The 72,089-nt window shown below is 39.1% G+C and overlaps 1 protein-coding gene across 4 annotated transcripts; it reads right to left on the bottom strand.

The window, feature by feature from the left end:
- Positions 1-22,566: 22,566 nt before the first annotated feature.
- GXYLT1 (glucoside xylosyltransferase 1) lies at positions 22,567-71,318 on the bottom strand. Of its 4 annotated transcripts, XM_055394932.2 has the most exons (9): positions 70,984-71,318; positions 63,595-63,687; positions 54,291-54,462; positions 48,735-48,860; positions 44,669-44,920; positions 37,357-37,480; positions 36,985-37,157; positions 28,877-29,034; positions 22,567-24,641 (listed from the first exon to the last, which is right to left on the bottom strand). In XM_055394932.2, the coding sequence occupies exons 1-9, from the start codon at positions 71,202-71,204 to the stop codon at positions 24,476-24,478; spliced, it is 1,485 nt and encodes a 494-aa protein (XP_055250907.2). In that variant the 5' UTR covers positions 71,205-71,318; the 3' UTR covers positions 22,567-24,475. The 4 variants fall into 4 exon arrangements, with proteins under 4 accessions (XP_055250907.2, XP_055250908.2, XP_055250909.2 ...); XM_055394933.2 differs by lacking the exon at positions 63,595-63,687 and having other exon boundaries at positions 22,572-24,641; positions 70,984-71,316; XM_055394934.2 differs by having other exon boundaries at positions 24,506-29,034; positions 70,984-71,317.
- Positions 71,319-72,089: the final 771 nt, after the last annotated feature.

The raw sequence follows: 72,089 nt of genomic DNA, 5'->3' as shown, positions 1-72,089 counted from the left end.
AGCAAGAATGCTGAAGTGGTTTGCCATTGCCTTCTCCAGTGGACCACATTTTGTCAGAATTCTCCACCATGACCCATCCATCTTGGGTGGCCCTACATGGCATGGCTCATAGTTTCACTGAGTTAGACAAGGCTGTGGTCCTTGGGATCTGTTCAATTAGTTTTCAGTTATTGTGGTTTTCATTCTGTCTGCCCTTTGAGGGATAAGGATAAGAGGCTTATGGAAGCTTCCTGATGGGAAAGACTGATTGAAGGGGAAACTGGATCTTGTTCTGATGGGCGGGGCTGTGCTCAGTAAATCTTTAATCCAATTTTCTGTTGATGGGGGGCTGTGTTCCCTCCCTGTTGTTTGAGACCAAACTATTACTGGAGAAGGAAATGGCAACCCACTCCAGTACTCTTGTCTGGAGAATCCCATGGAGGGAGGAGTCCATGGGGTCACAAAGAGTCGGACATGACTGAGTGACTTCACTACTCACTTCACTATAGTGGAGGTAATGAAGATAATGGCAACCTGCTTCAAAAGGTCACATGTACACACTGCCACACTCAGTGCCCCCGAACCTGCAGCAGGCCACTGCCAACCCACGCCTCTGCTGGAGACTCCTGGACACTAACTCATAGGCAATTCTGGGTCAGTCTCTTGTGGGGTCACTGCTCCTTTCTCCTGCTTCCTGGTATGCACAAGGTTTTGTTTGTGCCCTCCAAGAGTCTGTTTTCCCAGTCCAGTGTAAGTTCTGGTGGCTCTATGGTGGGGTTAATGGTGACCTCCTCCAAGAGGGCTTATGCCACACCCAGGTCTGCTGCACCCAGAGCTCCTGCCCCTGGGTCAGGCCACTGCTGAAACATACCTCTGCAGGAGACACTCAAACACCCAAAAGCAGGTCTGTCTCAGTCTCTGTGGGATCTCCTCGTGCACAAGGTTTTGTTTGATCCCCCTGAACATCTCTGGTGGGTATGGGGTTTGATTCTAAATGCAATTTTGCCCCTCCTACCGTCTTGCTGGGGCTTCTCCTTTGCCCTTGACATGGGGTATCTTTTTTTGGTAGGATCCAACATTTTCCTATTGATGGTTGTTCAGCAGCAAGTTGTAATTTTGGAGTTCTCACAGGAGAAGATAAGCGCACATCCTTCTACTCTGCCATCTTGGCACAAATAACAGAAATTGATCAGAAAGGTGTAGGAGTTGCTCAAGGTGTTGTTAGGAGGTTGAAAGTCATACTTGGCATTGAATTATTAAAAGTGGCTTGTATTCCAATGTTTCACATGTCTCAATATTGCAATGAAAACTCTGCAAAAAGCAGAAAACAATACAGTACTCAGTTTCCAGTTCCTCCATTAAATAGTACACCTGTATTAGTTTTCTTGTGGATTGAAGTTTACAGTCTATTTAGAGAGATGAAGTTCTCAGGCATAAAACGTTAATACTAAGTACTTCACATAAGCACAAGGGGTTAAGTGCTGAATGTGTGGCACAGACTACGAGTTGAGAGAAGGAAAATGCTGTGAGGTACCCAGTGAGGTTCACGGACAATATAGGACCTAATCTGTGCCTGGAGAGATGAATATAATTTGCATTGATAAAGCGATGTCAGAAGGATTTTGCAAAAGGAAGAGGCAGCATGAGCCAATGTGCAAGTATGGCAATCCAGGCAACCATGGTCTACCTAGCTGCCAGGAGATTCACATGAGGGAACAATGGACATAAATGTGCAGAAAGAGCTCAAGGTCAGATTTCAGCAGCCATGACATACCACCCAAAGGAATTTGCATCTGATCAAACAAATAATAAGAAACCATTAGGGGTTTTGCACAAAGGTTTTTGAGATGGTTGTCAAAACAAGAGAGAGAAAGAAGCATTTACAAAAGGAAAGAAAGCATTTATTTTCCAAGAGGGCAAAAGAATCAGACTTCAGAAGTGGCTGGCCAAAGTATTTAAATTTAAAAGCTGCAGAATTACCCAGGTTACCAAGTTTACATAATTCTGTCGATGAAGGAAAAACATCAGTTTTTTCACATGATTATCACATTCAAATGGTCATGATGTATCTTCAGACACCAACATGGCAAACAACAGGTACAAAATGATTTTCAGGAAATATTCAAGGTTTTGCTCTGCATGGGCCAAACCCAGTCAAGGTGGCCTCGTTATTTCTGGTATATGTCAGAGGGCTACATGTTTTCTCTGACTGTCATAAATGAATTGCTCAAGCATATTGGAAAGAGGGCAAAATGTCACTCTTGGCTTCTACAGGATCAGTGCAGAATTTGAAGTCAATAAACTTGACACTGTTGTTCAGTCAGGTTGTTGAGATGAGCAGATGTCTCTGTAGGTCTGAACTGCTTGTGTTTTCCAGCTTCACCACAAAGAAACTGAGGAAGACGTGTCACTGACAGGCTCAGTAACATAGCCCACTGGGGCGCGGTATGCAGCTGACAGTGTGGCTGTCCGTTCCACTTCCCCAGTCCTTCTGATGAGGCTGCTGAATCATTTCACTTCTCATTCAGTAATAACTACCAGTGAATTAATTCAAGTGTGGGTGTTTTGGAGTTGCTATCAACAAGACAAATGATACAAGTCTCACCAGCAGGACCCATAATTCAATTATTCTTAATTAGGCAGTGCTAATCTGAGGAGGAGCCATCCTACAAGATCCCAGATGCCTCCCTGGATATATCAGCATTATTGTCAGAGCATCTGCCTCCTTTATTGCTCATTCCAAAACATATGATTTACTTCTTATTATATTGTGGGATTTTCCCCCTTGAACCTGGAATGTGCAATTGGTGTCTTATTATTACATTTTTCATCCGGCCACAGAAGGAGCAATGTGAGGTTACAAATATGCCTCGGTGGTGTCATACCAATTCAGCCATTAAGAGAGTCCCATTATTTCTGCCTGGCTCCATCTGCTCCTGTGCTGATGGGAGGAATCTCTTTTTAAAATCTTGACTGTATCATTTGGTCTTTACTACACAATGGACTGTTTGTTCAATAACTATTAAAAATACAATACTTCTCTACAATATGTTGTATAAAGCAGAGAATTTTTTCCATACCTGTTATTCAAAGTTTCAAATTCAGACCTTCTCAGGTCTTCATTTGTGTCACTCAATGATTTTTTTCTAACAGAGTGTTGACTTGGATTTTTCTGTTATCTTGATATTGCTGTTAATTTAGTCGCTCTTTGTACTGATCTGACATACACAGCGTTCAGTGCCAAAATGGACACACAGCTCCACAACTCCGCAGTTACAGTTGCGTCTGCAGACATATTTATAAAGCTGCATTAGGGCAGTGAGAGTTGGTAGTGGGGGTCAGAGGCGAAGAAAGAATAAATTACAGATGTTTGGGACTTGGAAGTAGAAAGGGGTTCTCAAAATGCTCCAAATAAAATGACCTTTTTCATGCTTTTCCTTATATAAAATGCTTTTACTATTTTGTGAAATTATGATAAACATGATTCAGTTCAGTTCAGTCGCTCAGTCATGTCTGACTCTGTGACCCCACGGCTGTACAGGACTGAGAATACTTCAGAGATGCTTTGCTCAACAATTGACATCTTAATAATTTCATTTTAAAAAACTAAATTGTAAATATGATGCAAATTGAAATACAAATAAAACTTTCCCTTTAAAAGTAATTTCTGAGTGGAAAGCTTGTCCTTCGAGTTTTTGTCTTCTCCCCACTGATGGCAGTTTTCCCCTCAGCTGATTTGATGTCATTTTATTGAGAAGCACTGTGCTCTCTAATAGGGTGGTAACCCTGAAGCAGAAGGAACGCTCTACCCAAACTGGATTCTGGAATGAGAAGTGTGTCAATCACTAGCACCTTTATGGGGTGTGTGTGGTATAATACATATACCACAAAATTTAACATCTCATTCATGTTTAAGTGGACAGTTCAGTATTGCCAAATACATTCACACTGGTCTGCAACCCATGACCAGAATTCTCCTCATCTTTTCAATCTTAAACTCTCTACCCATTAAACCATAACTCCCATTCCTTCCTATCCCATCCTCTGGCATTTATGCCCTTTTAAGAAACCCCTGTTTCCTTTCAGCGCTGTCCGTCTGATGGTCCCCAGCAGCGTTCTGCTTCTAGGAGTGAAAGGCGCTGGCTTTGCCATCTTCTATTCTCTGACCAGGTAGCCCTGTAGCTTTGTCACACGCGTCTCCATGCTTCTCCTCATCATTCCTCTCCTACGCAGTGCTCTCCACTTCCTCCTTAGGGTCCATAGTGGCTGGTATAGCTCTTCCTTCTCCCCAGATTTGTTTTCTTTTAGATTGACTCTGAGTTGACATTTTAAACATGTTTAAAACTTTTCTGAAGGCTGTGGTTGCTGGGCAGCTGTAGTAGCAGGGGTGTAGGCAGCTAGAGCAAAGCAAAACAGAGACTTGAGGAGACAATGAAAAGATGGCTGCCTAGAGCACCTGGACCAGAATTCATTCCTAAAAACTACTTTCGTGGCCATTCTCCCATTAAAAGTCTTCAACCTTCCCTTTTCAACCATAGCTCTGTACTTCCACCCCCGCTTAAGCCACCGATACTCCATCTTCTAGCCCATTGTTTACAAACAGCACTGCATAGACGTGTCCAGAGAGATAGGAGGAAAGACTTCTGTGAGTACAAATTTAGACAATATTGTGTATTCTTTTCCCCTCTTGGAAATTCCCAATGTTCATTTGAATAATAAAAGCTCTGATAAGTGCTGTAATGAAGAAATCAATGTAATTTCATCTAAAATGTTGTTCAGTCACTCAGCTGTGTCCGACTCTTTGCAGATCCCATGGACCGCAGCACGCCAGGCTACCCGGTCCTTCACTGTCTACTAGAGTTGGCTCAAACTCATGCCCATTGAATCGGTGACGCCATCCAACCATCTCATCTTCTGTTGCCGCCTTCTCCTCTTGTCTGCAATCTTTCCCAGAATCAGGGTCTTTTCCAGGGAGTCAGCTCTTTGCATAGGTGGCCAAAGTATTGGAGCTTCAGCTTCAGCATCAGCCCTTCCAATGGATATTCAGGATTGATTTCCTTTAGGATTGACTGTTTTGATTTCCTTGCTGTCCAAGTGACTCCCAAGAGTCGTCTCCAGCACCACAATTCAAAAGCATCAATTCTTCAGTGCTCAGCCTTTTTTACGGTCCAACTCTCACATCCATTCATGACTACTGGAAAAACCGTAGCTTTGCCTGTAAAGAACTTCGTCAGCAAAATGATGTCTCTGCTTTTTAATACGTTGTCTCTGTTTGTCATAGCTTTTCTTCCAAGGAGCAAGTGCCTTTTAATTTCATGGTTGCAGTCACTGTCCACAGTGATTTTGGAGCCCAAGAAAATAAAATCTGCCACTGTTTCCATTTTTTCCCCCATCTATTTGTCGTAAAATTATGGGACCAAATGTCTAAAATAGCCTTTTTCAAATTACTTGACTATGTACCTCATAATTTGATGGTGAAAACACAGGTTTTTGAAGTCATGAAGCTCGAGATTCCAGGACCAACTTTTCTATTTACAAGTTTCACCAAGTTACTTACCCTCTCTGGGCTTTGGTTTCAACATTTGTGCAACAGGTTAAATAACATCTACATTTGTAAGGAAGAAAGGGGAATCCTATAAATTCAATTTCTATGATGACATGGATTCAAACTATTTTGATTCCATAGATTTAACCTAAATATAATAGTAATAGAAAAAAAAAATGTCAGGATCAAAAACTAAAAGAAGCTAATGACATGTTCCAGATTAAAAGAGTCTAAAGAAACATGACAGTGTCACACAATGTAGGTGCATGGATTAAATCTTGAACCAGAAAAAAAAAAAAGCTGTAAAAGACATTATTGGGATGATTGATAAAATTTGAATATAGGCTGTATTTTAAACAAACAAAATTGTATACTTGTTACATTTCTTTTTATTTCTTTATTTACTTTGGGCTGTGCTGAGTCTTCGTTGCCACATGGGCCCCTCTCTAGTTGTGGTGCTCAGGCTTCTCACTGTGGCAGCTTCTCTTGTTGCGGAGCACAGGGGCTAGATCTCTCAGGCTCCAGTGGCTGCAGTGCATGGGCTCTAGAGCACAGGCTCAGAAGTTGTGGTGCACAGGCTTAGTTGCTCCACGGTATGTGGGATCTTCCTGGATCAGGGATTGAACCCATGTCTCCTGCATTGGCAGGTGGATGCTTTACCACTGAACCCCCAGGAAAGCCCAAAATTTCTCGATTTAAATTATTGTACCATGGTTATAAAAGAGAATGTCCTTATGCTTAGGAAATACACACTGAAGTAGTTAGGGTAAAGGAGGCATAATGTGTCCAACTTACTCTCTAGTGGTTGAGGGAAGCCTCAGAATGCAAGAGGGGAAGTGAAAATGATAAAACAAATGAGGCAAAATAATTAAGAATATACAGGAGTTCCTGGTGCCATTCTTGTAATTTTCTAGTTTGAAGTGAATCACAATGAAAACTTACCTAAAATTCATGATGACATATATAATGGTTAGCTCAGGGCTCATCTTCTCAAACACACCTTTGTCTAATGATGTCTTGTTCTGGGTATCTCCCACTGGCCCCTCTAGTTTGGCCCCTCCTTCTTGCCCCAGTTTGATCTCTGGGGATCTGTCTTTGAGGCCTCTATCAGTGGACTCTGCTTTCTGGTCTTCAACTGGATTTGCCCAGTGGGAGATGTTATCTGGGTTCTGGCAACTCTACCTCCCTGCTCTGCCCCTTTGGACTTAGAAGTGATAATAGTTCCCTAGTGTTATGAGCCCTGGATATTCCAACATTTTGTTTTGTTTCCCCTAAACCTTGACCCCACATTTGTAACTTGTTTCTCCATGTACTTCTGCTCAATTATCCAATTTGAACAGGCTTCAGTATATTCCCTAGACACTAGAGATAACAAGATGGTTGAACATGAACCATGCGTTCTAACTGTTCACAGTTCAGTTCAGTTCACTTGCTCAGTCGTGTCCGATTCTCCGCGACCCCATGGACCACAGCATGCCAGGCCTCCCTGTCCATCACCAACTCCCAGAGTTCACTCAAACTCATGTTCATCGAGTCGGTGATGCCATCCAGCCATCTCATTCTCTGTCGTCCCCGTCTCCTCCCACCCCCAATCCCTCCCAGCATCAGAGTCTTTTCCAGTGAGTCAACTCATCGCATGAGGTGGCCAAAGTATTGGAGTTTCAGCTTTAGCATCAGTCCTTCCAATCAACACCCAGGATTGATCTCCTTTAGAATGGACTGGTTGGATCTCCTTGCAGTCCAAGGGACTCTCAAGAGTCTTCTCCAGCACCACAGTTCAAAAGCATCAATTCTTCGGCGATCAGCTTTCTTCACAGTCCAACACTCACATCCATACATGACCACTGGAAGAACCATAGCCTTGACTAGACAGACCTTTGTTGGCAAAGTAGTAAAAATTGAATCCAGCTAAATAAAATGCACTGTGATACCCTCAGTCATAACCTGAATTACTCAGGCACCTTTCCTCAACCCTCTCTTGCCTGGCCTTGTGGTTTGGAGATTAATCTTGCCTAAATGTTCTCCAGCTGTATTTGAGCCAGCCCCAAAGGGGGCCACCTTAAAGACACCAGGAGCAGGGTCTTCTGTTTCTTCTGCTCCGGCCTCCTCGTGTCCATGAGCCACTGTGTTTGCTGACAGTGACACATGTACGATCACCTGCCGAGACCAGTTAATGTGGTTTTCATTCATTTCTCAGAGGAATGATCTTCCCTCTAAATGGTGGCACTAAAGAACCCACCTGCCAATGCAAGAGATGTAAGAGATATGGGTTCCATTCCTGGAAAGAGCCCCTGGAGGAGGGCATGGCAACCCACTCCAGTGTTCTTGCCTGGAGAATCCCATAGACAGAGGAGCCTAGCGGGCTACAGTCCACAGAGCTGAAAAAGAGTCGGACACGACTGAATCAACTTAGCACACACACACAAATCAGAGAAAATGTAGTCAGTGTTAATAGAAATTACTAAAAGTCTTAGAATAATGGAATATTATAACGTATCACCTACCACTCTGCTCTGGAATGTCCTGGTGTTCGTCATCTAATTCACTCACCGCTTCAGTCACCAGAAACAACCCCGCCTAAACTTCCAGTGTGAAACAATTGAGAAGATTAACAGATCAAATAAATCTTTAAATTGATGGGAAACTAAATAGCCATTAAAGATTAAAGATATGCTAAAGAGCTGATGCTGGGAAAGGTTGGGGGCGGGAGGAGAAGGGGACGACAGAGAATGAGATGGCTGGATGGCATCACCGACTCTGTGGACATGAGTTTGAGTGAACTCCGGGAGTTGGTGATGGACAGGGAGGCCTGGCGTGCTGTGATTCATGGGGTCGCGGAGAGTCGGACACGACTGAGCGACTGAACTGAACTGAACTGAACTGAAAGAGCTATATAGACAATAGTGTTTACAATGGTTGAAGTAAGAAAAATAGGTTACAGAACCCCTTGTAGAGTATGAATTCATACACACACACATATATGTATATAGATGTATATACACGAACATGTAGGTACATACACACACACTATTGTCAAATTTGTTAACCTGGGAACCGTGTTTCCCAGAAGCCCCTTCCCTGTCTGGGTCTGAGCTGGAGTCAGCAGCCACATTCTGAAGGAATTCCCAGGGAGATACAGTCAGACAGACCCAGACTTACCTGACGGCTTCCAACTTGTTCTAACTCTTCTCATTCCATGTCCATCTCTTCTGCGGCTGCCACAGCAGCCTCCCCCCCAGCTCACCCAACAGAGGCAACAGCTTCCCACAGACCTCGCCACAAGTCTTGGCTTTTTTGTGAGATGTAGTAGGGCTTCTCAGATTTCCTGCAAGCTCCAACTTATCCACCCACAGCACTGCTTCGGGAGAGTGGCTACTAGCTCTTTCTCAATCCTCCAACTCCCTCTTCCGGACTTTCATTTCTCTAGCTCCCCCCACAATTGGCTAGAGTCTAATTACTATAATTAACCCCTCTTCTGTAACATCCATGGGGACTCTGCTTCCCTGACTGTACCCCAACAGAAACAATGCATGAACGTGTGAAGGAAAATATCTGAAAAGATATATACCAAATGGAAACCCTCATTATCTCTGTATGTTAGGCTTTTTAAACTTATTATGTACTATCGGTTCCCCTAAACTATGTTTCCCATGCTGTACAATATATCCTTGTAGCTTATTTTATGCATGGTAATAATTCCCTTCTCATGTATTACTCCTCCCACTTCCCTCTCCCTGCTGCTAACCATTATTCGTTCTTCATAAGTTTGTTTCTGTTTTATTATATTCATCCATTTGCTTCATTTTTTAGATTCCACATATAAGTGAAAACATATAGTAAATACTATATGTTATGTCTTTCTCTGTTTGACTTACTTCACTAAGCATAATACTCTCCACGTTTGTTTACATATATATGTATTATACATATAAAACATCTTTATCCATTCATCTGCTGATGGACATTTTTTTGCTTCCATACCTTGGTTAATGCTGCTATGAACATAGCAGTGCATGTATCTTCTCAATTAGTGTTTTTGTTTTTTCCAGATATATACTCAGGAGTAGAACTGCTCTATCATATGGTAGTTCTATTTTTTTATTTTTTTGAGGAACCTCCATAATGTTTTCCACAGCTGCTGCACCAAGTTACATTCCCACCAACTGTGCCAAGCGTTCCCTTTTCTCCATATCTTTGCCAGCAATTGTTATATGTGGTCCTTTTGATGATAGTCATTCTGACAGGCATGAGATGATAACTCACTGTAGTTTTGATTGACATTTCTCCGATGATTAGCAGTGTTAAGCATCTTTTTATGTGCCTGTTGGCCATCTGGATGTCTTCTTTGAAAAAATGTCTATTCAGGTCTTCTGCCCATTTTTTTAACTGACTTGTTTTTTGATATTCAGTTGTATGAGTTGATTATATATTTTGGATATTAACCTCTTATTGGTCGCAACATTTACAAATATTTGCTCCCATTTATTAGGTTGTCTTTTAGTTTTGTCAATGGTTTTCTTTCTTTTTTGGTTGAGTTGCATGGCTTGTGGGATATTAGTTCCCTGGCCAGGAATTGAACCTAGGACCACAGGAGTGAAGGGCTAAGCTCTAACCATTGGACCACCAGAGAATTCCCTATCAATAACTTTCTTTGCTGTGAAAAATCTTTTAAGTTTAATTAGATCCCATTTGTTTATTTTTGTTTCCTTTACCTTAGAAGACAAATCCACGAACATACTGCTATAGCTTATGTCAAGGAATGTTATGCTGATGTCTTCTAGGAGTTTTACGGTTTCTGTTCTTACATTTAGCTCTTTAATCCATTTTAAGTTTATTTTTGTATGTGGTGTGAGAAAATGGTCTAATTTCATTCTTTTACAAGTCGCTGTTTCATTTTCCCATCATCACGTTAAGAATGTCTTTTCTCTGTTGTACAGTTTTATCTCCTTTGTCATAGATTAATTGACCATAGGTGTATGGGTTTATTTCTGAGCTCTGTGTTTCATTGATCCATGATCTATGTTTTGTGCCAATACCATACTGTTTTGATGACTATATCTTTGTAGTATAAAGTCACAGGGTGTGATATCTTCAGCTTTGTTTTCTCAAGATTGCTTCAGTAATTAGGGGTCTTTTGTAGTTCTATATAAATTTGGGGATTATTTGTCCTATTTTTATGAAACTGTCATGGCTATTTTGATAGGAATTGCATTAAATCTGCAGATTGCTTTGAGCAGTATGGACATTAACAATATTAATTCTTATAGTTCATGAATATGATATATGTTTCTATTTGTTTGTGTCATCTTCACTTTCTGTCATTGGTGTCTATAGTCCTCCATATAAAGGCCTTTTACATTTTTTTCCTAAGTGTTCTGGTCTTTTTGATGTGACGATAAATGGGGTTGTTTCCTCAATTTCTCTCTGATCATTTGTTGTTATTGTATAGAAATGCAACAGATTTCTGTACATTAATTTTATATTGTGCAACTTCATGAAATTTGCTGATGAGTTCTGGTAGTTTTTTGTGGAGTTCTTTAGAATTTTCATGTATAGTATCATGTCGTCTGCAAACAGTGACAGTTTTACTTTTTCCTTTCCAATTTGGATTCCTCATTTCTTTTTCTTGTCTGACTGCTGTGGCTAGGACATCCAATACTGTGTTTGTTGTTATTGTTGTTGTTTCCTGAGGTAAGCTTCTGTTACTATAAACTTCCCTCTTTGCTGCATCCCAGAGATTTTGGATCACTGTGCTTCCATTTCCATTTGTCTCCAGGTATTTTTTATTCCCTCTGATTTTTCAGTGATTCATAGTTGTTCAGCAGCATATTGTTTGGCTTCCACATGTTTGTGTTTTAGTTTTTTCCTTGTACTTGATTTCTAGTCTCATAAAATTTTGTTTAGAAAAGATGGTTGAGATGATTTGGATTTTCATAAATTTACTGAGGTTTTGTCACCTAGTTAAAGCCATTTTTAATCACTTGTTATACAAGAACCCTAACAGGAATGAATAGGACTCAGACTAGCTGGAATCAGTATCAGAATCTTCTCTTCAATATTTAGAGAAGCACTCAGTTTATTCCCTGAGACAGTTAAAGCATCTCTGAAATATTATGGGGTTTTATTTTGAAGGAGAGCGACAATAATTATAAAATTTCAGACTTTTGATCACCTTCACATTTCTTCACGATTCTTTTCTCACCCTGGAAAAATTCATATACAAGCCTATATTTTACAGAGGGAGAGACTGACAGAGAAGGCAAAGGAAAGTAAATTTAAAAATTTAACGTTTAAATGTAATGTTTTTCTAAAACTATCACAAATAAGGATCAATGATATCTGGAATATATACAAATTCTGTATCAATTTGTAGGTCTTGGGTGGGAAGATTTTCTGTTGTTTGCTTTTGCAGGGTAGGTTGATTTTTTTTTTAATAGAACAAGTGGTCACATGTTTGGAATCCTTAATTTCACAGATGATATTTTGGTATTAAAAAGTTGGCAAATTTTCAGGAAATCTGACACTTGTTTAAAAATGAACATTTTATTAAATGAGTCTGTATCATGCAGTATATAATTACAGAGCTGTAGATATGATGCTAAGCTATCAAAAGGATAAGTATGGGGTGAATTTGATTCTTGGAGCATGAGGGTAATGAAAAGCACTTTACTCTAATAAACTACCCTCCCTCACATGGCCTGAAGTGGTATTAACATAAAAACCAACAGAAAGTCCTTTTAAAGAGAAATTTAAATGATTCATTCAGTAACTAACTACATATTCCCCAAAGGTAATATAGTAGTAGAAAAAGGAAGAACCACAGTAACAACAAAGCAAAAGGATGCTTATTAGTTGCTCTGAGGCTAAGAATAAGAGCACTGAGGAACTTCCAGTTCAAGATGGCAGAGTAGACGGACATGCGCTCATCTCCTCCTGCAAGAGCACCAAAATCACAACTAGCTATTGAACAGCCATCAGCAGGACGCTGGAACCTACCAAAAAAAGATACCCATGTCCAAAGACAAAGAAGAAGCCATACCAAGATGGCAGAAGGGACACAATCACAATAAAATCAAATCTCATACCCACCGGGTGGGTGACCCACAAACCGGAGAACAATATCAGAGAAGTTCTCCCACTGCTGTGAAAACTTGGAACACCACATCAGGCTTCCCACCTGGCGACTGACAAAGGGACTGGGAATCCCCAGAGAATCTGACCTTGAAGGCCAGTGGGATTTGATTATAAGACTTCCACAGGACTGGGGGAAACAGAGACTCCAGTCGTGGAGGGCACAAACAAAACTTTGCCTACACTAAGACTCAGAGGAAAAGAGCAGTGACTCCACAGGAAACTGAATCAAAACCACCTGCTAGTATTGGAGGCCACAGGAATGGGCGCACTGGCAGCAGCAGTCCTAGAAGGGCCCCTTGGCATAAGCTCTCTTGGAGGTTGTCATTAATTCTACCATAGACTTGAAGGCTGGGTCGCCTCAGGCCAAAAACTACCAGAGAGGGAGCACAAACCCACCAATCAGCAGATAACTGCACTAAAGCTTTACTGAGCAAGAGCCTGCCCACCAGGGCAAGACCCAGTTTTTCCCACCACCAGTTCCTCCCATCAGGAAGCTTACACAAGCCTCTTAGCCTCCTCCATCAGAGGGCTGACAGAAGAAGCAAGAAGAACCAAAATCCTACAGCAACTAAAACAAAAACATTACAGAAAGTGAATCAATGAAAAAGCAGAAAGTTAGGTCCCAGATGAAGGGACAAGATAAAACCCCAGATAACAACTAAATGAAGTAGAGATAGGCAACCTTCCAGAAAAAGAATTCAGAATGATGATAGTGAAGATGATTCAGGATCTCAGAAAAAGAATAGAGGGAAAGATTGAGAAGATGCAAGAAATGTTTGCCAAAGACCTAGAAGAACTAAAGAACAAAGAAACAGAGATGAATAATACACTAGAAGGAATCCGTAGCAGAATAACTGAGGCAGAAGAACAGATAAATGACTGGGAGGACAGAATGGTGGAAACCATTACCACAGAACAGAATATAGAAAAAAGAATGAGAATAAATGAAGACAGCCTAAGAGATCAGCGCCAACATTAAATGCAGTGAAATCTGCATTATAGGGGTCCCAGAAGGAGAAGAGAGAAAGGACCTGAGAACATATTTGAAGAGATAACTTCAAAGAGATAATATTTGAAGCTGAAAACTTCCCTAACATAGGAAAGGAAATAATCAACCAAGTTCAGGAAGCACAGAGAATCCCAGGCAGGATAAACCCAAGGAGGAACACACCAAGACACATAATAATAAAACTGATAAAAATTAAAGACAGATAAAATATTCAAAGAAATGGGGAAAAAAGACAAATAATATACAAGGGAGCTCCTATCAGGCTATCAGCTGATTTCTCAACAGAAACTCTACCAGCCAGAAGGGAATGTCATAATATATTTAAAGTGATGAAAGGGGAGAAACTATAACCAAGAACATTCTACCAAGCAAGATTCTTCTTCAGAGTTGATAGAGAAATCAAAAGCTTTCCAGACAAGCAAAAGTTCAGAGAATTCAGCACCACCAAACCAGCTTTACAATAAATGCTAAAGTAACTTCTCTAGGCAGGAAAGTAGAGAAGAAAAAGACCTACTACAGAAGATAAACCACAACAATTAAGAAAATGGTAATTGGGCTTCCCTGGTGGCTCAGAGGTTAAAGCGTCTGCCTCCAATGCAGGAGACCTGGGTTCGATCCCTGGGTCGGGAAGATCCCCTGGAGAAGGAAACGGTAACCCACTCCAGTATTCTTGCCTGGAGAATCCCATGGACGGAGAAGCCTGGTAGGCTACTGTCCACGGGGTCGCAAAGAGTCGGACACGACTGAGTGATGGAACGGAACGGAACGAATAGGATTATACATATTAATTACCTTAAACGTAAATGGATTAAATGCATCAACCAAAAGACATAGACTGTTTGGGTGGATGACTGCACTTCCATTTACCACATCACTCTGCTTGATCCAAATTGTATGTAATTATTTTATATTGTTCGGTTAATCGTGTTTCCATTACGGCTTGCAATTGTAATTACCTTTTATTTTGGTCTGGCTATTGATTGTAAAAACTGATAAACATCTTTTACTATTGTGTTTATTTAACTATTACTCACTTAATACCATTGTATCATGATTGGTCAACAGAAAAATTAATTCTATATCACCAAAATTACCATTTAATAGAAAATCCTGTAATCACTTTTTAAAATCCAGGTGTATATCATGTATTATCTTGGAATTTTTGGAAAAATACAAATGCCCAGGATATTGCTTTTATTCACCAGAGATCCAGATATGTTTCTAAAGAACAGTCATGTTTAAGAACAACTGGAGTAGATGAGGATCTTTTACTTTAGTTTGATTCACTTTTTCTATTTCATATTCCATGCTCCCATTTACTTTATGTTTTCCAATTTCTCCATCTCCTTTTTTTCTGATGTTCTTTCTCAAGTCTTTATCAAGCATAGTAGAAAAGCTTTTGTATACATATATAAATATGTATAATATATATGTTTTAAAAAACTTATGAATTTTTGCCTAAAAAACTTATGACATTTTGATTTCACTTGTTTGACTTAGTATGAATAGAATGTTAGATTTCTAATTTTAAAAAATAGATATGGAGAGACGCCCGGCTCCGGCGGCGCAGACGCGAGAGACGCCCAGCTCTGGCGCAGCCGACCACGTGCAGAGTCGTGGCTGAGAGGAGCTGCCCCGCGCCCAGGGTTGGGGCGGTGGCCGAGAGGAGCTGTACCACGTCCAGGAGGCGGTGGCTGCTTGGGCACCGGAGGGCCGAGAGGAGCTGATCCACATTCAAAGCAGGAGGGGTGGCCTTGAGGAGATACCCCTCGTCCAAGGTAAGGTACAGCGGCTGCACCTTGCTGGAGCAGCTGGGAAGAGGTACTCCACGACCAAGTGGAATATAAGAATACAGTGTTCTGGGGAGGAAGGAACAAGATGGCGGAGGGATAAGACGGCGAGACCACTCTCTCCCCCACAAATTCATCAAAAGAACATTTGAACACGGAGTAAAGTCCACAAAACAACTTCTGAATACTGGCAGAGGACATCAGGCTCCCAGAAAAGCAGCCCATTGTCTTCTAAAGGAGGGAGAAGAAATCCAGCTCCACCCACCAGAACACCGACACATGCTTCCCTAACCAGGGAACCCGGACAAGTCACCCGTCCAACCCCACACACAGCGAAGAAACTACGTAATAAAGAGAACTCCACAAACTGCAAGAAGAGGGAAAGGCTACCCCAAGCAAAGCAATATAAGCAAGATGAAGAGGCAGAGAAATACCCAGCAAGTAAAGGAACAAGATAATTGCCCACCAACACAAACAAAAGAAGAAGATATAGGGAATTTACCTGATAAAGAATTTCAAATTTTGATGGTGAAAATGATTCAAAATCTTGAAAGCAAAATGGAGTTACAGATAAATAACCTGGAGAAAAGGATTGAGAAGATGGAAGAAAGATTTAATAAGGACTTAGAAGAAATAAAAAAGAGTCAATATACAATGAATAATACAATAGATGAGATCAGAAACACTCTGGAGGGAACAAACAGTAGAATAACAGAGGCAGAAGACAGGATAAGCGAACTAGAAGATAGAATTGTAGAAATAAATGAAACAGAGAGGAAAAAAGAAAAACGAATTAAAAGAAATGAGGACAATATTAGAGTCCTCTGGGACAAAGTTAAACGCTCCAACATTCGAATCATAGGAGTCCCAGAAGAAGAAGACAAAAAGAAAGACCATGAGAGAATACTTGAGGAGATAATAGTTGAAAACTTCCCTAAAATGGGGAAAGAAATAATCACCCAAGTCCAAGAAACCCAGAGAGTGCCCAACAGGATAAACCCAAGGCGAAATACTCCAAGACACATATTAATCAAATTAACAAAGATCAAACACAAAGAACAAATATTAAAAGCAACAAGGGAAAAGCAGCAAATAACACATAAGGGGATTCCCATAAGGATAACAGCTGATCTTTCAACAGAAACTCTTCAGGCCAGAAGGGAGTGGCAAGACATACTTAAAGTGATGAAAGAAAATACCCTACAGCCCAGATTACTATACCCAGCAAGGATCTCATTCAGATATGAAGGAGAAATCAAAAGCTTTACAGACAAGCAAAAGCTGAGGGAATTCAGCATCGTCAAACCAGCTCTCCAACAAATGCTAAAGGATCTTCTATAGACAGGAAACACAGAAAGAGTGTATAAACTTGAACCCAAAGCAATAAAGAAAATGGCTACGGGATCGTACTTATCAATAATTACCTTAAACGTAAATGGGTTGAAATTTTCAAAAAGGCTAGGAAACAATTCTCATAGCCATCAATAGTTCAGTGTTGAGTTCATGAATAGTTTTTAAAGTTTGGGACAAACTGTAGTATTTGCTATTTGAAGTACTATTTGTAATTGGCATATTACGATGTAACATTGGTCTTCATTTCCATAAAACGCCTAGGTTTTTAGATTTGTGAATTTTAGTTGAAATGTATTTTACGATGTTACTAAACCTGCAGAAATATTGAAATATTTCAGAGAACTTATTCACTGTACATTTATTTTATTTATAAAAGTTATGAACTGTAGAAAGTTTTACTTGTTGGGTCAAATGCTTGTTGCTTCAAATGCTTGTTGCATTTGAAGTGCTAGTTACAAGAAAATCAAATACCTTCAATGTATAAATGCTATTAAGTTTTTAAAGGAAAAAAAAAATAAAAGTTTCTGTTTTAATGAAAAAATAAAAATAAAAAAAATAGATATGCAAGAAGCAACAAAGGTTTACTGTATAGCATAAGAAATTATACTCAATATCTTGTAATAACCTATATGGAAAATAATTTCAAAAATAATATATGTGTATCAGTTCAGTTCAGTCGCTCAGTCGTGTCTGACTCTTTGCGACCCCATGAATCACAGCATGCCAGGCCTCCTTATCCAACACCAGCTCCCGCAGTTCACTCAAACTCATGTCCATCGAGTTGGTGATGCCATCCAGCCATCTCATTCTCTGTCGTCCCTGTCTCCTCCCACCCCCAATCCCTCCCAGCATCAGAGTCTTTTATGTGTAACTGAATCACACACAAAAAAATAATTCTTTTTGAAATTTAGTAATGTTTGTTTATCTTTTTGCCAGTTTTTCTAAATGTCTAATCACAACATGATACAAAGTTTTAAATATATTTGTGTAGGATGTGATTAATATAAATGAATTAAATATAAATATATTATATTTAAATTATTAATGATATCATTCAAGATGCTCCTGTTCTTATTTTTTCTCCACTTGATAAAATATTCTCATAGAAATGTTAATATGTCTCACTATATTTTTTTTCTTTTCCCTTATATTTCTTCTGCTTTTTGCTTTACGTATCTTTCCTTCTTTGTTGTTAGGTGTCTAACAGTTTATGATTTCCATTTTCTTTGTGAACTGTACCTTTTATCATTAAAAATACTCATCTTTGTTTCATTTATAATAAATAAAGAAAATAAAAACAATGCTAAAAAAAGAAGAGCATTGAAGTCTGCTTTTGCCACTTAAAAGTTGTTTTGCCTTAGGCCAGTAACATACCATGCCTCTCATTTGCTCCACTTAAAAGGTGCAGATAGTACTATCTCACTCCTAGAACTGTCATAAAGATTTCATGAGATAATAAATACAAAGCAAAGAGCATCATACTTAGGGCTCTATCTCAGAAAAAGCTTAGCTCCTTTAATAAAACTCTTGTGTGGGTGGAATAAGAAGCTTTCTGAAAGAAGATGGAGCTTAAAACACCCACCAGAGTTTAGCTAAATGCGTCTTTCACATGTAATTAGGGCCACTAGAAATGTATCAAGTTAGAAGCATAGATAGAAAAGTGAAACTCTCTTCATGTTGGAGTTTCAAGAGCAAAACTCTTCAGGCTTTCCTGGTGGCTCAATGGTAAAGAATCCACCTGCCAGTGCCAGAGACAGAGGTTCAATCCCTGATCCGGAAGGATCCCATAGGATGCATGGCAACTAAGCCCATGCACTGCAAGGGCTGAGCCTGTGCTCTAAGGCCCAAGAGCCACAACTGCTGAGTTCACGTGCCACAAATACTGAAGCCAGCTTACCCTAGAGCCTGTGCTCTGCAACAAGAGAAGTCACTGCAATTAGACGCCCACACACCACAACTAGAGAGTAGCCCCAGCTCACCACAACTAGAGAAAAGGCCACGCAGCAACAAAGACCCAGCACAGACAAAATAAACAAATTTTTTTTAAAAAGCTCTTCATGTTGGGACGTCCCTAGTCCAATGATTAGGACTCCATGCTTCCACTGCAGCATTGGACACAGGTTCGATCCCTGGTTGAGGAACTAAGATCCTGCAAGGGCTCATGGCTAAAATAAAACAAATTGCCTAATTAAACATAGTGAATTGAACTCACATATTTACCTTTGTGTCTTCACTAAATTCCACCAAAATGATAGCAAAACAGAAGCATACATCCACATGGGCAAAGAAAACAAGAAAGGAGATGAAAGCAGCAATAAATTGAAAGCTGAAAAGTAAAGGGACAAGGAGTTGCTGACTATTTTCTTTGCTGAAATGTAAGCAGGAGGAGGGCTTCCCTAGTGGTTTCAGCAGCAAAGAATTCGCCAGCAATGCAGGAGACACAGGAGACACGGGTTTGATCCCTGGGTTGGGAAGATTCCCTCGAGAAGGCCATGGCAACCCACTCCAGTATTCTTGCCTGGAGAATCCGATGGACAGATGAGCCTGGCGGGTCATAAAGAGTCAGACATGACTGAAGCAACTTAGCACACAGCACAAGCAGGAAACAGGGAAAGCACAGGAATAAGCCATTTGAATCAAAGAGCCCTGGAGAATTATCAGGAACTGGAGTACAAGCTTCTACTGAAGGTAGGGGCACTGGTGGCCTCAACAAATGAGAGCTAGCTGGAGCTGCTAGATAGCTCCCCCAACCTCACCCCAACCCTGTACTTACATACAGTGAGAACAATTCCTCCACGACAACAGAGTCTGGAGTTCAACTGGCTAGAGTTTGAATTAAAATTAAAAAAAAGCAAAATCTCCGACTTTGGATACATTAGCCTCAACTGCCTTTACAAAAAAAAAAAAAGACGGGGCAGTGAATTAAATGATAGCTAACAGCCCCCTCGCCCTCCTTAGTTCTCACAATTGAATGCAGGCTCAAACCACATAAACTTGGTCTCCTTCCTGAGGCATCTGACTAGCTCAAGAAAAAGACCTACAGATACTGAGAGAATCAAGAGTTCCCAATAAAACAGCACAGATTATCCTATCGTAAAGCCCATCAGATAATAAATCCCACCCACACAGAGCTTCCACTTAGCTCTTAGGTACCTTAATATTAACTATAATCACCAGACATCCAACATTAGAGGCAGACCAAAATGAAGAATAAAAAGAAACTTTGTGATTGGGATAATACAAAATCATTAACATCCTTGGGGAGAAAAAAGAAAAGAGTGCCTTTTTTAAATGAGTACAAGATGCTATGAAAGACAACCCTGAAATGTAAAATATAAAAGCAAATTCAGAGATGAGTAGGAGAGAGGTGGGCACGCGTGCTGTCTCTTCAGTCGTGTCTGACTGCAACCCAATGAACTAGAGGCCGCCAGGAGGGCCCCAGGGAGAAGGCAGCGATCCACCTCTCTCCACACTCTGCCGCGAGTGCCACTGCGAGGGTGACTGTGGGCAGAGCGGGTACCTCTCACCACCACACCATGCCAATGGCAGCCTCATGACAAATCCAGTGCAAGGTGAAAGAACTGGCTTTAGATGGGAGGTCAGACAGTAAAGCATCTGCCTACAATGCAGGAGATCTGGGTTCGATCCCTGGGTCGGGAAGATCCCCTAGAGAAGGAAATGACAACCCACTCCAGTACTCCTGCCTGGAAAATCCCATGGACAGAGGAGCCTGGTAGGCTACAGTCCATGGGGTCGCAAAGAGTTGGACACGACTGAGCGACTTCACTTCACCTCACTTCATAGTAACATAGGGAAGCCAGAATCTACCAGAGCAGATTCAGGGTTATTACAGATTTGAGATTAATATGTGTGCATGAGTCACCAATGATCCAAAAAGTGGACCAGGAGGCTATGTGAATCATATGACCTCACACTGCCACCTGAAGTTCTGTGCAGGAAACGCACCACAACTTTGCTAGCACTGAGCTTCCTCTCAATATCTCAGATGTACACACTTTAATTAGACTAAAATTTTTCACCTCTTCTGGTTTAACTTCTTTCACTATCCATGAGGGTATACATTTTTGGGAAATTTTATTTCTTGTCTTTAAAAATGAAATGGCCAGAGTTCAAACTCTTCCCAATTTACAAAACACCTCCAAAGTGTTATAAAACATCTCTCAATTAAAATGTATTAAGCAAATCTGTGTCTACCATGTATAGTCATGGTGACAGACACTACTTGAAAAAAGAAATGACTTTTGCCTCCAGAGTTTACACTCTAGTAGAGCTGTGCTGTCCAATACGTTAACCATGAGCCACAAGTGGCCACTTGAAACGTGACAAAGCTGAATTGAGATGTGCTGTATGTGATAAGCACATGCTTATTAAACTATGGAAAAAATATGACCTCACTAAATATTTTTATATTGAATACATGCCCAGATGATAAAGTTTTGGATATACTTAAGCAAAATATATTATTAAAATTAGTAACAAGTGCTTTTCACTGCTTTTAATGTGGCTACTAAAAAACTTAATTATATATGTGCTTGTATTATATTGTCACACAGCACTGTTCTAACAGATTAAAAACCTCTTTTAACCTGTTAAGTGACTCTATTAAAATATTTTAAATGCTAAAGAACAGTAGATAAAGTATAAGAAAATTGATGGTCAAATTTTGTTTTCACAAATTTTTTAAAACTTTATTATTCAAAATGTCTTTTTAAGGAAGAATGAAAAGGTAAAAGAATAACCCTGAAGTAACAGTACTTAGCAGAGAAGTCAATGGCAACCCACTCCAGTACTCTTGCCTGGCAAATCCCATGGATGGAGGAGCCTAGAAGGCTGCAGTCCATGGGGTCGCTAGGAGTGACACGACTGAGCAACTTCACTTTCACTTTTCACTTTCATGCATTGGAGAAGGAAATGGCAACCCACTCCAGTACTCTTGCCTGAAGAATCCCAGGGATGGGGGAGCCTGGTGGGCTTCCATCTATGGGGTCGCACAGTCGCACACAAATGAAACGACTTAGCAGCAGCAGCAACAGTACTTAGATATGTCAGTCTCACAAAGATATAACTATTAATTACTTTTATTATATTATCTATTGTATACTAAAAATTATTTATTTTACAAAAACTTTCCACTTAATGCACTTAAATTACATCACAACTAGAAAAACGGTAAAAGTAGTTAATGACTATTTCCCCTAACAAGTTACTCATTACTTTTGGTTTCATACTTCAGAAGTCCATAGGCTAATCTCTACTTAAGTACACTATTATGACATAATATGTAGCTTAAGAATGAGTTGGCTCTAATGTATCAACAAGGCAAGATATTATAATGTATAATCTGAAATGAAGCAAGCTGTCAGACATTGTAGAAGCAAGCCCAGTGTGGGTGCATCATGTGTAAATGTGCAGAGAAAGACAGGGAGGATACACCCCAAACATTCTCAGGGGTGGCTTGTTAGGAGTCTTTTTTTTACTTTGTATACTTTTCATTCTTCTGTATTGTTTTTTCAAAAATGACATTGTTAACTTATAAATGATTTAAAACGAAAGATTGATTTTAACTCTCTTGTAAGTACTCATCACCTCAGTATCTTTTAAAACCGTTATGCTTATGCTATCATTTGTGACCAGAAAATCAAAGTATAAATAATAAAATTTGTAAAAACCTGAGAACTATTGGATCATAACATTACAGAGACCCATTAAAGCACAATTACACTCTGGCACAGAAAAGGTGCTCTTCTCTAGATCTGAAATTTGATCCTCTGGGAAGTTTTAAGAAATACTTGGGTCAGTAAAATCATGTAGGTCTGTTATCTACCCTTCTACCCCACAGACTTCTAACAGAACCCTGATGTTACTTCCTTTTCCTTTCCTGTGAGTAGCCATTTTTCAAGGGGAGGCTACGTTTAAGTTTGGGGCAGATCAAGATCTAAGCAAACCATTCAAGTTTTATTCTCTTTGAAAAGTAATTGCTTTGGACACACAGACACTGCTATGGCTATGAGGGCAAGTGAATGGGGACAGGTGGCACCTTCCTCTTATAAAAAGATGTATTTTTGCTCTGGTTGTCATTTGGGACCCAGAATGCTGGCAGTCACTTGGGGGCCATGGGGGGAAAACTAGCTCACATGATTAGAACAGTAATGTAAAGACAGAAGGTACCTAGGCTTCCAATGACATTGTCCAGTTGCTGAATTAGTCAATCCAGGAACTGCCTCCTGCCTGGACTTTTAGATATCAAGTTTCCCAAGCCTAATGATTTCAAAATTACTTTTTTAAAAAAGTATTTAATTGGAAGATAATTACTTTACAATATTGTGATGGTTTTTTGCCATATATCAACATGTATTGGCCTTCCAGAATAATTCAGACACATCATTTGAAGAAATCAGACATTTATTGAGTATATGTTCATTTAATAACACCAGAGAGTGAAAAAGATGATATGAACTCCCCCCAAAACAGAACAAAGCAACTTGAGATTATTCTCACGTTGTATCTGAATCTATAATCTTACACTCACCTTCTCTTTAATAAATGTCAAGACACACAAACTACTTGGCGGAGGATATCCAATTTATCCTAAAATCATAATATTTTAAGGTAAAAAGCAGTTTAAGAGTAGTAATCGCTACATATCACAGTATAGCAAAATGCCTTCTTGCAGCTTTAGAATCATTACTACTCAACATATTAACACATTTATGCAAATACTTTTGAAAAATGGAAACACCTTCCAGTTTCTGATTTCAGCAACAGGTACAAACCACCATCTCCTTCACAGATCTTCTGTTACAACATCCATCAAAAGCCACTGGCCCAGTTCTCAAATACTGACAATGAATGGGATGTATGTGTGTTCTGTTGAGTTTTAAATGGATGACAGAGTCTACAGCAAAGCTACAAGACCTGAATTATTTCTGCATAGCACCCCAATATTTCCTGAAGAAATTTTATACACAGGTTGAAAACAGCTATTTCCCATCAAAGTCAACTTATATTTTAAATGGAAGGTACGCTGTTGCTTCTCTTTCGTTTTTACAAGGACTTACTATGATGTTGTATATTTGAACATGCTTACAAATTCAGATGGTATATGTAAACTACACATCATCAGAGGTTTCACATCAGTTCAGTTTGTATTAAAAAGTCTGACCAGACCTTCCAAATAGCATTCACAGCATTAGAAATGAGAGAGATTTTCCTTTTTCTCTCCATTATCTTTTCAAAGGCTCTCTTTTGTTTGAAACTGGAGTTATAGAAAATTCTTAGAAATAATCCCATTAGACATTTGGAATTATTGGTAGATGTGAGGTGACAATAGATATTTTCCATTTAGAAGTAAGTTTGACACTGATTTGTAATCAGTTTTAAATTGCCTAGTCCAATATGCTATTCCATGTTCTTCTCATAATTCTGTAATTGCTAGATATCTAAATTAACATCATATTCATTTTTAGTTAACAAAATTTTTGCACCACATTTTACACCTGCCTTAAGTTCATATAACTTAGTTTAAAAAATCTAGTTTCATGTTCAACGAATCAAGAAACAACAAACATCAGGACAGTTAAGTCAGGCTTTAATAGGCAAAAAAGGGTTGCTTTGGCAATGTATAAAAGGATAACTGTTACAGTACTAATCATTATTTAATCTACTTTTATTACATATTAAAATGCAATAAGGCAATTGTTTTAAGACACTTGAAGTTACATTTAATAAACTGATAACTGTTCCTACACTGACACACTGTGCACCTACGTTTGCTGACATAGTGTGCCCCGACTTTTCTTCTCCGTTGACTCTATGAAATCAAAAAGTTAAAAATAAAAAATTAGTGGTCTTGCTAAATCACTACTGATTAACACTAAGATGTTTACTCCTTACAATATAAACTTCTGAAAAAGAAGACACTGACTACCCTCTTTTAAGGTTTTTCCATTTAATGTACTCCTGTTGTCTCCTGTTCTCTTGAATCCCTTCCTAACACTCCACCTGGAGGCATGCCTATTGAAGAATCAATAGATGTGATGTGTGGTTTAAACTGCCACCCAAGGCAGGGCAATGGTTCCCAAACCTGGTCTCCTATCAATGTCACCTGGGAAAAGCAGATAGATTCCTGGGCCCCCTTCAGATCTAATAAGGTTATCCCCTCCACCCTAACCTCCCGTAAGATCCATGTGGTCAGTCCCGCATAATCCATTATCTGGGAGGACTAAAAGGATGTCAAAAAGGAAGCTATTTGTCATCGTGTTTCTGCAGGTCTTAGGTCACAAACTGGGATCCAACGTATAAAAAGAAAAAGCAACCTACAATGTAGAATCATAGCACTAAATGATCAGCGAGCAGAGTAACTGGGGAAAGACTTTACTATCAACAAATCAAATAACCAAATTCAACAGAGGTAGCCTGGCTGCCCCTTCCATGAAAGCCTGACCCCGCAGGGCCATGAACTGAAACAGAGGAAGGCAAGCTGACACGGTGCAGGCTAGGGGGCTGCAGCTTCAAAAGTGACTGTCCCACACCACTTCCCTCCCTCTTGCCTTCTCTGTTCCCCACTCTTAGCCTCTTCTCTTACTCTGCCTTTGGCCATTCTCACTCTTATTCCCTTCTCATCCCTCACTTTGCTCACTTCCTCTCTTTTCCTTCTTCCTCTAATCATTCATTTACATCATTCTTTTCTTCGCTTTCTCTTCCTTAAAAATTCTTCCTTACACAAGCTAAGCAAATTCACACTGGAGATACAATGCATGTCAGCAAACATTCAGTCTAAAACAGAACGATCTGTACAGGAGACAATAGGGCAGCACAGAACTTCAACAGCAAGGCTGGAGTGGCATGAGACAAGCCACAGAGCTAACGCATTCTCTGTTCTGGGTCTCACAGCTTCACGACTGCTGAGTCTCATGAGGTGGGAAAGGCACACTGATTGTTTGCAAACTTATGGTACAGAGAAGGTGAATGATATGCCCTGGCCCCCTAACCAAGAAGAGAATGCAGATCCAGTTCAGTTTGGTTTTCTTTCCTTTATACCAATAACATTGGACTTGAGGCAAAATGAGAGAGCAGTGAAGCAGTAACACTGTTTCAGGCTCTGCAGTATCTATCTAGAGAGAACTGGGTTACTGTTTATACATTATGAACTACTCTTCACAGGGGGAAAAAACAAAGTTATGTGTTTTCTTAAAATGTAAATCACAATATATATTTTCTAAAGGTTTTTTCCCAAGGTTTTTTCCTGTAAGATGGCAACTTCATACAAAATGAAGGTTGACTGCATTATAAAGTCATTCCACTTTGGTAACACTGTAGCCCAGAGATAATTCTGAGGTCAGAATTTTTCTAAGACATAGACTCAAATAATATATAATTCAAATACACTGCATAGATATACTGTCTTAAGGAAAGAAATATAAAACATTCTCTAAGCTGCTCTAGAATTTAACCTCATTAATGCTGAGAAACTGTATTTCTTAAAACTTCTCAAGGAAAAAGTTCATCTAAAGATAAACTCAGAATATTCATTTTAATATTGTTAAGGACTTTCTGTGATATCCTAAATTTTAGGTAAAAACAGTCCCTCAGTGGAGAGTTTTCCCCATAACCTAATTTGTGGTAAAATGCTAAAATTAGGTCACGTCTGAATAAACCAAGTGAAGAACCTTCCAACTGACCCCACAATGGAGAGTGTGTGATGGTATAAATAAGGCACAACATGTGTGAGACCAGTCCAGTTAAACTGAAACACACTCTACCCAGTCTTAATCATACTAGAGCCCACGGGGCTAAGACTCTGTTCACTGAGAAAATTAAACCTAAGGAACTTCCTAGTAATACAAATTCATATCTTGTAAATAACCCCAAGTACTTCCACTAAGATTTCAGAATCACATTTATAATCCACCAACTGTACTGAGACCTGTGGTCCTAACTTCAACCTTCAAGTTGGCAGAATGATTTCCAGTGGTACCCAAACTAAATGACACCAAAATCATCTGAGGTGCTTATTAAAAGTAGAATCATAAGGTGACTTATTTTTGCACTCTTATCATAAGGGAAATGTACCTTCGATATTAACTGAAGCCAAAGGTAACTACAATGTCACTGTAGTTACCGAAGTGTTTATACAGGTGAAATAACATGATGACTGGCATTTTCTTTAAGATATATCAGCAAAGGAAAAAGAGACAGACAATACAAATGTGGTAAAACACTGACGTGTTCAATCCGAACAAGGAGTACCACTGCACTGTTCTCTCCACTTCTGTGTAATGTGCAGACCCATCTGGATAGGGCATACCAGGGTCACCTAAGGTGAAGCCCAGGCCATTCTCGTCAAGGTTCCCACAAGACCCTAATGTAGCCAGGCAGCCAAGGGTCTCCTCTGGGGACATTAAAAATGATCCTATCTGCTCCAAACTTCGAAATTCTAGGGATCCCATTTTTTATTTAGCCAATTCAGTCTCAACAAGTTCATAAGTTCTCATGTTCACCATGGCATTCCCTAAATGCTTCTGTCCCACGAGAGCCGGGCTGGCTGTCAAATTCTGATTTGTCTTTCTTACACCTTCCTTTCTCCACCTGTCCCTGACTGAACTGCACAAGACAGAGGCCAGCTCTTCTCCCACATCCCCACACAGGCACTGTGTCTTCATAAAGCCAGTCACCACTATTTTAGGTACTTCATAAACTACCAGAGAGTGGCAGTTTTCCTTCATGATTTTCTCTTCTCTATTTAAGTATTAAAATATCAAAAGGAGAAAAAGAAGCTAACCTCATAGTACTTGGTAAAGAGACGTGTGCCCCAGCACAGTACATGCTAAGCATTCAGAATCTATAGTTATATCAGTTAAAGGTCAAAAACACTAAGAAAAGTAATATTTTTCTTACTGTCAGGATAAAAAAAAATAGCTGTTTTAAGAGATATTCAAAAAAGGAGGACATGCACATTAACCAAATCAAAACTGTTTTTTCTACAGTCAGATGTGACAATCTTAAGCCAAATCATCCATGGAAGTTTTCTAATGTACTTAAATTAAGGTTGTATATGTATATTTGCTTCTTCAAAGATACTCTGCAAAGCCATTTTGAGGTAGAAGGGAAAAGGTTTCAATGGACCACTTTTTCCTGCTCCATTGTAACTGTAATCACTGCTCACAGAAGACGGAGCTTCCGTATTTTGGTCCATCACATTTTCCACCATCACATAAGCATGCCTGTTAGGTTCTCACTTTATTATCTGCATGTTTATTGCTTCCAGAATGCCCAGTAAAGCTGAAATTTTTCATTTAAAGTGATAAAAAATTTTCCTAAAATACTTGCTTAATAATCTTAGATCTGACTTTTGGCAAGACAGTTAAGCACATACAAATGAGAATACTACATTTCACAAATACAAAGACTAAAATCCAAACTTTCACTGTTTTTCTTATAGAGCTCAATCTTAAATGTGCAGCTTACACATGAACTAAAAACACTTTTAAACATGATTGTCACAAAAATGTTTTAAACAGAGATGAAATGTATAAAGGCACACACAGATTGTCGATAGTGACATCAGTTACATCACATTTCTTTAGAAACAGAACCTTTCCTGTTTCTGTAAACAACTTTTTTTCTCACACATTTAAAGTGAGGTTAGTGCTGACATAAGATTATTGCTATACTCACAGTTTGAGTGTTTCCACTGTGTATGAGGTACATTTTCTCCATCCATACATCCCTACTGCTCCTACCTACTTGTTAAGAGTCAACCCAAGTCTGTAGGCTATAACCATTCAATAATATTTTTGTCAATACTGGAATGATACCAGATAACATTATAAAATCAGAGATCAAAAATATCTTCTTGTTGAGGTCCAAGACTTCAACTTGTTCTTCATTACATGAAAATACAGCTCATTTAACTTCTTCAGGAAAAAAATTATACTGAAGATGAATAATTCCTTCCTGAAAACTTCATCTAAGACTATTCCTTCACAATCGTCTCTGATATTTTGTTGTTTTAATTCATTTGATTGAGCAGTCACCAAGAATCACCTTTCTTTTGGCGGTCTGTCATAACGGTCTTGTATGCTTTTTGTCAACTGTTTGATAAATATTTTGTAAATTTTTCCACAGTATGTATGCACTGTCTTTTGTAGTTCCAGTTCTAATGGCTTTAATAAGGAATGGATGTTGTCATCTTCAAAAGAACACTAGAGAAAGAAGATAAAAAGACAAAGATATATATAAAAATTTAACTCTATTCCCAATAACTTCTTCAATCAACTTTATATCAACAGTCTCCACTTTAAAAAGGCTCATAGAAAGCACGTGCCCAACAAATAATTTCAATGAATTAAATAGAAGACATCTCACAGGAGGAGGGAGGAGGCAGAGAATCCTGAGTCAAGGCAACGGCACGGTCAAGAGCAGAAAAGACCCAGAGATTCTCACAGCTGTTAAGAAGACAAGCAACAGGTCTGAAGGTGGCTAAGAAAGATTAATAAAACCCAAAAAATCACTCCGGTAACATTGGTGAAGCTGGACTGGAAAGCAGTGAGATGGAGAGAGCACAGTTGAGGGCTTCCCAAAGAACCCTAGCTGCACAAGGATAGATGTTCGAGAACTGCTAAACACCATGCACTAGTGAGCGAGATTCACAGGGGCGCAGGAGAAACTATCAAAACAGAAAATGCACCTGTTGGATCTTGCTTGGTCCACTAATTCCAAATGTACTTTCAGAATCCTTTTTCACTACAAAATGTATTCATATCTCAAGAAATATATTTTGGAAGACACTGCAGTAGTAGTAAGTGGAAAAAAAGCTGAGATCTTAGTATTTTCGGCCATGTACCTTTTTGTTATTTGCAACTACAATTAGAAAGACTGATGGGGCTTGAAAATATCTTACAGGAAAGTTTGAAGTCAGTAAAAAATGGAAGACTCTAAAGGAAATTCAGAACCTGACATCTAGGAGGACTAGAGATGACCTGAGGTTTACTACCCTGCCACAGAGGGAGAGGAAATGGAAGCACCACTTGAACCACAATGTGTGAGTCTGTGGGAAGCTGCAGCCCTTCTATGGAGAACAGGCTGAACTTCAATGCTCATTCAGAACACTAACGTGGCAGGGCTGCTCAGAGATCCTAAACCCTGGTGCCTCTAGTGCAAGAAAACTAGGAGCATTAACTGCATGAAACCTACCCTCTTGGGTAATTTTTTCAAACCTAATTCCATATACTGAAGATACATATCTTAAGGTATTTTAAAAAATTAAAAAACAAAAAGCAGAGGGGAGAAGAGGCTTAACTAGGAAGAAATGTAATGAAAATAATAACAGCCAGCACTCTGGGAGAAACTGCTGAAAGCTGGACTGGTTAAAAAGACAGCACTTCCTACACACCAGGCATCAGGCTAAGAGCTTTCTATGTAGTAATGCATTTAAGCCTCACACCGACTTTATGAAACATGACAATTTACAATGAAGCAACTAAGGTAGGGAGAGAGAATTTTCCCAGTTACAAAGCTCTAAGTGGCTAAGCCAGGATTCCACCTGCAAAGAGCTGTACAACCACACAGCACCGCTTACTCAACAAAGCAAATGAAACTGTGCCAAGTGAGTTTCAAAACTCCTGCTGAAAAGATGAAGCTCAGTTAACAGTGGTGAACTGTGCTGTGCTGTATATAGATATGTCTACATTTGCCTGGGGTTAAAAGTAGCAGCCGTGCTGAAGAAGGTAAACTTCATCAAGGTGTAACACCTGTATGAAGTGACACTGTCTGGTAACATTTCACTGTGTACAAAAACATACTAGGACAACTGTGGCTGGGAGGCGAGTAATACCGGGAAGACCAAACTGGTCTTTTTCCTACTCTACAATGACTAAAAGTGAAAATGCTACAAAAGTATTTAAAAGTTAATTCCTGGGAATACTTGAGATTCAGTTTGTTTCCTTGTGATTTTAAATCCCAGTGTTTGTGGTTAAAAAAAATTTTTTTTTCTTCACTGGGAAGGTCTTTTGAGGAATATTTTCCTGAAATAAAAACAGTGCCTCATGGATTACAGCTCTTTTAGTCCACTATATACCACAAGAAGTTTGACCTTTAAAGAAGAAGGTGAGAAATCACCAAATGCCCACCTGTATATACATAGCCAGCAGTCACGCCCTCCGCCAGGCACAGACTCCACAGCACCCAGGACTGTGCACGCACCTCGCATCCAGAAGCTCACCTGCCCAGAGGCCACAGTGCCCTCACCTGACTGCAGGCCTCCTCCTCCCCTACTGTGTGCCACCCGGACTCGTCCACACCTTTCCTGGCTGCCTGGTACTCATCCTTCCAGCTCAGTCCAATGTCAGCTCCTCCAAGAAGCTCTCCTGACACAGATAATCACTCCCTCTTCACTGGCACCGTACCCAGCACACAAAATTTTAGGAAGGTCATGTTTTCTATATAAGAATGTCAGCTGAAGGCAGAGAGTAAACAGTGAGGCTATGATGCCCACAATGAGATACTTCAAAAGGCATTTTCAAAAAACAGAACATGTTTTAAAAATACAGGTACAATCCAGGCAGTTCAATCCTTCAGATGCCAAGTGCCAGCTACATACAAGAAGGTTGTGCAGGAGAGGATGTCGAGTCCCCTGCATCTCTGCAAATCTACTGCATCTTATGCAAATACAAGAAGGGTGTGAGGTAAATCAAAGTTAACACAGAAATACCACGAAATCTAATAATTCAAATGAAATACAGGAAGCAGAAAATACTTTACAGAGCAATAAAATATTTTATTCCCACTGTGAATCTGCACTTTTTAATCTTAGTATTTGTATTCACTCAACAACTAATATTTAACAATTATGTATGGACTGTAAAACCTGACTTGCTGGCAGACACAGCCATGCATTCACATTTCACAGACGGTTCACATCCTTATGGTTCACAACATTCAACAGCTATGACTAAGCTTCTCTCTAAAGCTTGCATAAATACCTCTGTCTGAACAGTAATTCTTTTAAACATTATACTTTCTATTGAATAATAGATAAGAGAAGATAAAAACACTAACCAAACACCAAAAAGACTGATTAACTTCATTAAGTTGAAAACTGGGTAGATACGGCTAATTAATACAAACCGAAAACAACCACTAGTCATTAATTACTTCAGTGTTTGAAACAGTTTTTAAAATAAGATTTATTTTTTAAAAATTGAGTGTAATTAATCAGTTTAAAACAAATACTCAGTCTTTTTTAAAGTATATACTTAGAAGAGATCAAAGAAAAGATCAAATAAAACTAGTAAGATTTAATTCCTTAATAATAGATTCTGTTTAAATGCTCAGAGGCAACAAAGAAATCACATTTTTATAGGTTGCTACTGCTGCTGCTAAGTCACTTCAGTTGTGTCCGACTCTGTGTGACCCCATAGATGGAAGCCCACCAGGCTCCCCATCCCTGGGATTCTCCAGGCAAGAACACTGGAGTGGGTTGCCATTGCCTTCTCCAATGTGTGAAAGTGAAAAGTGAAAGTGAAGTCACTCAGTCGTGTCCGACCCTTAGAGACCCCACGGGTTGCAGCCTACCAGGCTCCTCCGTCCATGGGATTTTCCAGGCAAGAGTACTGGAGTGGCTTGCCATTGCCGTCTCCTATTATTAACTCCTTAATAATAGATTTTGTTTAAATGCTCAGAGGCAACAAAGAAATCACATTTTTATAGGATTCTTTTCTACCCTGCAAAGCATCAGAACTCCAAAAGTACCTTTTGTTATTTTTATCACCTCCTGACAAGCCATAATAAAGCATTATTAAAATATGATATTGATTTTGAAGGCATACAAGGTCTGCTACATGAAAATGAACATCAACACTAAATTTTATAATTCATCAGTGAGTGTAGCTGTATCATGATAAACTGATTATTCAGAAACCCTATCTCTCAGGCTTACAGGATTAAGAAATTTAGAAAAACACTGAAACTGTAGCCTACAATGCTATCAGCACTTTCCCTACCACCAAGTGTGAGCAACACTCATTTCCAGGAGAAAACTTCAGCTCCCTGTAATGCAGATCATCACTTTACACAGCATACATCGTCACCACGTCTGGCCCAGTCCAGCCACTGCCTACTTGCATCCAGCACCCCAGTCAAACAGCTCAACTCCTGACCTCCTCATGGTTCTTCACCACCCACACGACTGAGTGACTTCACTTTCACTTTCCACTTTCACGCACTGGAGAAGGAAATGGCAACCCACTCCAGTGTTCTTGCCTGGAGAATCCCAGGGACAGCGGAGCCTGGTGGGCTGCCGTCTATGGGGTCGCACAGAGTCGGACGTGACTGAAGCGACTCAGCAGCAGCAACAGCAAGACCTTTTCTCAGGCGGTGTGGGTTCTGCCTGCTCACCTGGCAAACTCTTACTCATTCTTCAGGGTTCACTTCAAATGCCTTCTCATCAATGAGGCCTCCCCTGGCCCTTGGGGGCACAGCTGCTGCACTCTTCCACATCCTAATCCAGTCTGTGTCCCAGGAGATTAGAGTTCAGTATCTTTATTCTCATTCCTATTAATGAGACTGTACTAGCAAATACTGAGATCAGTCATTAGCACATACTTAAGAGTCTCACCAACAGGGGCATCAGCTCTTCTGATCCCCACACTTAGACCAAACCAGCACTCCTATTACTGATATTTGTCTTCATGTCCATACAAGATTAGACACAGTCCAGCAACACAGTGAACATACCCCGAGAGATGAACGGTCACATATAACTTCTCCCCAGGTATCGGTGAATTAGCTGCATAGATGGTGACTGATACACAGCTCATTAAGCAAAATCACAAATCCAATCCTCATTTGACTTAACCCCAAGTCTTGGTCCCCAACATACTCAGAGACCTGATTCATGCATCAATCTACAGGTATGTGAAGTACAGACATCTCCCCCGTCAATCCATCTTAACTACATAAAAGCGGACTGTTAAGACCAAAGAGAAAAAGAAAAACAGGTATCTGGGGTGACAAGGACAGAATAATTTTTTCCAAACTCAATATAAAGTTTAGTATTTAAAAAAAAAACCTCATTTACAAAGGCAACAAAGAAAACAGAATAGACTTCAGATATGTTCAAAATCCACAGTATGAAGAGATCTATTCAACATTCCTGAAAGACACAAATCAAAGACAACTCTTGTTCCTAAGATGTCTCAACACCATCAAAACGTCAGCAGTCACTAAGTCAACATGTGAAGATGACACACTCCCAACAAAAAAACAACTTTTTGTTAAACGCGTTGATATCTGTGTAAAAATAAAAATACACTAAGTAGGAAGACACTAAAAGGACAGGATGTGAACAGGGAATAGCCTTATCAGGTATTAAAATACAGCAGAAAGACTTCACAGTGAAAACGGTGTGTGTTAGTGCACAAATGGACAGACCAGTGGAGCAGAAGAGAAAATCCAGAAATCACCAACGGAACTTTAGTACATGATAAAGTCAGTATCTCACTTCAGATAGATATCTAACCTTTCAAATAAACATAATTGGGACAAGACGGCCACTTGGAAAAAGATCAAATCAGATCTATCTCTTACTCAAGAGTAAATTCCAAACTGGCAGAAGACCAAATGTAGTTAAGTGAAACAGTATATAGGTGAACCTTTCTGTAAGCTATGTATAGGTAGGGAAAGACTTTCTATGATTTTTTTTAACGGTTTTAAATTTGATTACACAAAAATTTTTAAAAAACAACTCTGAATGACAAAAAATGCCATAAACAACATCAAACTGGGAGTAAATATTTACATCAGATATAACAGAAAAAGAACTAACATCTTTAATACACAAAGAACTTGCAGCAAATGATGGGGAGGCAGGAAGTAAAGTATGAAAGTCTCACATGGTGATGATTGCACAACTCTGTAAATATGCTAAAAACCACCAAATAATTTACACTATGAGTGAAAAGGACGGCATATAAAGTATGTTAAAAATAAATTCATTTTAAAAAAATCAATAGAAGACTCAGTAAGAGATCGGAAAGAAAATTCACTCCAAAAAGATGTAAAAACAGCTGTTAGATATATAAAAAGATGTTCATCTTACTCATAAGAGAAAGTGAAATTTAAACTAAGATTCCATCTCTCACTTATTAGCATGGCAAAAAATTTTCAAGGTTGACAATACACTCCTGTGCATAACAGGATTCCTCATGAACTGTTGGCAGGAATGCAAATAATCCCTATGTAGGCAAACAGGCAGTAACTTCAATTAAAAGTATCCCATGTCCAGGAATTTACCCTAATTAATACACTGTTTCTTCCTTCCGTCCTTCCTCCCTCCCTCCATTACTTCTTTCCTTCTTTTCTCTCACTCTCATTCTCTCTTCCCCCCTCTCTCTTTATTGGCCCACCTTGCAGTTTGCACAATCTTAGTGCCCCCAAACCAGAGATCTAACCAGAGCCCCGGCAGTAAAAGCATGGAGTCCTAACCACTGGTCCACCAGGGAATTCTGCTGCATTCTTATTCAAAATGTTGGAGAATACCAAAACGTTCAAACATAACAGATTAGTTGAATAAACTCTAGTACATGCACAAAGTGGAGTATCATACAGTTGTATAAAAAAAGTATGAGGAAGATATTTATAAATGCCCAAACTTATAGAATATTATAAAACAAAAGCAAGCAAAGAACAAATAAAGATGAGCAATACCTTTCATGTAAGAAAAGGGGACTTACAAAACATACATGTACCTACTCATCTGTATAGGAAGGACAAACCAGAAAATGAAATTGGTGATTGGGGCTGGGACTTGGGGTGGAAGGATGGGGAAGGAACAATTTCTGAGTAAACCCTAATACAGCTTTGACTTTTCGAAGTATATTAATATTCCTCACATCAAATTGAACTTAGGACTTCCCTGGTGGTCCAGTGGTTAAGACTCTGCCTGCCAATGAAGGATACAGGTTCAATTCCTGGTCTTGGAAGATTTCACATGCCATGGGGCAACTAAGCCCAAGAGCCACAACTACTGAGGCCCCTGCTCTAGAGTCTGTGCTCTGCAACAAAAGAAGCCACTGTAAGGGGAAGCCTAGGCACTGAAACTAGAGAGAAGCTCCCATTCAACTGCAACTAGAGTAAGCCCTTCTGCAGCAACAAAGACCCAGCACAGCCAAAAAAGTAATTAAGTTCTTAAAAATTAAAGTTAAATCAACAAAAATGAGGAAAAAAACTTAAAACTGAAAGCATATGGAAATACATGAATCCAACAGTATTTCAAATGAATAAATAATGACATTGACAGGAGGAGGAAAAAACTAACGCAAATAACGTCTGAACACAGTACAGAACATACACCCTCAGCTAGGGGTGGGGAGGGTGGTGAAGGACTGGAAGCAAACTGAATGTTTACAGCCGGCTAGTTTCTCAAGGAGAGGAGTGGGACAGTAGTACAAACGGAGCATTTTTGAAATTATTTTAAATGTATTACGGCATTAAGCAGAAGAGGAAAAATTTTAGTTTGGAGCCAGGATTCTAATTGGAAGAAAACAGAAACCAAGTAGAAGAGGAAAGGAAGGAGCCTGGGAGAATGCAACTGGGCGCACTGGTGTGAGCACAGGACTGTGTGTGTGTGTGTTTGCATTTATTTCCCAGCTCTGCTGCTGAAAGGGCTTGGAAGGGAAGACACCGTTGCAGCAATAAGCATCAGAGTTCCTTAGAGAGACAGCTAATTTCAGGGCGAGGGCAGGGAAGGCATAATAAGATAAGCCTGGGATATTTTGCTTGTACCTCCTCTTTGAGAAGGTACTCAAAATAATGATGGGAATGTGTCAAATAAGCACAAGAGATGGCCAAAAGGGGCACCCAATCGCCAAATGTGGCACAACTTCAGCATCAATATAAATAAAATTGAACACTGCATTATAATTTGCTGAATAGTATCAAAAAAATAAATAAATAAAAGAACAGTATCAGTGAGTTCATACTTATAATGCATAGGTCAGTAAGTGGGCAAAAGGCAGTGCCCTTTAAAGCAGAACGCCAAGTGCCAGAGCTGTGTGGGGAGAACGTGGTGGGGTTTATCACTGATGAACTAGAGTAAAGGATATGCAAATTCTCTGTAAACCACAAAAACACTTAGGGAAAAAAAAAGAGCGTACATTTCTCAGTGCTTCATAAATAGCTCTAAATGCTGGTTGCTTATCATCATGGTAAACACCTCGGTTCCCATGGAGAATAAAGATTCCTTCTTCCTCAGCTTCTTGGCAGTTGCTTCCATATATGCAATGATCTGGTCGATAATTCCATTGGCAAGGAAAAACAAAAAGGCTTTCTACGAAAAGATAAAACAAAGAAGTAAACACTCCCTAATTCCACAGAATTAACATTCGGCAAAGATTTTAAACTTACTCTGTCATAAACATAAAGAGTGACAATATAAGCCAAAATCAAATAAATACATTTTTTTCAATTTTGACTAAATACTATGGTTTCTTTTATTTACAAAGAAGAAAGGAAATTCTAAAAATTACCTGGATTGTGAAAAAATATGATATTCAACAGATCTTGATCACCCCATGTAATGTTCAGTTTGTATTTTTTAAGCAATGGCATCAGTATATCTCCCCATCGTAGTCGCACAGTGGTCATATCGTTCTGTTGGTAAATACATCGACAAATTTCTCAGACTTCCAGGTTTAAAATGGCAGCATGATGCAGTTCTTTGTTCTTCCCTTAGCAATCATTACAAAGCAACATATGTGTAAACTTCTTTTGTTACAAAACAATGTGACCCTAACGTAAACCTAAATGTGAGGAAGAATGAACAGCTCAAGTGGAGAGATAACAAAAGATATCTGAAGCTGTATGGAACAGAAGTCGGAAAGAAAAGGGAAAGAGAAAGGAGGTGGTGGTTCCAGTGCTAAGACTGTACCCTCATCTTAAAAAGCACATAGTTTTAGGATGTATGTCATATATCTAGACACAGTACCTAACATCTTTGTAATACAGCTGTTGAAGATTAAACGTGTTAATATATAAATGAAAAGAACTAGAAGCAGTGGGGCTTCCCTGGTAGCTCAGACGACAAAGAATCTGCCTGCAATGCACAAGACCAGGGTTCAATCCCTGAATCAGGAAGATCCCTGAAGAAGGGAATGTCTCCCCACTCCATTATTCTTGCCTGGAGAATTCCATGGACAGAGGAGCTTTGCAACGTATAGGGGCTTCCCTGGTGGCTCAGACGGTAAAGCGTCTGCAATGCTGGTGACCTGGGTTCAATCCCTGGCTTGGGAAGATCCCCTGGGGAAGGAAATGGTGACCCACTCCATTATTCTTGCCTGGAGAATTCCATGGACAGAGGAGCTTTGCAACCTATACTCTGCTGCTACTACTGCTGCTAAGTCACTTCAGTTGTGTCTGACTCTGTGTGGCAGCCCACCAGGCTCCCCCGTCCCTGGGATTGTATAGGCAAGAACACTGGAGTGGGTTGCCATTTCCTTCTCCAATGCATGAAAGTGAAAAGTGAAAGTGAAGTCGCTCAGTCGTGTCCAACCCTTAGCGACCCCATGGACTGCAGCCTACCAGGCTCCTCCATCCACGGGAGTTTCCAGGCAAGAGTACTGGAGTAGGCTGCCATTTCCTTCTCCGGGAATTGGACATGACTGAGCGACTAACACACACACACACACACACACACACACACACACAGGAACAGTACTTGGCACAGTGTTGGTTAGCTCTTATATTATCACTGTGATCACTATGATTCTTAGACTGATTTGCTAATCCTTTATATTTGGCATTTCAAAGAGATCACTTGAAACTGAAAAATAAAAAATAGATACTGAATTTAATCAGATGCCTTTTCAGCCTCTATGGAATTACTCATAGCTCATTATTTTAAAACTCAAAGTCAGATACCTAAGGAAACAATAGCCTTGAAAGAGGACTGGGGATCATTTGAATCTGGGGTGAAAAGGGGTGGAGTTGAATACTAAGTCTTTTATACAAATTTGACTCTTGGAAACTCTCCAGGTTTAAACTAAGGACTTTTCAAACTATAGTTTGCAACATGCTGATAAGTGAATTTTTCATATCCTCTGAGAGATTTAAGTACAGAAATTGAAAGTAAGATTTAGAAACTTTTATAGCAATTTAACAGAGTAACTTTATGTCTGTTTAACATTTTCCAAGTAATTTATTTATATTATTTTTTACAAAACCATTGGCTCATAACAGATTGCAAACAATGTTTAAAAAAGCACTTTCCTTCTTCACTGATCCTGTCTCCAGATAGTCTGAAAACAATTGTTACAAGCTATTCTAGGACCTATAATAAACTCAATGGCGGTATAAGTAATCTATCCTTTGAGAAGGAAAAGAAAGAATTCCTAGGGGAAAAAACTATATATTTAAACTAAATATAATCTACTATAGTAATTGTATTACCTTCTTTCTCAGTAAATACAGTGACTATACACACACACACAAAATCTGGAAAATGACTAAAACAAATTTTACTTAAGGAAATAGTAAGAAACGATTTATTGAAAGGATAACTCTGCAATGAGATCATGTTAACTAAATGTTCTGAGGATCTGAAAAGGAAAATATGAGTTGATCAACAAGGACCAAGACCAGCAACACATTCAATAGACCGTACTGATGGAATACCCCTTGTGTCATGTCATGTTCAAGTCTTCATTAGATTTTACTTATTTAAAAAAAAGAAGAAGAAAAATATACCTATTCAAAGAAACACATCTACTCAAAGAAAAAAAAATAAATAACAAGTCCAGAGCAGTTTTGGGGGGAAAAGTGGTGGCAGGGGTGGAGAGGAATCTTTATTAAGCAAAGGAAAAGTCCTACCAGAAAAATACTGGACAAGAAGCAATAACACTAGTAGTACTTGTTGAGGATATAACCTAGAATATCCAAGACTAAAAAAGCCATGAAAAATGAGTTTAATAAAGATGTATTATATACAAAAAGTTTAAGCCAACAGAAACAGAAAAACAGCAAAGTAGAAAAAGTCAAAGGAAATGGACATTCACAAAGGAGGACACAAAAACAGCTAAAAATTGTATGAAAAGATTTTCACCCACATAGGTGGAACAGTCAGGAAAGTAAAAATTAAACTATATGAGGCATTTTTTTCAGCCATCAGTTCACGTTCAGTTGCTCAGTAATGTCCAACTCTTCGTGACCCCATGGACTGCAGCACGCCAGGCCTCCCTGTCCATCACCAACTCCCAGAGTTTACCCAAACAAACTCATATCCATTGAGTGGTGATGCCATCTAACCATCTTATCCTCTGTCGTCCCCTTCTCCTCCTGCCCTCAATCTTTCCCAGCATCAGGGTCTTTTCAAATAAGTCAGCTCTGCACAATAAATGGCCAAGTACTGGAGTTTCAACTTCAGCATCAGTCCTTCCAATGAATATTCAGGACTGATTTCCTTCAGGATGGACTGGTTGAATCTCCCTGCAGTCCAAGGGACTCTCAAGAGTATTCTCCAGCACCACAGTTCAAAAGCATCAATTCTTCGGCGCTCAGCTTTCTTCACAGTCCAACTCTCACATCCATACATGACTACTGGAAAAACCACAGCCTTGACTAGACGGACCTTTGTTGACAAAATAATGTCTCTACTTTATAATATGCTGTCTAGGTTGGTCATAATTTTCCTTCCAAGGAGTAAGCATCTTTTAATTTCATGGCTATAGTCACCAGTTGCAGTGATTTTGGAGCCCCCCCAAAAAAGTCAGCCACAGTTTCCACAGTTTCCCCATTTATCTGACATGAAGTCATGGGACCAGATGCCATGATCTTAGTTTTCTGAATGTTGAGTTTTAAGCCAACTTTTTCACTCTCCTCTTTCACTCTCATCAAGAGGCTCTTTAGTTCTTCTTCACTTTCTTCCATAAGGGTGGTGTCATCTGCATATCTGAGGTTATTGATAGTTCTCCCGGCAATCTTTATTCCAGCTTGTGCTTCCTCCAGCCCAGCGTTTCTCATGATGTACTCTGCATATAAGTTAAATAAGAAGGGTGACAATATACAGCCTTGACGTACTCCTTTTCCTACTTGGAACCAGTCTTTTGTTCCACATCCAGTTCTAACTGTTGCTTCCTGACCTGCATACAGGTTTCTCAAGAGGCGGGTCAGGTGGTCTGGCGTTCCCATCTCTTGCAGAATTTTCCACCGTTTATTGTGATCCACATAGTCAAAGGCTTTAGCATAGTCAATAAAGCAGAAGTAACCATATAACTACATATTAATACTAGTACACACAATCAAATCAAATTATTCTTTCTCCACAGTATCACACACATTAAATGTGACAGGCTATATGTACTGACATAAAAATCAACTATATATTTGCTAGGTGAAAAAAGCAAACCAAAGCTGTATAAAAGGACTCCACATTTAAATGCTAATGTACATGTATATCGGCATCAAAATGCCTTTTTAAAAGGGTCTGAAGAATACAGAGCAAAGTATATAATGTCATTTGGGCAAAGAATGAAACTAGGGATAGTGGTATGTAAAGCGGAAAAGTGTCTTTTTACTCAATGAATTGCCTGAATTTTTACAAGCATGATTTATTTTGCAATTTTTTTAAAAAGATGTAGCTCTAATATTCATCTCAGCAAATCTACCAAAAATGCACATGTATTAAGATAAATTAGTTTCATTTTTAGAATTATGTAAGCTTTTGAAAACAAACTCATTATTACCATCAGTCTATGTTATATGTAAAAAAAAATTGACAGATGCTATTAATATCATGCTCTGACAACGCTAGAAACTGAGAACTCATGAATTCTCAAAGATTGGTTACTCCACTAATTTCTGAAAAGTTCTGCCCCTTTTGGTAAGATGTTCACTGACACTGTTTTCTTAAGCTATATATGTAACACAATAAAAGCCTTCCATCACACACATACTGCAAATATGTAAAAACAATTTTCACAACTACCTCACAGTAAATATTCTATTTTTTAATACTTTTCAATAATTCATCAATGGCAAAAAAAATAGTTCATTAATAGCCTGATTTCTAAAACTTCTGTCTGTCCTCTGCCAGTAATTATCCATCGAGTTGCTACTTTATGCCAGACTCCATGCTAAATATTCTGAAAGCAAAGCTGTATAAAAGACATACCCTCCCCTCAGTACATGGAGAAAACAGGCAAAAATTAAACTTTACAAAATAATAAATGGCAGGACACGAACAAGGTACAGCAAACATACAAGAAAAGAATTCTCAAGATGCCTTATTTATAGTCTTTGGTTTTTATCTAATAAATAGGAAAAGGTCAAGAAATATCCTAATAGGAATTCAACACTGCAGAAAGAATCATAATACAAAATACAAAGTAGTATCTTAGCCAGGGTTATATCAGTGTCTATCAAGCATTATGAGAAACAAAACAAAAAGCTACATTTTTACTAGTTTAAATTTTAAAATATATGATTATAATACACAAGGTTGGAACTGAATAATTATGAATGGTAGGGGCTGGGTGACAGCAAAGCATATTAAGAATTTAAAACATGGTCATTGTCCTTGGGTTGTCTTACAGCCTTTCATGTGATAATAACTATGGAATAACATTTGCGGACCTGTATGAAACAGTTTGAAAAGTTATTACAAGTAATTCAGTTATATCACTAGAGCTCTAAAATTTGACATCTGTGCCAGAAATTATGAGTCAGTAGGAAAATAAACAAAGCCATGTCTGCTAAAGATATGTTTGGAAATCAGGAAAAATAAAGAGATATAAAATGGAACAAAAATAATCAATAAATTTTGTTGAAACATATCAGCAATCGTAAAAAAAATATTTTAAAAACAGAGCAAACCTTTGTTCCCACTGGGCAAGAACACAGTTGTCTGAACCAAAGGGATAGTACGTATGAAGTAAATTGCACCTACAAAATTAATATACAATCATACACCTCATATTTTTCCTCATTAAGTCATTAGTACACAGACAAGAACAAAAGTTTGAAAGCTTAGAAATTATTTCAACTCCCATATCTTTATCTCTAGCTGGATCAGAATATGCCACAGACAAAAAATAAAGGGGAGAAACCGTTACATACTTAAGAATGACATTCAAATAAGTAAAAAGCAAATAAAAAATAATTACATTTGAACTACACAGCTGTAATCTGAAATGTTCTTAAAAATCAAATAATGGTGTTACACTAAATTATCTCCAAGGTTCTTTGCAACACAACACTTCTCATAATTCTAAGAATTTAAAATGAAGAGTTCCTAAGCACTTACATTATTCCTTAGCACATAATCTTACAGCACCATCTTCTGGTATAATATTACTGTGCATAGTCTAACCATCAGAAAAGGAAGAAAACTCATGGTATGACACCTGCTTTATTCAGTAAAACGTTATGGTAGATAAATTTTTAAAACTCACAATATATTAGCAAATTGGGTAACAGGTTGACTGATAAGCACAGGTTACACTGGCTTCATTAATGCATTCATTTGTGGAAGACAAACTGAAAAGAAATCAAGATTTCAGAAAGGTACAGAAGATGGGAAAGCTAAAAAAACAAATAAACAAACCCTATGGAGGCTAGATAGACAGAAGATAAGAGTGATGGATATTAAACTGCCTTAAGATTGAAATGTCCAGATGTGGGTGGTGACAGCTACAAGCAGTACCATGGCCTGTAGGAAGGATACGAAGGGACAATAGATTTAAATCAGACATGGAGACAGGAATAAAAATAATGGTGTAGACTCTGGTCCACCACAGCCAATGGAAAAATCCTAAATATACACATGTGCAAATATGTATGTATAGATGTTCACATCATAAAAGATATAACATCCCTTAATGCTTAATTCAGTATTAACCAGATGTAAAGGGATAAACAGTGGGTATGAGTGTTTCAGAAGTCACTGCTTTTAGCTAACACTGAAGTGCTGACTATATGTTATGCCCTATACTAAGCACTTTGAGTGGGTCTCTTTTAAAAAGATAATCTACATAAGTCCATTTATTATCTCTATTTTTCAGCTGAGAGAACTGACATTTGAAAATTAACTAGCTGGCTAGTAGTTGTGGTGAACAGGTGACAAAGTTAAACATAAGGCTAAACCACTTGACTCCAAAGGCCCCAGACTACAATTACTTTAGGATTCATCAGCATGAAACTGATAAACAATACAATGTGTTCAGAATGCACAGTCAGAATTCAAATAGTTGGACTTTTCTGATCCCAAAATTGGAGACAAGAAACATGTAGGGATTTTTTAAAAGTCACTATAATTTCCAATAGCACCAAAACAGCCAACATTTCCTATGTGCTAAGCCTCTGTTCTAACTAATTTATTCCTCACAAAAACCCCATGACCTACATACTGTTATCTATCATACCATTTCACAGATGAGGTAATCAAAACCTGGAGACATTCAAAACTTACCCAAGATCTCAGTGTTTGAACCAAGCTAACATGACAGTCTTAAGCTCTTAACCACAATCTGTGCTCCTCCAGGACATATCACATTTTACAGTCAAGTATTATGAGGCTGCACGACTATAAAATGACAACTCTTGTCTGGAATACCAATCTAAGAATGTTCACACTTGCTGCCTGACACTTGATACTGGACTGTAATGCCATCTGCTTTGACCTACTGCAATGCTCTAATAAACAGAATACTAAGAACACACTTGCTTCAATTTCTCTAGGTAAGTAGAAAAATTCTGAATAGGTCAATCTAGCTTTAAAACAAAACTAAATTGGAAACCAAACAATCTGGAGGGAAAAGAAAGGAATGCTAACCTGAATCAGTGACTTACCTTGAAATACTTCCTTCTCATTCTGGTCATGTTCATCAGCATAACTCCCGAGTTCACTCCAGTTTTTCCATAGTATGGATGTCTGGCAAAGCGATTATACCAGCCTATTCGAGGCTCTTCATGTTCTGGTGCCATTGCGGCAATTTGTGTGGAATTAAACTTCTTTAGCAAAGACCAAATATCATCAACGGGCCGTAAAAAAAGGATATCAGTGTCGACATACAATAGTGAGTCAACTTCTTTCAGGATTAACTATGGGGAGAGATATTTGAATCAGTAACTCTATTTCATTATAAAACACCAAAGAGGCTTTCATTATTTTCTAAAAAAATACTTGAGATAAACCACTTGACATTAATTTTTTAAATTAATTTTTCCCAAATCTGTCATTTTTTTACAACAGCATACATAGATGTTCTGCTAATCTTTTTATTAACTTTTAAAGAAGAAAAGCTATAACAACACATCAGAATAAAAATTCAATACTAAAAACTGGAAGAAAAAAGTAAAAGCAATATCCTCAAAGACTAGGGAGGAAATGTTTTTCATAATGGAAAATAACATTACCTTTGGTGAACTGACGTAGGAAATCTTAATTTCCTGAGATCAACACAGAAATTAGCCAATACAAATGAAGATCTGAACTTGTCCCCTCTGCCTGTAACACTAATAGCTGGCACCTTTATCTCATTCTGGCCTCAGCCAGCAATTGGTAGAGCCAAAATTGAAATCCAGACCACCAAGCTCGAGTCCATGCTTTTACATGTGAGCTGATCATCTCCTAACAAAGAACCTGCACTTAAATAGCAAGGGCTAAAACAAGACTTGGAAGACTGGCTACATCACTTCCCCAAGAGATGTTAAACCTCCTGCCTGCTCTGGCTGTGCTCAGTTGTGTCTGACTCTTTGCAACCCCGTGGCCTGCAGCCTGCCAAGCTCCTCTGTCCATGGAATTTTCCAGGCAAGAATGTTGGATCCACAGGATCTTCCCCACTCCAGGGGTTAAACCTCCAACATGTATCTTTTACAGGAATTTTCAAGGATAAGTTTTTATTTCTGCCTCACCCAAAGACTTTAGAATCTGATCCCTGCAAATTTAAATTCGTCTATCCCAGTGTACTAGTAAGACTCAATGATTAGGTTAACCTAAATTAAAACTTTTTGGTTAAGAATGAGGATAAGAGCTTGATCCTCATTCTGTTCCATTTCAAAGCTGCTGCCTCCTGCTGCAGCTAGGGTTAAGCCATCACCTTAATGATCAGTAACAAAGCTGAAATCACTCCATTCCCCCACTGATTTAATACCAGGCTGAGGGAAAAAAATCTGATAGTTAAGCACAGAGCCTGAATAGGGAAGGTGCATTTGTTCAAGGACTATAATTAAAAGGACACGTATGTATGTGTCTGTATGTCTGTCCCTCTCTTCTTTTATGGGGGACAGAAGAGTGAACGAAATTGTTTTGCTTCTGTACCATGAGACAAATGTGTTTACAGACTACCATACTGTTAGCAGTCTAGGAAGGCACTATAGGAAGCTCCAAGGTCACTGTCGGGAGCCACTGCCAATTGGCGGTTATGTTGTGCGTGTGTGTATTCTGTCACTTAGTCATGTCCTACTCTTTGTGATTCTATGGACTGTAGCCCACCAGGCTCCTCTGTCCATGGGATTTCCCAGGCAAGAATACTGGAGCAGGTAACCACTTCCTCCTCAGGGGATCTTCTCAACCCAGGGATCAAACCCACGTCTCCCGCATTGCAGGTAGGTGCTTTACCACTGAGCCACCAGGGAATTCCACCTGAAAGCCACCAGGGAAGTCCACCTTCATGCATAAGGTGAAATAACAATCACATCAGTATTTTTCTATGGTTCCTTTTGGAGGAAGGAGATTTCCCAGAGCTTACGTTGGATCTTTTAATCCTTCCATTTTTAAAAAAAATTTTTTAATGTTTATTAATTTACTTGGCTGTGTCAGGTTTTAGTTGTGGAACATGGGGTCTTTGCTGCAGTGTGCAGGCCTAGCTGCCCTGTGGCACGTGGGATGTTGGTTCCCTGTCCAGGAATTGATCCCCTGCACTGTAAGGTAGATTCTTAACCACCGGACCAGGGAAGTCCCTTAATCCCTCCATTTTAAGAGAGGAAAAATAGTTAAGGTTTTTACTTAACTACTTCAGTAAATAGTTTAAGAAAATTCTTCATTTAAGAAAAATGAAGAATCAATTTACTTAAAATCTGCAATTTACTTAAAAGATGCAGAACAATGAATGAAGTACAAGAACAATTTGACAGGTTTCAAGTGTTTAATTTCAGTATTTCAAACTTTTAACTAGATCACGTCATTAAATGATCTTGCAAACTTCCTATCACAACATCAACAATTAAACTTAATAACGCTGAATAAAACAGAAGCGCAATGGTTGTAACCTCATGCTTCTTTCACCATTCATTGTTTTTCAGTGGTATATTCTTGTTTATTTAAAGTCATAATGTGTTTGTTTAAATGTTCATCTCCCATATCAGACAATAAGCTCTGAAAAAAAGAAATCTGGGTATATATTCATTCCTATATACCCAGCACTTCAGTACAGATACATGGCAGAACAAAGGCACTCAAACTACTAATTAAATGATGAAACACTGCAATGATTCAACATATTTTTTTTAATTTTTAAAATTTAAAGCCTGCATGAAGTTATCTAAAACGTCTTAGGCTTTTCCCCTCTTAATACCTTATTTGTGTGCTTCTTTCAAGGGAGGCGGATAACAAAGAAGATGTCCTAGGATCAAGATTTTTTTATGCCGAGCAATAAACCTACTGGTTAGGCAGATTCGGCTATCAAAATGTAACATGATTTTAACTCTTAACTGACATCTCAGATTTGACAAACTCTATTCTCAATATGCTAAGAACTGCTTTACTCCACTTAATAACAAATAACTTAAGTTTCTTCCCAATAATTCCTATACTTAACGGACCTCATGAGCTTTCAATATTTCTACTACCATAATTATTTTAAAAATTATAGTGGTTCTGAACAACTACTGAGAATTTTAAAAATGTGGGTGAATTAAATTCAAAATGGAAGAGGTAATCTTGCTTCTGAATATTTTTTAAAATATTTATTTATTATTTATTTGAGTGTACTGGGTCTTAATTGTGACATATAGGATCCTCTATCGTTAGCTGTGGCAGTGGGATCTAGTTCCCTGACTAGGGATCGAACCTGGGCCCTCTACACTGGGTGCAGAGTCTTAATCACTGGACCACCAGGGAAGTCCCTGAATATTTTTAGATTAAAAAAAATAATAATCAGGGTTTATCACCAGAGACTACCACCAAAGAAGAGCCCCACTGAATAAACGGTTCCCATTTCCCGTTTAGTTCATGTGCCTCAAATTCTGTCTCTGTGTTATAAGTATCAGCTAGAAAAGGTGAACTGACTTGCTGTTAAAACAGAAAGTTATTTAATAATCTGCTTCATTTCCCAAATTACAAATGCAGCCTGCAACTGGCAAACTGCATTCCTACTGGCAAAGATTTGGCTCCATTAAGACCTGATAACCTCTAACTCCTTCTTAGGGCTTCCCACATGGCACTAGCAGTAAAGAACCCGCCTGCCAATGCAGGAGGCATAAGAGATGTGGGTTCAGTTCCTGGGTCAGGAAGATTCCCTGGAGAAGGGCATGGCAACCCACTCCAGTATTTCTCCGTAGAGAATCCCCTGGACACAGGAGCCTGGTGGGCTTGCCATGGGGTCGCAAGAAACAGACACGACTGAAGTGACTTAGCAGGGAGGCAGACAGGCAACTCCTTCTCAAAGAAACTTTATAGAAACTGAATAAATTAAAATGTAAGAAATAGTATTGCAACAGAAATTACTTACACTTTTCATTTTTAACAGCATATTTTACCATAGCTGTCATTTGTTCTATGGGAAGTTTTTTCTTTCTTCTAACATTCAAAGGGAAAATAATTTGTGTGTGTTTATTTAACTGATTTACATGAAACTCTTCATTAACTCGTGTGTAAAAGCAAGATGCAAACAAAAAACGCTGGAGAAAAACTTACTGGCAAGAACAATCTCTGGGAAGCACATGGTTTAAACAGTTTTTTCCACTCTGCTACATTCTCACTTGGAAAAGTTATCGGGTATAATGAATAATTAAATGTTTGCAGAAATGACCAGCTGTCAAGCTACAATAAAAAAAAGTAAAAGAACTCAATTCAAACTTGTTTCATTTTCTCTGCAAAATTATAAACCAAGACTATTTTTCAAAAGCTAAAAATTAAGAAGTTATACATCGTATGTCATACACAGTTAAGAGAAAGTTAAGATTCTTCTCTACCACCACTTTGTTTTCATTCAAAATCTTAAAATCATTCTAATAGCTAGAAAGACTTCACCATAAAGATCTAAGGGACAATTAAAATTACAAGAGTATCAATCAAAATAACAGGAAGTTGAAAGAACCATACAAACTGTTCACCTCCATCAACTTTGACCTGACGTAAAAATCTTCTCAATCCTTAAACAAGTTAAACTCAGAAAAATTAAGCACTAATTTTATAACCATCGTATGTATGACATAATAGAAAATGTTTACAATCCAAGTCAGACCAATGTAAAGAACTGATGAGAAAATATTATCTGGGACTTCTCTGGTGGTCCAGTGGTTAAGACTCCACGTTTCCACTGCAGGGGGCTCAGGTTCATCCCTGGTTGGGAAACTAAGATCCCATATGCTGTGAGGCATGGCCAAAACATATTTTTTAAAAAAGAAAGAAAATATTAACTATACATTTTCTATATTCATAGATATTCCTCATAATAAAATATTTCAATAAATATATATCTAGCACAGAGTTTTTGTTTCTGGCTGCACTGTGCGGCTCACGGAATCTCACATCTTCAATCAGGGATTGAACCCAGGCCCTTGGCCACAAAAGCTCCAAGTCCTAACCACTGATCCACCAGGGAAGTTCTTCCAGTGCCAATTTTTAAAAAAATCATTACAAAAACAGCAAAATCTGATTTTCTCATCTGAAAATCTATAATGAACATAGTTATTTTTTAGTTTCCTGAATGCATCTGGAGACCGAATTGTTTCAAATTCAGAAAGTATTACCTATCATTGCTGTTTCAACAGTATTGTTGATGTAAATTTCCCACAGAGTATTCACAATCTCTGGGGGAAGAAAAAATAACAGACTGCAGATCTCTTTTTGAATTATGTCTAGGTTCAAGTAATTTTTAAAAATATCCTCCTTCTTCTTTCTTTTCTTCCAACATATGTTTGGAAGGAACATATGCCTTCCAATATAGTTTAAGGGAATAGCTTTATATCCAACACAGTTTTGATGTCTCCATCAACTAGTTTCAAACACTAGCATTTTATTTCCCTTGCATGATTTATTAATCACTTATTAAAGATCCTTTAAATACCAACATCAAAATGAAATCTTAGTCATTTTTAAAGTTCCAGTATCTAGTCATCTTTTTTGCAGTAAAAGCACATTCCAGAAAATATTTGATTCTCTTTCATCAAAAGAAAATTCAAACATTCTCAGAGTTAACTATGATAGTTAAAGAAAAACTAAGTTTAAAAATATAACATATACTACACAAGCAATAACTCATCCAGATTTGACAACAACACAGAGCTGCATATAAGATGAAGCAATAAATTTATTTTACTTTTATATTATATTTTCAAAGGCTTCCACAGTTGGTAGCAATCTGTTGCTAGTCTTTGAACTGTTAGGACAAGATTAATTCTTCTGTTAATATTTCAGAAAACAACCAAGATAAAGACCTTAGGATCACAAAAGCACATATCACAGATACAGAAACTATAAATATTTTAAAACGGTAAGTAAAGCTTTCATTTTGGTTATTTTATTGAATTACAGCTGATGTACAATATTCTGTGAGTTACAGGTATACAATACAGTGATACACAATTTTCAAAAGTTATACACCATTTATAGCTATTATAAAATACCAGCTACAGTTCCTATGTTGTACAATATATCCTGTAGCTTATTTTATACATAATAGTTTGCATCTCTTAATCTCCTACCCCTGTATTATCCCTCCTCCTTTCCCTCTCCCCACTGGTAACCACCAGTTTGTTCTCTATAACTGTGAGTCTGTTTCTTTTTAGTTATATTCACTTGCTCACTGTAATTTTTAGATTTCACCTACAAGTAATAGTATACAGTATTGTTTTCTCTTACTTATTTCACTTAGCACAATATCCTCCAAGTCCATCCATGTTGATGCAAATGGCAAAATTTTCATTCTTTTTTTATAGCTTGTTAGCATTTCACTGTGTGTGTGTGTATACACACCACCTCTTCTTTATCCATTCATCTGTTGATGGACACTTAGGTTGCTTCCATATCTCAGCAACTGTAAATAATGCTGCTATGAACATTGGGGTGCATGGATCTTTTCTAATGAATGTTTTTAGGTTTTTTCCCAAATATAAACCCATGAGTGGAATTGCTAAGTCATACGGTAGTTCTATTTTTAATTTTTTGAGAAACCTCCATACTGTTTTCCACACTGTCTGCACCACTTTACATTCTCACCAAGAGCATACAAGGATTCCCTTTTTCCACGTCCTAACGTTTGCTGTTTGGGTCTTCGTGATGATAGCCACTATGACAGGCGTGAGGCTAGATCGCACTGTGGTTTTGATCTGCGTTTCCCTGATGATTAACGTGCAGTGTTAAGCATCTCTTCCTGTGACTGTTGGTCACCTGCATGTCCTCTCTGGAGAAATGTCTATTCAGTTCTTCTGCCCATTTTTAAAATCAGGCTGTTTTTTTGATGGTAAGTTGTATAAGCTGTTTATATATTTTGGACATGAACCCCTTACTGGTCATGTTGCTGTTGTTCAGTCGCCAAATCGTGTCCAGCTCTTTGTGACCCCATAGATTGTGGCACACCAGGCCTCCCTGTCCATCACCCTCTTCCAGAGTTTGCCCACGTTAATGTCCCTTGCACCAGTGATGCCATCCAGGCATCTCATCCTCTGTCATCCTCTTCTCCTTCAGCCTTTAATCTTTCCCAGAATCAGTGTTTTCCAGCTATTCACAACAAGTGGCCAAAGTGTTCGAACTTCAGCATCAGTCCAATGAGTGTTCAGGGTTGATTTCCTTTAAGATTGACTGGTTTGATCTCATTCCTATCCAAGGAACTCTCAGGAGTCCCTCCAACACTACAGTTCAAAAGCATCAATTCTTCAGTGCTCTACTTTCTTTATGGTCCAGTTCCCACAACTGTACATAATTACTGGAAAGACCATAGCCTTGACTATACAGACCTTGGTTGGCAAAGTGATGTCTTTGCTTTATAACACACTGTCTAGGTTTGTTATAGGTTTCTTGCCAAGAAGCAATCGTCTTCTAATTTTAAGGCTACAGTAACCATCTGCAGTGATTTTAGAGCCCAAGAAGAGGAAATCTGTTACTGCTTCCACCTTTTCCCCATTTGCCATGAAGTGGCGGGACCAGATTCCAGATCTTAGTTTTTCAATACTGAGTTTTAAGTCAGCTTTTTCACTCTCCTCCTTCACCCTCATCAAGAGGTTCTTTAGTTTCTCTTTGCTGCCATTAGAGTGGTGTCATCTGCATATCTGAGGTTGCTGATGTTTCTCCCGGCTATGTTGATTCCAGCTTGCAACTCACCCAACCCAGAATTTCTCATGATGTGCTCTGTATATAAGTTAAATAAACGGGTGACAATATACAGCCTTGTCATACTCCTTTCTCAATCCTGTACCCGTCAGCTGTTCCACACAGGTTTCTAACTGTTGCTTCCTGACCGGCACATAGGTTTCTCAACATACAGGTAAGGTGATCTGATATTCCCATCTCTTAATTTAAGAGCCTTCCACAGTTTTTTATGATCCACACAGTCAAATGCTTTAGCATAGTCAATGAAACAGAGGTAGATGTTTTTCTGGAATTCCCTTGATTTCTCTATGATCCAGCAAATGTTGGCAATTTGATCTCTGATTCCTCAGCCTTTTCTAAACCCAGCTTGGACATCTGGAAAGTTCCCAGTTCACATAATGCTGAAGCCTAGGATGCAGGATTTTGAGTAAATTATGCATGCTAGGCATACTGGTCATATCATCTGCAAGCATTTCTCCCATTAAGTAGGTTGTGTCTTTTTGGCTGGTCAACGGTTTCCTTCGCTGTGTAAAAGCTTTTAAGTTTAATGAGGTCCTATGTGTTTTTTTTTTTTTTTGCTTTAGGAGACAGATCCAAAAAACACTGCTATGATTTATGTCAAAGAGTGTTCTTCCTATGTTTTCTTCCATGAGTTTTATGGTTTCAGGTGTTACACTTAGGTTTTTAATCCATTTTGAGTTTTTGTGTATGGCGTTAAGAGAATGTTCCAATTTCATTCCTTGTAAAACAGTAAGTAAAGCTTTATGCCTCTTAGAATCAAAGATTTTAGCAGGAATCTAAAAGACTTGAGGTCACAAGTAGTATTTTTTCAACTAGTATGAAAAATGAACTAAATTACCTGAGAAAATATCAAATAAGCTTTTCCTACATAGGTCAAGCATAAAAATCCAAATCAGTTTGAAAGCTTAACTGAATGGACACAGAGAGACAGACAGAGATGGTGAAGGCATAATCACCATCACTTTTACCACCATTTCAGAACACAAGGTAATGAGATTTCTGGGGAATTTTCTTTTTTGTGTATGTTCTCCCTTCTATTGATCTGTTCTCTTTTTGCATAGTAATTTTTTTTTTGTGTTAAGATAATGCAGTGGTCCTGATTAAAAGAGTATATTTTCAATCTTCACAAACAGCTAGATATGGTCACATGACTGAGAACAGACCAATGATGTACTGGCAGCAACATCCTGTGGACTTCTGGAAAGTCTCCTTAGAAAGGAGAACACCCTTCCTCCTCTTTCTCTCGTGCTGGCTAGGATATAAGTGTGATGACTGGAGCTTGAGTAGCCATCCTGGATCATGAGGTACAAGTCTTATGTTAAAGATGGCTCCACCACATGAGAGAAAAAAGAGCAGAATCCCTGAAAACATGGGGCTGCCACGTAACACAGACTGCCTGCTTTTACATAAGAAAGAAATAAACTTCTACCTTATTAAGACATTTTGGGTTTTCTGCCATTACAGCCAAACTGATTGCAAGTAATGCAAAACCAAAATAAAAAAACCTTGCTATCAGAGCAAGAAGTCACTTCCTTCCGTATTATCAATTAAAAGCTCCCTCCACTCAAAACAGAATCAAAACCTTGTGCACAATCTGACTGAGGCACTCTCCAGTCGAGGATGGGAACACAATTAAGACACAGGACTTCTCAGTCAAAACATCCTGGAACTACAGTTAGTAAAACAAAACCTCCATGCTTGGCAAAAGACTAAGTAGGACGAAGCAGCCTAACGCCGTCACAGAGACAAGCCTTCTTACACCTCAGGTCTGGACGCACAGACAAAAGTGGCAACAGGGAGCAGACCCCACTCTAATAAGAGGGCAGAGCTGCAGGATAAATACTTTTGTTCAACAACATTTTACTATAGTATATGTTAAATATTCAACCCCACAGACCTGACTAAGTCTCAAATACTTACTATGCCTTTAAAACTATCGTGCAGTTGATCTTCAGCAAAAATATGGAACTGAAGAGGTTTGATGCTAAAGATGAGCGCTGACTTCAGCATGGTCACGGTTTCTTCCAGTCTTTCCCCACAGGCGACGACGGCGAGGTGCACTCTCTCAATGGGCTGCATTTTCACACCATACCTGATAGAAAAGATAACCACATTTCCCAACAGTTTTAGTACAGGGTAACATGTTAACAACATGGTATTCTGACTGCGTTCAAAGACTGAGGTTTGAACAATAAGGTCCTACTGTATAGCAAAAGGAATTATATTCAATATCCTGTAATAAACCATAACAGAAAGAATATGAAAAAGAATATATGTATATAACAAGATCACTTTGTTGACTTCAATTTTTGGTTAGAGATCTTTTCTGTAAAATGTAAAAAGGGATAGAAATTATATTCTTTTTAACATTAATAGTTATATGTAAATATCACTAAGTAGCAGGGACTTAATTTTACAAGCTAAAATTATTGCAGTTACATTGTTTATTAGCACAGGACTTTGGAATCTTGAGTATTCATGTTCGCATGTGTCAGAGTGGACCCAGAACTGTTTTCCAAAGAAAATCTTGTTCATGGATATTTCCTCAACTGATGACGATATCAGAAAAGAGAAAATATGCTAAATAAAATTAAATACAAACAATTGACCATATAAAACATGCATGCATGTGTGCGTGCTCAGTCAGGTCTGACTCTTTGCAACCTCATGCTCCTCTGTCCATGGGATTTCCCAGGCAAGAATACTGGAGTAGGTTACCATTTCCTCCTCCAGGGGATCTTCCCAACACAGGGACTGAGCTCGTGTCTTCTGCATCTCTTGCCTTGGGCAGGTGGATTCTTTACCACTAAGTCAGGTAGGCCCAAATGTTAAATTCATACATCTTAATGTTTTAACATTAAACATTTGGAATTATATTATTTTTTATCCTTTTTAATAATTATACCAATTATTTATATTAACATGATAAAAAATTAAGCCTGAAGATATATATATATATAAAAAAAAAAAACGTGCTCCTGCTTTTACTGTGGATCTGTCCATTCCTATTAACAAATTTGTTTGTTAAGGGCCTAGAGACACAAAGACAGCAGTTGAAACTGACACTTTTCTGGTCTTACTGGGTTCCTGAGGCCTGAAAACAGATTCATTTCTCTTGTATACACAATTACTGGTAACTGTCAGTCTTCAGCACAGAATACTCACCTTCTAGGAAAAAAAGGGGTGATTTCCTTCCCTAATCCCTCGACTGGGAGACTGAATCTCATAACCTTCATAACTTACCCTTAATGGGCTGATTATTCCAAAGGTGAGGCTCTTTAAAAACAAACAGCAAAAACCGCTTTTAAGAAAATGAAACTTCCCCCAGATAACTGACAAAGTTAAACATTATTACACCACTTTGTTAAAGGTGGTAAATGGAGAAGTCACATATAAAGTGGTATTCTTGGAAGAAGAATATTTACTATTGAAGAAATGCTGCTGCTATTTCATTCATCAAGTTACTAAGACTATTAATAAGATTAAGATATCAGGTACATATCTTGCCTTTAAAACTTATATCAATCTACCAGGAAATTATTTTTATCAGTGGTCTCAGGAGGGGAAAACTGCACAATTGTGCATGTGGCTATCCAGTTGTCCAAGCTCCTTCTGTTACAGGGTCAGAGAGTCCAGCCGTTCCCTACCCACCTGCTTTGCCACCTCTCTCATACATAAGGTGTAGCCTAAGCCTGGGTCTTCTGAAAGCTCTGTTCTGCTGTACTGATAGCAATTAGAAAGCAACAGCACCTCCTTCCTTGTCTGCACCCTCTATCCATTCCCCACTTTTCTGTTGAGCCCTTCAGTGTTTAACACTGGATCCCTATCAGAGGGGAGACCATTCACACTTTCTATATCTAAACAAGGGCATGCGAACCCAGTTCACCTCTAAGCAGTGGAAGTCACATAACACGAGCAGAAGCCAGGGCAATCAAGACACACAACAATTTCACAGAGCTCTAAACTGTCTCATCTTTCTGATAAATGCCTCCAGATCCTGTTCCTCATGATGACCAAGATTTGAGAATGGGCTCAAATTACCCACCTGGCCATAACTCGATCCTGCTCCAAAGATAAAACGCCTAGAGACTTAAGAGAGTAAACAGTAACAGGCATGTGCCACTTTGCAGAGAACTCTCTACATACAGGGACAAGAAGCAGAATAAACTTTCTCAAGAAAAACAAGTCAAATGTTCTTCATGAAGAAAAAGTCCCACTGAGTCAGTCCCAGGGACTCTGGCTCTCAGGCACTGCAGCAAGGCTTCTTCTAAACATACTGCTAGCACTCCTTCCACCAGTTTCTATGAAATCTGCTTTTCTGTTATATGTCACTTTTCAGCAAAAGCATTATACACAGTACATCTAAACTGAGAAAACAAAACACAGTTTGAAGATGTCTCTGCCCACCGCCCTGTCCCGAGACCCAGGGATAGGAAGTCACTGCAACTGGACAAAATCTAAAGTACGCTTCTACACTAAAACTTTCGAAGACATAATAGGAAAGTAGCCATTCAAGGAATTTTGATCCCAACTGAATGGTGTTAATATTGTCAGGATCTACAAAAATGTGCTATATGCTATATATTAATCACGGTGTGAATAAGAAAAAAGCCCTGTGGATTTAAAGAAATGTTATCCAAAAGGACATTTTAAAGTCAACTCTGTTCTTCTACAGATACAGGATCAGAAGATATCCTTCAGATAATTCAAAGTTAATACCTGAGGGTCTCCATGACTAAATTTGGCATCACCTGAACACAAACAGCTATTGTGGCAGTCATGAATGGTAACACATTCTATTAAAAAAACTGAATCAATGAGTCCAAAATGATACTAACTAAAAGGTAAGGAGGGCAGGGGGGAGGAACTCTCCTTTAAAGAAGAATACCAACCAATAAATGTAGAAGGAATGAGAAAACCACAAAAAGCACTATTTTGCATTCACTCTTGTAGTAGATGATCTGAACAGGAATAATTAATAGATGCTAAAACCACACAGTATCAAGGTTTTATCCCCACACATTACAAAGAGAATAATGATACTGTTACAGTGTAGAAATGTGATACCACCACCATAACCACCTGACCAAACAACCAATTATGTTAACCATCTGCCACCAGGTGCCTCCCAACAGCACGCCCAAAGGGCACCGGATCTCCTGTGCAGCATTCCTGCCAAAGATCCCGAATCTGATCCCAAGCGGTCAGGCAAGTTCAAACAAAGGAACATTCTGCAAAACAAAAATATCATGTCCCTGCCCTGCCCCCCCTCAAAAAAAAAGTCTGCAAACTGTCCTAGAGAAAAGGGGGGCTAAACAGATTTAAATAACTGAATGTAATGTATTTTCCTTGACTGGGTTCTGAATGGGAAAGAAAAGATATAAAATTCATTAATAGGTAAATAAGGAGATATGAATATATATAAATGTATTATAATTGTATATGTAGTATATAAATATAATACTGTCAGTGTTTGAAGCAGGAAATGGCCACCCACTCCAGTATTCTTGCCTGGAGAATTTCATGGACAGAGGAGCCTGGCAGGCTGCAGCCCATGGGGTCGCAAACAGTTGGACACGACTGAGCAACTAACATACACACACTGTCAGCGTCAAACAAATTGAAGTGCCAAATGTTACGGTGAAATTGGAGAACACCCCTGTTCTTAGGCAATACACGCTGAATATTTGTGGTGGTGGTGGGGATTTAATCTCTCAGCTGAGTCTGATTTTTGCAACTCCATGGACTGGAGCCTGCCAGGCTCCTCTGTCCATGAGATTTCCTAGGCAAGAATACTGGAATGGGTTGCCAATTCCTTCTCCAGGGGATCTTCCTGACCCAGGGATCAAACCCGCATCTTCCACATTGCTGATGGATTCTTTATCACTGAGCCCCCTGAGAAGCCCATGTGTCATAATGGCTGTTGCTGAAATGGTTCAGCCAAAAACAAAGTGGCAAAATGTTAATAACAGGTAAATATCCAGGGAAGGGTAAGTGCGCTCACTATGCTATTCTTATAACCTCTGTAGATGTGAAAACTTATCAAAGTAAAAAGTTGAGAGGAGGAATGTAGAAAAAAAAGTTAACACAATGTTTTAGATGAAAATTCTAATATAAATACTGTAAATAGACGTACAAGCCTTAAGAACAGACTTATTTTAAGTAACATTCCTGTTATAAAGGAATAATAACTTTCCCTCTCTTTTTAAAAAATTAGGCCACATTGAAAGCTTCCACATTTAAAGTGTTCTTCCAGCCTACAATTAAACTAGTGTTTTCTCTATAAAAGAAAACAATGTACAATAAGATTTAGACTAGGAATTAGCATTATAACAAGTACATAAACTCAAGGCAAGCAAATTAAACTTCTGGTAACATTCTCCTCACACTAAAAAAATAACTACCATGAACTAATTTTTAAAATCTGCAATTGAACAGAACTGGAAAACTATACTCAAAAACACTAATGATAATTTCCTTAATGTGAAACCTTTTAAAAAAAGTTTTTCCTCTTACTATAGAGAAAAAAAGTTGTAGTGAATTATCATACTAGATAAAACTACTTTAAAGGTTGTATATAAATCACTTTTGGAAAAGGGCATGGCAACCCACTCCAGTATTCTTGCCTAGAGAATCCCATGGACAGTAGAACCTGGCAGGCTACAGTCCATGAGGTAGCAAAGAGTCAAACACAACTGAAGCAACTTAACATGCAGCACGCATAAATCACTTTTGGGACAAAATACAATTCTTTGCAAAAACACTCTGCAAGGTTTTATGTAAAGCATTAAAAAAATCTAAAAATTCAATATGAAGTATAAGTAACTGTTAAAATACAATTTAAAATAGTCTGTAAAAGTATACCTCTTAAAACTAGTATGAAACCATTCAAGATAATAGTTCAGGTAGTAAATACACAGACACTCTGAACTGAAAATCAATTCCCATCATAAAGAGAAAGATAAAATATTTTAAAAGCTCAAGTCATTTAATAATATTAAAATTAAGAGATTAAATAAGAAAAGATAACTCAAAGTTTAAAATTAAACAGATTAGGCAAACATTTGTTATCAATGTCAACAGTATATTCTTCTTAGAGTTTATAAAGTAAGCATTAAAAACCAAACAGGTAAATATCAATTCAGACAATGCAAACAAAACTTTTAAAAGATAAACAAATACAGAAATATATTCAAGAAATAATAAATGAATATAAATCAATAATAAAATATCATTTTACTCTAATAGGTAGCAAACTTATAATTCCCAATAATGAATGCTACAGTTATGGTGACACACAATGCTGGTGCAGGCTTAAATCTGTATAATTTTTAGAACACAAGGGATTATCCATTCTTTGTAATGAATATTTGAACTCCTTTCACATGCTAGACATGGGATAAGCCAGAAAGCCACGATCCGAACTTCATATAATTTATAGCCTGTTGTGAAGAACAGATTTTTAAAAGATTTAAACAGAAAGCATAGTAACTGCTTAACTAGAAAACAACTGAGGTTGCTAAGAGGGCTTACTACACAAACATCTAACCTTAAGCCTGGAAGTGCTGGGGGAAATTATTACTAGTCGTTTACTGGTTGCCAAGCACCTTGCGAAATAATGGGGCTTAAATAACAAGCAACACTTGGTGTCCGTCTACAAAGCCAGCACTTCCTGAAATGGGTAACAACTCACAACCACAGGAGAGGCAGCAGGTACGGGGAGTGCGAGGAAACAGAAGGAAGAGGTGGCAGAAGTGAGATCGGTGGCTGGATGAGAAGGATGGCATGGGAGCTCAGGCAGAGAAAGGAGGCGGCCGGCAAGAGCGCGGGCAAGAAAGCAGACGGGCAGGAACGGTCACTGTGGATGGACACATGGAAAGTCCACCGCGCATTAAGATACAAAACCCAGACGAGGTGGGGTGTGATGAGCCAGAGCGAGTCAGCAGGTAAAAATCGCCCCAGTGCAGCTGGGAACACAGCTCGGGAGCTCAGCAAAGAGCTCTGGACTGAAGACACCAATTAAACCTGTGATCCCGTGACCATCCAGGGAGTAGGCAAAGAGCAGAGTCCTAAGGAGTCCAGAGGCAGAGAGAAACAAACCCTGGGACACTGGTCTCAAGAGCCAGAGATGCAGACAGCACCGAAAGGAAGACAGAGGAAGGGGTGACAAGGAAGCAGATTAGGCCTCAGAACAATTCCGACATCAGAGGTGACCTCGGGTCAGAAGCGGTGCTGCTCACCGTTGAGATGTGAAGGTGGCTTTTTGTTTTTTAAGGAAGTAAAGCCAGAAGATACTCTTATAAATGCTTGCTGGTGAAGAGAAGAAATAAAGGAAGGATGCTTGAAGGGAAAGGGCTGGAAGCAGGTGCTGTCGGGACTTTGCGCTTGTTGTTTCAAGGACAGAAGAGGGAGATGAGGTGTGAGCACTGGGGCGCAGTCAGCCAGCAGACACTCAGATGCAGATACAAATTACCAAAAGCACATGCACAAAATGGACAAAACACTTGTGGTGGGTGTCGTGGTGACTTTGGCTTTTTCATGTCACTTTTAGCAGTCCATGGGGTCGCAAAAAGTCAGACAGGACTGAGCCACTGAATTGATGTTACTTTATGATCACTATATAATAAATCAATTCAGAGGAATTAACCCTCCAGAGAAGATCAAAATACATAAAGAATTCAATCTGGGTACTCTGGGACAAGTCTGAGGAGGATATAACGGTGCCAGCTGAGGGCCCACTGCTGCCAGACAAAACAGGAGTCCTAATGCTGGCAGAGGGGATTTCCAAGATGCTTCCCTAGGTGGGTGGAGAAGCTCTCAATCAGGCCAAAATGCGGTGTTAATTAAATACTGAAATGGAGCATGAGAATGACACAGCAACTGTACAGCACTTTGGCTTGTCTGCCAGTTTGAACAGGCCAAATAAATAAGGGATTCCCAAGTTTAAACTAAGAAACTACGTGTGCTGGACTGCAGCATGCAGACCCACAAGCCTTGTACTCGCTCAGTTCTAAGACAGGAGGAGGAGGCTGGAGTCAGGCGACGGGGACATCACTGGCTTAATGGACAAGGGGAGTTAACACATAGGAGGCAAGGTCCTGCAGCAACACCGCACCGTGTGCAGAGGACAGGGCAGCAGTGTTTGCTTCTGGGGAAGGAAAGATCACCAGTTATCGAGAACTGACCTCCGGCTGGCTCACTGGTTACCAGGGAAACCAGCAGAGAGGTAGGCCTCTTACCATCCCTTTGATAAGCTACCAGAGGAGATGTTCTGATTTAAACGTTAGAATACTCACGAGTCTGTTTAGGGGCAAGGACGCAGGAAGGTCGGCCCCGCGAGTAGGGTGAACGTAAAGCAGGCACTGGTGGAGAGGGAACGTACAGAGAGCGAGAGAACAAGCCCTCATGGGGGGCCTGACCATACACTAAGTTTACGAGATTTTACATAATGATATGATACATGGAACAGCATGTTACAGTAATATGTACGTACACATATATGTGCACATACAGTAATATGCAGACATACATCTAAAACAGTTTCAGAATTACACTGTGGATGGATAACTTTTAAAATCTCCAATTTAGGACAGTAAAAAGCACAAGGTTTGCAATATCATGTATCCATCCACATGGAATTCCTTCCAGAGAATACATGGGAGTGTTGGGAAAATACTGAGTTGGAGAGGCTCAAACGAAAGGAATATTAAGCAGAGCTCCAGGATTCAGATTAGGTCAGCTTCTCTGGGCTGCTCCTGCAGTAAAGGAGTAGGAAGATTATTACTCACGCCAGAACTTACAAAAGGGTCTGGGTTGTATAAATCGGAGAATACAGGGGCTTTCAAGCTTACCCAGCTTCCAGAGTGAATAGATTTATGTCACAAGACCAGAGATAACAAGTGGAGCTTGTCAATACTCTATTCATTAGCAAACTCTTTAAAGAAGGAAAAATATGGAGCTCCTACTCTCCAAAATTATGAACAAGCCGAATGGTAAGATTATCTTAAAAAGTTAGTTTTTAAAAGTTTACATAATTTGACTGACCCATATTAGAATTTCATTCATCCAATCTTTTCCATAGCAACCAGATTAAAATATCTGATTTCAACGATTTCTTCCCAGTTGTTTGTGGGCTGCATAATATATCTGGACTATAAGAATTTAAAAATACACACTATTGAATTAAGAATGCAGTTCTTCCCACCTGGAATATGTCACCTCCTGTCCTTAAGCCTGGCTAATTTCCTGTTCATCATGTAGTCAACCCCTCCAAAAAGCCTTCCCTGATGCCTTAAGATAGTCCCATCTGATGAACACCTGCTTCTCCTATCATCTTGGCTATAACTTGTCACCCTCTACTATAATCTCAGATCTGAAGCTTCCATCAGAATGTAAGCTCCAGAAGGACAGGGCCATGTTAACCAGACTCAGTCTGATTCTTACCATCTAGCACTGTGCCTGGCAAATGGAATGAGTAGAATTAAAATTCAAATGAATCACAAAAAAAATGTTACTCCTCGGGAGGGCATTTCAGGCTATTACCTCACTCTCCCCTGCCGCTATCTCAGAGTCTGATATTCCATTTCTACCAACATTTGTTTCCCTCATTGAGGGTTAGAAGCAGGAGGTACCAGAGTCAGCCAACCCTGTGCCTTCATTATCCTGATAAATGAACAAAGCCACACTCTTCAAAAACTTTTTTAAAAAGGGTCAATAAACATTGTCACATCATTTGCTTCTTCATTATACATTTGTCTTTTTCCTCCCATTCCCAAAAATTCAATCCCTCTGCTAATGACCAATTTAACCCTTCCCCAGTTGTCTCCATCTACCTACAAATGTTTTTTAGTATACTCGTTTTAAATTAGATAAATGCCATATGCCTGTAAATGTCAGTGGAAGTCTATATTAAATATCTGTTTATCATTTTATCACCTATTACCTAAAATTAGACCATAAATTGTTCTATGAACAATGGTTTATCTTAATAACATCTTAAAAATTTTAGAGCATTTCACGCAAAGTATGGATTTAAAAATCAGTCATTAACTACTTCAAAGTGGGAAAAAAAAGAAAACCTAATCAGAAAACGAATTACTTACTTTTATGATAATGTTAGATTACAAGAAAAGAAACCTTTTTCTGACCTGTTACAGTTAAAAATTTATTATCTACTATCTGATCTTACCTACACTGATCTACCAATTAAATATTAAGTGCCTACCTAAAGGCCGCTTCCCAAAAGCAGTTCATTCCACAAACATCAGAGGGCAGCATCCAATAGGGATTCCAGTAACACAGAGAGAACTCTTTACACCTAACAGAGACAGAAACCTATGTGAGTATTCAGGCTTAAAACTAACAAGGAATTTACTCAATAACATAAAAACTTACTGTTCTATTTTACAGCAACAAAACTGCAAATCCAACCTTCTATGGTAATGAGGATTTCTGGAAACTGATTTCTCCCTTAGGGTACCACTATTTTAAACAGAACTGTGAAACTTTTAGGCAGAAAATACTACAGACTGGAAAAGTTTTTTAGTCATGAATTCTCTAATATAATAAGATCTCCTTCTCAGATGACACAGAAAATACTGGAATACTTCTAAAATTTTCCTTCATGAACTGCACACATTCCCCCTAGAATAAAATCCATTTCAGCCAAACAAAACATCTGCTTATCCTGAAGCAAAATTTAAGCCACAAATGCTAGTAGAATGGAAAAAGATCTTTAAATGCTTTTAAATTAATCTTGAATCCAAGCTACACATATGATGTTTTAAGTGGGAAATAAGATATCATGCTGATATTCACAGTTCAGTTCCACTTTTCTACAGTTATCTCAGCTTCACTGTATTTCACAAGCTAAAACAGAGGATCAAATTTCTTCTTAGACTGCAGGTTGCAGCTAAAAACACACACACACACACACAACAGCAGCTACTTACAATACAAAATGTATGTATTTTCTTTGTTATTTCTTCTCAAAAAAATAGTATAGCTGGTAATTCAGGACAGTGGAGGCCTGAGTTTACTAAAGTAAGCAAGTATGAAGCCAGAGTCACTAAACCATGTCCCATTATCATGAATTCAATTAAGTGACTGTTCTTACAGTGAAAGGTCTATGAAATGTCATATTTGCAAGATCTCTGAGTCCACCTCTCACAAATGCCAACAGGTTAAGACATGGGGGTCTCAGATCTAGGACATGCAGTGAAATCACCAGAGACCCCTACACCATACCTGTTAAATCAGAAACTCTGAAAACAGGGCCAGGCACTAGTAATTTTTAAAACCCTGCCTAAGTAATTCTATATGCTACTGCACAAACAGTTAGATCAGAATTTTAAATCAATGGCAAAAAACTGACATTGTAATGTGGTTTTTCTTGAAAGGGACAGCATTCTCAAGCACAGCATAAAACGTTAACATATCTTAATTTAAATGGTTAATAAATCAGAAAAAGAAAATGTGTACAGACCAGTAAAATGTACAACTTGATAAGGAAATTTCTGTTTGTCCCCTTCCAGGTGTGGTCATGTAGTTTTTAAGTTTTGCATTTCCTTAGGCTCAGTGGAAGTGGCAACAACTAAGTTTTTTTTCCAGACTCAAGAGCTTTCACATCCATTTAAGCCTCATAACAAAACTGTTCAAATAAGTATCCCTATCTTTCAGATACAGACATTATCAAACCTTTCTTTCAAGTCCACAATTTATTTATAATCAACACCTTTATTTCAGGAAGGAAGATGATTATTCCATCTCCTGTCAAATCTTCCAACAGTAGAAAATGAAGTCTCAAGAAAATGACTAAGTAAATTTTCCTGTAAAAATAATTATCTGAAATTATGTATTAACACCATTTTCTGCCTTAACTTGCATTACTCAATCCCTTAGCCCTAGGGAATCACACATTTATTTTCTGTCTCCATAGATAAATGGAATCATTAGTATGTGGCCTTTTGAGTCTGACTTTTTTTCACTTAGCTTATTTTCAAGGTTCACCCAATGTAGCACTTAATAGCACATTTCATTCCTTTTAATGGCCAAATAATATTCCCTTTTATAAATGAATGTATATACCACATTTTCTTTATCCATTCTTGAATTAGTGAATATCTGGGTCACTGATAGTTTTGGCTATTATAAATAATGCTTTTATGAAGATTCATGTACAATTTTAATGTTTGCAATTCTCTCGAGTGTGAGTACGTGTTCCTACAAGAGGAATTGCTGGATCATGTAATCACTGTAAACTGATTAATGCAGATAAAACTACAGGGGAAAAAAATTGTCAAGTTTTACATAAGTTTCTTGACCATAACTCAATGTCAGAAAACACAGTTTATAGGAAGAATGTTTTCTTTCTTTAATGAAAATATAAAACACATGCATTAGTGAGTATACATTCTCCTTACTATTAAAAAAAAATAACACATAAAACACTGAGGTGCTGCTGGCAAGAGGAGACAAATTTACTTAAGGTTTCTATCTCCCAAGCTTATATTCTCTCACTTATGAAAACTTGGTTTTAAAGACTGAAAAAAGTAGAAACTCATACTGAGAACTCACTACATACCAGTAACCATCACTACAAACAATACATTACAAAAAGCATCTAGAGATGATAGTACTTGCACTTTCAGGTCAGAAAAAAAAATCTTAAAAATGTTGGAAAAGTAAAGGCAGTTATCCAAGTTCTGGTTTTTAGTTGCTTTTGCTTTTATTCCTTAAGACTACTGAAAAATGGAACATTAGATACACAAAATTCAAAAAGATAACTTCAATAATTTTAATGGAATAAAACTGTAGCTGAGCCAAATGGGTATGTCTTCAGTAAGTAATAATATCCAGAATCAGTAAAGTTCATAAATGCAAAGTTTTTCCACCATGGGTCAGACAGAAACAAAACTTTACCAAGGCTCATCCTCCTATTTCATAGGCTTAATGTTTCTAACTAGGTGGCTTGTCTAGACGCAAACTGATCAAGGGACAGCACGGGACTCTCCATGATGATAAAACAGTCTGTGTCCTGATGGTGGGGGTGGTGACATGAATTTTACCTATTGATAAAACATCATAATACTACACATACACACAAGTGTATGTAAAACTGGTGATGTCCGAAGATGGTGTATGGGTTCTACAATGTCAATTTCTGGGGTTCTAGTACTCCGCTACACTCATACACATATATTCCAGATATAGAGATATTATACTAAGCTCATGTAAGATGTCACTATTGGGGTAAAACTGAGTGAAGATTAAATGGGATGTCCATGAAGTTTCCTGTAAACTTACATTTACTTCAAAAGTTTAAAAAAAACAAACAGGTCACAAATTTCAGTACTTGAAAAATGTTTTAAAAATTGAGGCATCAACTAATTACTAGTCAAGTTTATGCTAAGCACTTTACAAATACATGAAATGTAATCTTCAGTGAACTGAAATACAACATGCAAAGTTACTGCCTTTTATATAAGATGTCGCTGCATTAACAAAGTAGAGATTAAAGTGGCTTTAGTAAATAATTCAGCCTTCTTCACTGTTCACTGCCTAATTCCTCCCCTCTTCAAAAATAAGCACAAGGAAGAGGGAAGAAAATTCTCCCCCAGAAAACAACAGTGCAAAAATAGTAGTCAAATGAATCTCAGTTAAATCAATGGTTTAATCAATCTTTGGTTTTATAACAATAACCTGGAGCACATATCTAAAATACAGATTCCCAGGCCCCACTGCCCAGCACTCTGCTTTAATAGGTCTGGACTTGGGCCTGAATTTTCCCCAAAGGTGAGAAATTAAAAAAAAAAAAAATCACTTAATATTTAAATGATTAAAACCATCACTGAATTAGCTATAATTTTCTTGTGCCAGGCACCACCAAGTAATCTACACATGCTATTTTATTTCAAATCCCATAAAAAAACCCAGTTACATAGATACTCTTACCTCTTTGTAACTGATGAGGAAATGTGTTCAAGGTTAACACAGTCAATAAGGGGCAAAGCTGAAGCCTGTTTCCAAAGCCCTGACTCTTTCCACTCTATATTTTCAGTATATCCTACTGGTGACCCAGCAGAAACCATAACCTGACAGCCTGACCAGATCTGCAAAGAAAACTAAGATGCCTACTTCCCAAGGTAACAGTCATTCACACTAAGGGTAGGACAGTCCAGAAAAGGTATCACTTAAGTGCTTCTTGGTTCGCCACTACCAGGATTCATCAGTGAAATGTGAGAAATTACTCATCCTGAGAATCTAGTTACAAAATGGTTTAATTCCTTCTGAAGAGTTACTGACACCTGGTAATATTAAGTGCTGTAGATCGAATACCTATAATACAGTCTGCCCACAGGTAGCAGCTGCAGAGTCTCTCTCACTTCCCTCCACTGAGGCAGCACTCCTCTCCTACACTGGTCATGTGATTCTGTGTGCAGCAGAGGTGTGCAAGAGCTATAGCCCACAGAATCAGAGGTCCCCGTTCCAGGCAACAACAGCTGGCCCACGGATGGGCATGTGATGCAAAGCAAGTCCAAAGAGAGTCTTTTTCTAGAATTTTTACTTGAGACTAGAGATGAAACACTATTAAGTGGAAAGACTCATGAACAAAGCCTGTCTACAGCAGAAGAGAGTCCTCAGTCCTTGAGGTTCCCATGGCTGTCCAGGCATTTTTCCTTTAATTCTGTTCCTTCTAACAACCCATATAAGTCTATATGTAACACTATATATGTATATATATACAAAGAGAGCCACCAGGGAAGCTCATTACATATATAGTCTATATATAATATTATATTAAGTCAGTCTTAATGGGTTCTGATGACTGACAACTAAGAATTCTGATTGTGTGTGTGCTGTGTGCTTAGTCATTCAGTCAAGTCCGACTCTTGAGATCCCACAGACTGTAGCCTGCCAGGCTCCTCTGTCCATGGGATTCTCCAGGCAAGAATACTGGAGTGGGTTGCCATTTCCCTCTTCAGGGAATCGTCCTGACCCAGGTCTCCTGCACTGCAGGCGGATTCTTTACCAACTTGAGCTAGTTAAGGTAAACATAAACTACACTTTACAGGTGAGAAAAGTGAAGCAGAAAGGTGGTCAAGGTTTCACAGCAATCAGGGACAGAAAGACACCACAGGTTTGTCTGACACTAAGATCTACCCATTTTCTAAATATCAAAATCGTGGATTCAAACAAAATGACTAATAATAAATTTCACTGAAAAACTGTTTCCATCATTTTCAACTTTTTACTTTGAGAATGTGAAAGGACATTTCCAAGTATTTCATTATCATGGAATTCTGTGCAATGAATATTTGCTATTAAGATTTGACCGATGGAACCTATCAGATACAACTGTAATCTCATGTTTTAAATGAGAGAAACAGTAGTTTTAATCTTTGAGCTAAGACTGCTTCAAACAAAAGTAAGAATGCAATTGATAATCAAGTCCTACCAAGAAAAAAACAGATGTTGCTTGCCTCATAGCCCCATTTTTCACTGATTAAACACTATCTAGAAGGAAATGGCAACCCACTCCAGTGTTCTTGCCTGGAGAATCCCAGGGACAGGGGAGCCTGGGGGGCTGCCATCTATGAGGTCGCACAGAATCGGACACGACTGAAGCGACTTAGCAGCAGCAGCAGCAGCAGACTAGGGTCTTATCACAGCAGCTTTATAGAAGGAGTACTGGCAGAGCAAGCAAAAGATACATAGTTTCTAATCCTGGTCCAGTACTGATGCGTTCTGCATCTTGGCTAAACAATTTATACACTGGAAGCAGGTTAAGAATACCTACTCCATATCCCATGATAGCCAAAAAAGCGGACTGAACTCTGTGAGAAGTCTAAAAAGATGTTATAAATGATAATATCTAAAATGAAAAGAGCCCGAGTATCTTTTAGGAATTCTCCTGACCGTAATCAAATCACGCTAGCCAAGCAATCCAGCTTTTCCATGTTGTTCCTCTTCTCACCCTTCTTATGCATGCACACATGGTGAAATGTATTTCATAACATTTTAGCAAAGAATGATACACCTTCAGTTTTATATGCCTCATTTAAAATGAGGAGTTATGCTGCTCAGAGGACTTATAATACAAAGCTTTTAGTTGGCTCTGACACATCAAACTTCAGATTTCAGTAATGGCTCTATAAAATATCTTTTAAAACTGAGGTGCTTATTTTCTGAATTTCAAATAACGTAATTCTGTTAAAATTAGCTAGCCAAGCAAATACAGTTTATAAAAATTTGTCACAAAATATTTAAGTATCTCAGACAAGGCACTAAAAATGCATGTTACTCTATCAAATTGAAATGTCAATATCATAGTTCAATTTCATTCAATGTTTTGACAAAAATGTTTCTTCTTTTCAATTCTACCCGATACAAAAACAGTTTCCTTCCCTTAACTTTAAATGCTTCACAGGAACAAAACAGACTTCGATCAGCTTTTCACGAGCTCGTCCAGATCTTTGGTCACTGCCTCTCCCAGGACAGATGATGGCAGTGACAAACCTGGCTCTGGAAAGTAGTTCTGCTTTTATGAACAGAGCCCTTGTAATCAAGTCACAGGGTGAAAACACGACCGTCCGGCTTTTCCGTGCTGCTCCCCTGCCCAAACGTTCCTCTTCATTTTAGGAATGGCCATCAACTTTGAGAACCTTCAACAGTCTACAGCTGACCTGCGCTCCCTCCTCCTACCAATCCGATATTTTATCCGATCAAAGCAGCCTTTGCCTCTTACTGAGAGAGGACTCAGAGCAAGAGAGTTGCCCACAAATGGAGAAGCCTCTTTTTCAAGGAAGTGGGAGCGCTCAGATTTTGTTAAGCATTCGTAATGCGTTGCATTCTTTTTTCCATTTAAATCTCATATTGATTCCAACTCTGACAGTGATTTGTGTAAATCCACTTAAGTCACTGTGCTTTTTAAATTCCTATTTTTAAAGAAAGATACCTCTATCCCAACTCACAAAAGACGTATGTTAAGTATCTCTTATTTTTCTTAACTTGCTGTAAGTTTCACAATAGACCGATTGTTTCCTAAAGAAAAATTCACAATCCGCAGAAAATGCTCTCTCCAGATTTAACTGATAGGCTAATAATGAAAAATTTAAGCGTTAACAGGAAATTTAGACGCCTCATTTAGGAGGGAGGAGGAAAGCTGAACCAGGGCGCCAGGCGGCTGTTTAAATATCTCAACTGGAACGCCATGGAAACAAGAGGGAATTCCCACTTGTCAGACAGCAAGAAGGCTTTTGTAGGACCCCCTTATTTTCCACAAATCCTAAGGAAGAAAGAAAAGGAAGACGCAACTGTCAAGTAAGAGTTAAAAATTAATTTCTAACTGCTCTGAATTGTGCTTAAGGAACAGGTTAGAAGACAAACGCAAAACGCGTGGTGTGCTCTCGGGCTAGAGCAGCGCGAAGCTCACCCCGGGGGTGAAGGGAAGGAGGGAAACGAGCAAAGAGGGTCAGAGTCGGCTGCAAAGGAGCGGGAGATGCGGGCCCGGCGGCGAGAGGCGCTAGGCGGGCTCGCGGGCAGCCCGGGCCAGGCCGAGCCGCGAGCGCCGTGCCGCCGCACCCCCGGCCCCCCGAGAGGGAACGGCCCGTACCTGTCCCGCCGGCCGTGATGCGCCGCAGGGCCCGCGCTGCCCACCCATCTCCCGGCGCCGCGTCCATCGCCCCCAAGCCAGGAAGCCGCTGCGGCCTGCGGCTTCCCGCCAACGCCGCCCGCTCCTTCCTCCAGGGACACGGCGAGCTGGCTGAAGGCGTAGAGAAGCGAGCAGAAGCCGCAGGCCAGGCACAGCACCACGACGCGCAAGTAGCGCCGCATCGCGCTGGCGCAGCGCTGCTACCGCCGCCGTCGCCGCCGCGCCCGCCCGGGCGAACTGGAACCGAGGGAGCCACACCGCGCAGCCGCGAGAGCAACAAGTTCCTCCTCCGCGACAGCCTCGCACCCGCCCCGCTCCGCTGCCTGCGCACCACCTTCGCCGCGGCGCAGACACCCCGCCCCGGCGCCCTGACCCCGCCTCCACGGCGGGCCCCTCCCGGAGGGCCGGCGGCCCGACGCGCCGGCGCACTGAGCGCGAGGGCCGGCCGTGCCTGCTGGGCCCGGGCGGCCTGGAGCGCTGGGAGCTGGGACTGCCCGGCGAGCGCCTCCCGAGCCCTGCAGCTCCCAGCTGCGCTGCAGAAGTGTGGCGAAATGAGCGGGGCGTTGGAGGCAACTGACCCAATTTCAAATTAAGGTTCTCCCACATGGTAGTTTGGGACGCTGAGCGACCTAAATTCTCTGAGCGGGTGTCTTCGTCTGTCAAATGGAGATGATATCCTCATCATAGGATGGTTGTAAAGATTAAATTGCTTAAGGCAACGAAAAACGCCTTGCATTTAGAAGGCACTTGATTAAGCCGCTTTTCCGCTCCAACCCCATCCAGCAGTGACTTCCCTAGCCTCTAGTATTCTGTAATACAGTTGGTTCGAGCTGATAACCTCACGCAGATGCCTAATGCTGTTGAGGATGCATATTCCGCCTCCCATCGAGGTTGTAAGTTCCTGTAAGACTATGGTCCAAGCTTTTACTCCTTTACGAACCAGCTCACAACTCACCATTTGCAAAAACATCTCCCTAAAGAGAGCTTTCCAGTTCTTCTCCCTCTTCAGCCCTATTTTCACGCCATTCATTTACTGAACATTTATAGATCATCACTATGTGCCAAGC

This window comes from Moschus berezovskii, chromosome 6 (genome assembly GCF_049115385.1).
Source record: "Moschus berezovskii isolate FMDL1 chromosome 6, NW_MosBer_1.0, whole genome shotgun sequence".
Lineage (NCBI taxonomy): Eukaryota > Metazoa > Chordata > Mammalia > Artiodactyla > Moschidae > Moschus > Moschus berezovskii.
The sequence above is the reverse complement of the archived record's forward strand: the minus strand, read 5'-3'. Positions and strand labels throughout refer to the sequence as shown.

Bases quoted from the DNA above. Each gene is read 5' to 3' on its own strand.
- GXYLT1 (XM_055394932.2), bottom strand. From the start codon at position 71,204: ATGCGGCGCTACTTGCGCGTCGTGGTGCTGTGCCTGGCCTGCGGCTTC. The intron at 48,861-54,290 runs GTAAGTATTTGA...TTTTTATTGTAG, and splicing joins ACGATAGTTTTAAAGGCATA to CTTGACAGCTGGTCATTTCT. The intron at 29,035-36,984 runs GTACGCTCTTTT...TTCTTTCTCTAG, and splicing joins TTTATGAAGCACTGAGAAAT to TGTTCTTTTGAAGATGACAA.